At 34.9% G+C, this 60,948-nt stretch overlaps 5 protein-coding genes and 2 long non-coding RNA genes across 7 annotated transcripts; 3 read left to right on the plus strand and 4 right to left on the minus strand.

Annotated features, from left to right (window-relative positions):
• The first annotated feature begins 1,957 nt into the window (after nt 1-1,957).
• On the plus strand, nt 1,958-3,488 carry LOC144347225 (uncharacterized). The gene is made up of 3 exons (XR_013419597.2): nt 1,958-2,029; nt 2,950-3,002; nt 3,387-3,488. It is a non-coding gene; the product is annotated as an uncharacterized LOC144347225 (long non-coding RNA).
• A 12-nt stretch (nt 3,489-3,500) lies between these two features.
• LOC144347222 (galactosylceramide sulfotransferase-like) lies at nt 3,501-4,373 on the plus strand. Its single transcript, XM_078007346.2, has one exon. It carries the CDS (start codon nt 3,501-3,503, stop codon nt 4,371-4,373), a length of 873 nt encoding a protein of 290 aa, XP_077863472.2.
• Nucleotides 4,374-31,000: 26,627 nt separating this feature from the next.
• On the plus strand, nt 31,001-37,388 carry LOC146738959 (uncharacterized). Its single transcript, XM_085503987.1, has 3 exons — nt 31,001-31,391; nt 31,609-31,658; nt 35,154-37,388. Exons 1-3 carry the CDS (start codon nt 31,001-31,003, stop codon nt 36,141-36,143), a joined length of 1,431 nt encoding a protein of 476 aa, XP_085360113.1. The 3' UTR covers nt 36,144-37,388.
• Nucleotides 37,389-42,242: 4,854 nt separating this feature from the next.
• On the minus strand, nt 42,243-44,423 carry LOC146738960 (BMP-binding endothelial regulator protein-like). The gene is made up of 3 exons (XM_085503771.1): nt 44,164-44,423; nt 43,124-43,419; nt 42,243-42,408 (listed from the first exon to the last, which is right to left on the minus strand). Exons 1-3 carry the CDS (start codon nt 44,410-44,412, stop codon nt 42,396-42,398), a joined length of 558 nt encoding a protein of 185 aa, XP_085359897.1. The 5' UTR covers nt 44,413-44,423; the 3' UTR covers nt 42,243-42,395.
• A 563-nt stretch (nt 44,424-44,986) lies between these two features.
• Nucleotides 44,987-47,191, minus strand: LOC102807899 (uncharacterized). Its single transcript, XM_085503988.1, has 8 exons — nt 47,125-47,191; nt 46,667-46,749; nt 46,512-46,548; nt 46,016-46,036; nt 45,748-45,918; nt 45,559-45,609; nt 45,194-45,307; nt 44,987-45,081 (listed from the first exon to the last, which is right to left on the minus strand). Exons 2-8 carry the CDS (start codon nt 46,730-46,732, stop codon nt 44,987-44,989), a joined length of 555 nt encoding a protein of 184 aa, XP_085360114.1. The 5' UTR covers nt 46,733-46,749; nt 47,125-47,191.
• A 6,641-nt stretch (nt 47,192-53,832) lies between these two features.
• LOC146738961 (uncharacterized) lies at nt 53,833-55,921 on the minus strand. The gene is made up of 2 exons (XR_014930576.1): nt 55,825-55,921; nt 53,833-55,405 (listed from the first exon to the last, which is right to left on the minus strand). It is a non-coding gene; the product is annotated as an uncharacterized LOC146738961 (long non-coding RNA).
• Nucleotides 55,922-58,313: 2,392 nt separating this feature from the next.
• On the minus strand, nt 58,314-59,380 carry LOC144347223 (uncharacterized). The gene is made up of 3 exons (XM_085503989.1): nt 59,321-59,380; nt 58,492-58,818; nt 58,314-58,373 (listed from the first exon to the last, which is right to left on the minus strand). The coding sequence occupies exons 1-3, from the start codon at nt 59,378-59,380 to the stop codon at nt 58,314-58,316; spliced, it is 447 nt and encodes a 148-aa protein (XP_085360115.1).
• Nucleotides 59,381-60,948: the final 1,568 nt, after the last annotated feature.

Raw genomic sequence — 60,948 nt, forward strand, 5'->3', positions numbered from 1 at the left:
ATATATTTAACGCGCAAATAGTTGTTGCTATTAGTTGTGCTCATTTTCACGCCTGCTACTCTGACGTGGATATATATATGCATGATGTGATAGAAACATGTCAGCATTGCAGTTGAAAAAAAGGCATTAAATCAATATAAACAAGAGTGTTGTGACAGTCAATTATAGTAGAAATATCAGGTTTGTTCTTCATTGATTATAATGAATTATGACAGACATCATTGAAACTCCTTTATTTGTTTGTAGATGTATCCATAAGCTGACAAAATAAATGTAGAAATAAACGACAATTGGTTAAATAATAGACTGATGTCTGACATGACGTCATATCTAGTGACACAACATTGCGATGTAACTACAAATTAATGACGTTTAATAAAGTTATAATCCCACGCAGCTGTTGCATTTGAGCGAGTAAAATAGATGAACGGTACAATGAGCGCTCTAAAATCGTGAATAAAAATAAAAATCTCCTATCCCGGTGTCACCAGTTTCATGTCCCGTAATATACGTAATTATGCAGTACCACGATATTATATTATTTTTTGCATTATCGTGATCTTTGAAGTTGGTCGTGGACCGCCAAAACCTGCGATTCGTACCACTCAATCGGATTTCCTGCACAATATAGACGCACGCATTACAACCTCTAAATGAAAGTTATCCTACAAAACCAGGTATGTGTTGTTGAATTCAAAGGTAGTGTTGCATATTCTGTTGGATGGTGTGTGTGTAATGATTGAGTGAATAAAGAACTTGATTGTTAGTCTGACAAAAGTACTTTACCATATATTTTTCATTTGACATGGTGACCGTTTTCTGAACCAAATGAACCAAATATTGACACGTAATTGTTTTAACAAATAATTTATAAGGTCGGAGGTCTCAAGAGAGGATAATGTAGTGTTTCGGTGTTCGCCTCCATTAGTAAATTAATCTCGGCGCAGCATGTCACGAGGCCACGACCATGTTCCCACTCTAGCTAAGTTTGAATCTTCTCTATGCACATATAATTGCTACGCAGTGTACTTTCTTTACAAAAAAACAGTAAAATAACTGTAAAAAACCGACATTGCCTTAGCTACATAATTGAAACATATTTAGCCAAGTAAGGGGCTCAGCAGATATAGCTTCTAGCGACTGAGCTATTGCGGTTTCCGTCCGAGGATCTTGAGAAAACAGGAACTAAACGATTCATTTCTACGTGGTTCTCTGCATTATTTATGAACAAGCTTATATGATATCTTTTGTATTTATTTATTTTATCGAATATTTCGTGGTATAGTCAACAAACTTTTTCGCGAGCGGGAAGCGCCAGTGCGATTTAACCCACGCTCCCTCGTTGTGTTAATAAGACCATGGGGCTTACATAATCTAAAACCGTTTAGAACGCGGAGCAGCAGAAGAAATCCAGGCAAACTAGTGAGTACAATAAAAAAACAACCAAAATGTTAGTATGTGGAGGTATTTGTCCATTAGTAAATTACAATTATACTCGCAGCAGTTTAAGGACATTCTATGTACACATCAACACACACGTGCAGGTTTCTCGAATTCTAATATATAGTATATATATTATACTAAGAAGATATAACACAATCATGTCGACCAACGCATCACTTTGATAGGAGTATAATTGAGTTTTATTTTTCTCGTTTGTATTTAGTTCCTATATTGTATAGGTGACATGGGAATTGTTTTCATATATCCTCTCCCTCTTCAAAATATTCGGTTTTGCATACGTAACAATGTAAAAGCATTGACGTTTGCTGTTTACAAAGGATAGCGACTAGTTTGTAGGTTGTGTACTCAGAGAAATATCACAAATTATTTTGTGTATTTCAATTTTGTCTCCTTTAATTAGATTGACGTTTTGTTATAGATACTGAACGGATAACTGCCGATTTTATCATCACTATGGCACTTATCAACTGCGTTAATCCGCGAGTAATAATGGGGTTACTCTTAATTTGTGTTGTACCAGTGATTTTATATTATGATCACACGCTTCATACAATATACAGTAAAGGTAGGTACGGTTTAATCATTCATATTCCCCCCCCCCGCATGTATCACAGGTATAGATAGTATGAAGTTATTTCTTAAGCGCAATAATACAACTCATCATATTAACACCATTATCAATAAAGTACTATCTAAATCTTACAACATTTTCAGAATGCTATTAGGATATTGTTTGTCAGCTTCAGACTGTGATTACACTGTTCATTATTTTTACAATATAAAGCACCTGCTGAATAAGACTGTCTTCATCTTTCAACTCAGAAGAAGATTGTTAATCATATATGTTAGAGAAATCACCCTTTACATTTATTGACTGTACATGTTTCGCTAGTATGTTGCCATGTTATATCAGATCATACACGATTTACAGTTTGACAGTAAAAATACTAATAATAGTTGCAGCTAACCAACACAAATGTATCACAGTTATCGCAGTTGCTATGGTTTTGAGATTCACGATGTATCACTATTGCAAATAAATACAGTTCAATTTTAACAATTCACTTTGTAATAATTAAAAGATAATTTTTGCGGTAATTCGTATACACTGAGTGGCCCAACTTTCACTAAAAGAACCCCTAGCCATGGTTTCCCGGGCAACACGCAAAATTACCTGGGTTGTTCGGAAAATTGTTTTGTTTTTGTTTCTTTGTTTTGTTAATAATAGAGTTATTATTCGTAATGCGCAGTGTCGGAGGTCTGAGGTTCCAGATTACCTTCTAGTTCTGAAATGTGTTATTTCATTTTGTTTATTAGTGATTATAATTGCGCCAATGGGGAATATTTAATACTCCCATTTCAAGCCTTGTTAGAACGCTATAACCATCTATATGCACACTTGTCATTGGCACAATGACACTGATATAAAATAGTTGTAACGTCCCGACATAATTATTTAATGTGTGTATTTTATATTTATTTTAGTAACGACACAACAAAACAAACACTCATTATGGAATGGCACACATACTAGAAAGGTAGGATGCATTATCTCACGTTTTAGTTCTCAGCCTCTTTATTCCAACAACTATTTTTATACCAAACTATCTCGCTCTGATTACACAATCACATTGTCGGATTCACACGTTACGTTACTAGATGGTATGTCTTCCGCATTTGACATTATCATTCATAATTTACATATGCAAAATTTTCAACACGTGTAGGCTCCTCGTGTCGTCCTTCTTGACTTGAATTCGTTATTACTCTAGTAAAATGTTGGTAGATTTCAATTTTATATACCACAGATGCAATTTTGACAACATTGACCAATAGCAATTGTTTCCTATATTTGCCATACGAGTAATTTTGGACAGTTTTATAAACGTACGTATTTAATCGGTATTTTCAATTGCTTTTAGAAATTGTATCCCACCATCACAGATCAAGAAAGAACACATAGTGTTGGTTATACCTCAAACGGGAAAGTCACTGAAGATTGCAAACCAGTATCCAAATTCGTCTTTATTAAGACTATGAAAACTGGTAGTAGTACCACTTCAAATATCATGTTAAGATATGGGATGAAGAATAAACTGACATTAGCTCGTAATACCGTTTTTCGCGATAAACATTGCATCAACTTCACTGGGATTGATTATTCAGCAAGTCATATGCAGCTCAACAAATCAGCAATTAGTAATGTCATACCAAACGCTAAATACTTCACTATTATCCGATCGCCGTACACACACCTGCGATCAGCATTCTACTATTTCAAATTTTCTACAATGCTAGATAATAGTACTTTCAGACAATTTGTTGAGCATTTAGAAATATACGACAATTTTACTCATCTCCATCATCAGCACAGAAATGGACAGATTTGGTTTTTAGATCCACGATTTGATATGAACCAACGGGATAATGACACATATATACTGCAGGCCATTAAGGAATTAGACCAGGAACTTGATTTAATCATGTTAATGGAATATTATGATGAGTCACTTCTCTTACTTAAAAAGTTGCTTTGTTGGGAATTCGATGATCTTGTATACCATCAAGTGAAAACGCGTAAACCTAAAGACACTATGGTTCCTGAAATGGAATCGTCTATCAGGAAATGGAGCAATGCAGATTTTCTTCTGTATGAATATTTCAATCGTACATTTTGGGAAAAAGTAAAAAATTACGATGGCGATTTTGAGAAAGATCTGAACGAATTCCGTGTCAGGCAACAAAATGTCAGCAACCAATGTGCATCATCTGATGCAAGGAAATATAACAGTTTTTGTTGGCGTCTTGTTGTTGATACACATCTCATCCGGGGTGTTGCCATACAACAACAAAAGACATGGATGTATACGATCAGAAAAGAACGTAAAGAAAAATGCAGCTCCATTTAATTTGTTTGGTATTTCTTATTTTTTCTGTTATAATACACTGTAAATTTTGGGGGCACTTTCATGTTTTTTATTAAAACAATCCGTTTAAATTGAATGCACACTGATGAAATTAAAAAAACATTTATCAAAATATTTAAAACATATTTGAATAGAATATAGTCGTCCCCTTTACAATGATTACAACCAAGATTATTTTTGCGGACACCTTCCAGAAACATTTAATTTACTGACTTATGTGGATACATTTAAAACAACATCAACGAAATTAACACGCTCTTTTATATTTCAGTGATATAGAGTATGTATTTGTTATTATCTGATATAATACTGATCTTGTGATCAATTTGTCAACATCAGAATCTCGGGTCACTGATACTTCAAAGAAAGAACGTATTATAAACTTTGCCTACGGTTAAAAACTTAATTACTCATATTTGTCACAGAATGCCATCTGTCAACGACTATACATATCAATAGATTGGTAACTGATTCCCTCTCCCACTTTCACCGATTGAGGCGCATTTACATGTAAAGAATACCGCTATTAATTAATCATACATGGCCGACGAAATAACGTAGTTTGCTAGTCGCACACCAAGACATAATATGTTTGCATCGTTCACATTCTTCTACTATATGACATTTTAGGGGTGCCTGCTTAGATCAGCTTTGGAAAATTATTTTAAACAACAGTGTTGATCATACTTGAAATATCTGTAATCATAAATGCCTCTTAATAACAACAATTATTATACGTCTGTCGCCTGAACGACATAAGTTACAGCGTGCCGTATTTTGCGGTATTGCACTGAATATGTTCTAAATCTTTTGGAGTTCGGTATTCCCATGTATCGTTGGGAGAAAATATAATAATAAGGTTATTTCAATGATACTGCACTCAGACAGTACGCCGTCGCATCGACCTCGGCTACGCGACGGTCGATACTCCCGCTGCACTGTCTGCACTGTTCGGTATTATAGTTATATAATAACTTGATCTTTCCTTATATCGCGGAGATATTTCACTTTGATTAAATTAAACACACCATGTAGTATCGCCGTTATGGCGTATGGCTTTACACCACAGACTGACCATATGTGACGTCAACGTGTCTGGGTCGCAAGAGGGCTTTGCATCGAGGAATGATTCTAATATCCGTGAAAACGCGATTACATTAAATTAATACATATGCAATCACCAGCCTATATTCAAGTGTTTCAAATGAATTAAAAAACGAACAACGATTGTGCTATATAGGCACATGGCTTCGATGGAACATTAAAAGTAAGTTATGTTCTTATATTCTTTGTGGACTGGATATCGGTGTAATTACAATTTTACCACGGCATGACCTCAAACACACGACGTAATTTAGAATGGCGCGTTTTGTTTTGATTGATGAACGCCAGGCGAGCTGGGCCAAGCTTAATACGGGAAATTATTGCCCTTATGTGAGGGCATCAAAATAACTATAGGCAAATGTTTTTTTTTTGTTTTTTTTTGATAATTATTGGAATTGTTATTTTCTGACCCACTAAACACGACACAATGCTACGTAAAGTGTTATATTGTGTTTAGTGAGTAGATCAAATGATAATTGTGAAAAACTTGAAAAAATACTCAATGACATTGTTGACTGTAGTCTTTCTGGTATACACTGTTCATTTGAAAACCGGTAAAAAACGTGGCGGCATATGCGTATATTCTAACCATAGCGACAGTTAGATTAAATGTCTGGACCTGTTCGTCATCAAAATCCTAATTTTGCAAAATCAGCTTATTTGAATTTATTTGTTTATCATCAAAAATACTAGATAGCTATAGGCTGTATTAGTAAATGTCAACAACCCCGTTCTGATCGATTAGTTAGTTTAATCATTATGAAGTAAATCAAGCGAGATACAAGCTACGAAAACGACGTACACTTGAAAAAAACAATTCGCTGGATATTATGGCGTTCTCTGTGCAGTTCCTGGTACACTTTTCTTTAATAGTTATCTTCGTAAACAATCTCAAATAATATTCAGTTGAAAATAATTCTTTTTAATGGAGATTGACATTTTTCACTAAATCCTGATATAAACTGTCGATTTCATCATCACCATGGCAATTAACAACTGCGTTGATTGGCGAGTAATATAGGGGTTACTCATAATTTGTATTATACCAGTGACATTATATTATGACCACACACTTCACAGAATATACAGTGAAGGTAACATTTCGGCATAATTGAAACATTCACACGTTCATGGGTAAATAACCAGCAATTCCCTACTGGAAGACATACTATGCTTTGCACTTAGTCATATACTACCATATTTTAGTGCATTTCTAGATATTTCTGGATTCCTATGTATTTCAGCAACCACACAAGAAAACAAGCATCGTTTATGGAACAAGAATTCTTTGCATAGCAGGACATCAAAGGTGAGCATCATTGTATTTTTTCACGTGCTTTTGTATTTATTTTAATGACAGAAGCAGCCACTTTACATTACAATTATATTCAATTTATAAATTTTCCGATGAAAACGAATAACAAATTGTTATTTCAAAACTTTTCATATTACACATTGTATAAAACCAAGATTTATAAATGATGTAGAACTCATAATACAAATATATATGCACTATATTTATTGTAGGACTCGCTTTCCACAATCTCAGTTAAAGAAAACGTGCCAGTGGACGCAACTCTACATTGCAAACCAGTATCTAAATTCATCTTTATAAAGACTGTGAAAACAGGTAGCAGTACAACTGCAAACATCATGTTACGATATGGGATGAAGAATAATTTAACCTTAGCCCGTGGCGGTGTTTTTCGGGATTCACATTGCAGAAACTTCACAGCAATTGACTATAGTGCCAGTCATCTGCAGTAAACATTGATAATGTCATACCAAATGCTAAATATTTCACTATTCTGCGATCCCCACACACGCAGCTACGGTCAGCATTCTATTATTTCAAATTTTCTTCAATTTTCTTAGATCCACGTTTTAATGAACCAGCGGGATAATGATACATACATACTGCAGACCATTAATGAACTGGACCATGAGCTTGACTTAGTGATGATATTGGAATATTCATGAGTCCCTTCTCTTACTTAAGTAAAAATGCGTAAACCCAATGACACTATGATTCCTGAAATGGAATCATCTATCAGGAAATGGAGCCATGCAGACGTTCTTCTGTATGAACACTTCAATCGTACATTTTGGGAAAAAATAAAGAATTACGATCGCAATTTTGTGAAAGATCTGAACGCAGGGGCGGCTCTAGGATTCTGGAATAGGGGGGAGCGATAAGTTGGCCGAAGGCCAAGTTCGCGAGCGCCGATTGCGCGAAGCCCTGTTGGTTGTTAAAAATAGGGGACCGCGACCCCTTCGGCCCCCTCTAAATCCGCCAATGGAACGAATTTCGAACCAGACAAAAGCATATAAGCACTCAATGTGCATCATCCGATGCATTGGAGTATGACAGCTTTTGTTGGCGTCTTACTGTCGACACGCATCGCATACGATCTGCTGCCATACAACAACATACAATGATGTATAAAATAAGAAAGGAACGTATGACAAAATGCATTTTTATTTGAACTTTTGATTTGTATTGTGTTGTGTTGTTCATGTATAATCATAAAAACACTAAAAGGTAAATTTATAGATAATCATAATTTCCATGTGTTCGCTATAAACATGTTGTTAATATTTGAGCGCAGTTTGACGTGGAAGTAACCTCATACCAATTCATATAGGGTTATTAAAATACTATGTCGTATAGGGTGTCGCACTGGTTGGGAAGTACCGGAAATAAAATAACGACTTTATTCTCTGCTGTTGTATTTAATTATACATGCATGTGGTCCTATTAATAAAACGTTGCACGCAAGTTGTCACAGCAACAAATAAAATTCCAAACGACGTGTTGAAGCTCAGTATTGCGAGTTCATCTTTCACAATGACTTTCACTCAGACAAAAAATCCTAGTTGTTTGAGAAATTAGCAATTTTAGCTTAAATTCATTCAGCATTAGTGGTAATATATCTATAAATATACTTCTTCATACCAATGCCGCGCATATTACATTGGTATTGATTCACTGCCAAGAGTCATCTCTAACCACGACAACAATTATAATTCACTAAACACTGTGCAAAATTACCAATGTCAGTGCAGTGTTTCAGTGCCATACACTCGGTTTATGCTATTATGTTCAGGGCGACGGTCGAACATAGTAATAAACAAGTGTTTCCAATTGTTAGATATTTCATCGTGAACCACTTTTGACAAAATGCAAATATGAAAAAAAAATCACTCCCGATAATGCATAACATGACGTGTATTTCAGCTTTACAGTGTGTATCATTTACACTGTCAACCGTATGTATTATAATATATAATTAATTAACTCAACAGACCATCGATGTAATCACCATTTGCAGTGACAGTGCAGTCAGTGAGTCGCCAGTTTCGGGTTACAAAGGAAACGCGAATCGAAGTCTGGCCAGCAGATGGTCTTTGCTACTAAACAATAAATTTAATATCCAGACAAAATAAGATTAAAACGAAATGATATATAAATATATATGTAATTATCACAAGATAAGAATTAAATTGCTAGATACATTTACTATGGTAAAACGGATCTGATCGGTCTAAATGATACCACCACTACATGCATGCTACATGTAAATCTAAGTGTTTAAAATATGACACATCTTTGTCCTCACTTTAAAATCACTTTAAGTGATTTATAATGAAATACATTACGTGTTTTTAAATAAATGCGAAAAATGGATATTATGAAAACACTTTTATTACAACATTTCAGGAATGTTCTTGCACATAACACGTTATTAAGTTTTTCCATTAGAAACATTTGAAAAGTGTTTCTACCAGAAACATGTATAAAAAGTGCGTATTATCACCACACTTTAAAAAGTGCTTTTACTATGCACCACATCTATTCTATTTCATTCATCTTTCATTTTTTTAATCCGTCAAATGGGTTTAATCACTTATAAAATCACCCCTAAAACGGGGAGTGTGGTATTTCAAAACTATATTTACCTATTAAACCACAGTTCTTCTCACATAGAGGACGAGGGCACTGAACCAAAAATAACCAATATTAAAATGACAAAATTAATTCCGAATATTATCAGTATCATCTTGTCCATTCCGATCGTTTCTCTTAAAATCTGATATTAAAAATCAAAATCCAGTGAGTAATGTTTAATACATTATCATTATTGTTTCAAGCAATGCGAAATTTGAATCAGAAATATGCGACATCAAAATATTATTGGTGCTATTAACTAACGCGCATGTAATGTGAAAACGAAAATATGACAACGCATCATTAACACGAATTGAAATGAATTTTTCTGTTAAATTCAGTAACATTTCTATGATTCTATTCAGATCTTGTCTCTGAAGAGGAGGTGTCGACATGGTCGTTCTACACATAACAAAATGAATGGAGGCAGCTACAAATATCCATGTAGTACACAACTGCCGACGCTGGCTCTATCAATTACACTTAACACACGCTTCGTCGTAACAATATCATCATATTTTCAGGTTTGTTTAGGATAACTTCCAGTTTCCATCCTTCCTCAGAAAAACATCATTCGGTTCAAGTTGTTGTTTAGCTGTCCACACACTCCGGATAGTATAATTCAATCATTGAATGAGCATGCGCGCGACACAAATTACCTGTTACTTAAACACGCAACATACATTAGTGTTCATCGTGAAAACCGTCGTTTACGAAAAGTATCTCAAAATGTTTGCAAAGAAGTATCGAACTAATTAACAGAAAGGTTCCTGCAATAGAATAAGAGCTGTAAAGAAAATTAATCTAATGATTAAATCACAGGGAATTAACACCTGTCTAGCGCTGCGTCATCCAGCTTACTAGCTCGAGCATTGATAACAACACCGTGCATGTTTATTCTACCGGTTATTCAACTTCTGACAGGTGCCCTTGCAAAGTACTCGGGTGTTTTAGGTTGAAACATTGCATTTGTAACAGTTTTGTGAGATGCTTCAAAATAAAACGGTCTTATGAAATTGTGTACGTGACTTATACATAAACACTCATAAAACATGCATAGTCGAGTGTTTTACCTTGAAACATTGCATGTGTGTTTGTTTTAGGAAGTGCTTCTTGTTTAAACAATTTGGGAAACAAGTGTTTTAGTTATTCTTATGAAATTGTGTACATGTCGCATACATAAACACTTATAAAACATACATAGTCGGTTCACGAATTTCATCAAGTTGATCCTGTTCTATCGACTGCAACCACTGCATAATATCCATTTCGTCTGCTGCATCTATTGTCGTTTGCAGGTTGTCAAGAGAGCTGGTTAACAGGGTACGTAAGCATATCCATCCGCAGTGCCAAATGTATAGATTAACGCAATTTTATGCGAAACTTTGTTACTGCTTATGAAAAATGTACCTTTTTACCAATAAGAATTACCTTTAAACATTAAGATATAAACCCTGTATTCTTTATGTTGTTAAAGGCATGTAATAACAATATTACAGCCCGACTATAGGCGTTAGTGCCCTCGCACAAGGAGATCACTTGCCCTTCTTACGTCGGGAAAATGCTCACCTGCGCTCGGGCACAAACGTCCATATTTGGGCAGTAATATATAATACTGAACACACTAAATAGACGTGCTCGAAATGTAAAACCACATGCTTTGAAACCAACAAGTTATATCTTCTGTATATATATTAATTGTTGATAAGTATATAATTGAAATGATGAGTGATGTTTCTGGCAATAGCTTCATTATTCGATAAGCAGGCGCTCTTTATAATTAATCGTCATTTGAATCTAATCGAGTATAATATTGTCAATAATTCGGTTTGTGTTACAAACAATATACTATCTCTGAAGTTCATGACTGATTGTAGTGATTAGGTAATTTAACTTAGCCCCAATGTCATTGAAGCAGAGATTTCAAATATATAAACATATCATTCTTTCCTTTATTAAAATGTATGTCGTCATGTGGAATAGTTTGGATTGATTGTACTTCAGGAATTTCACTTCTTGCATTCTATGTTGTGTATTCGTAAGCAACGAATTTTCTGATTTTTGTTATTTTTGTCATCTATATTCTCATGGGGCAATTTCGTCTGCTTGAGGTACAGGAACGGAAAGTCACTTAAACTTCAGAGTCAAATAGACATATACAACGAAATACGTTTTAACTCTCACCTTTAGTAGGCCGGTCGAGTACTCTATAAGACACAACGCCCTGGGGGAAAAGTTTGGGGACTCTCTCTCTTCGTGACCGTCTTGTCGAGCATCTTAACCAGACTGACTTAGACTACGTTTATTACTAATCAAAATTCAACCAATCACAAGGAAGTATAAAGACTATAAGGCGTAACCTTCAATCATACAACAGCCAATCACACGAAATACTGGACACGTCATATCTACTGATAATCGTTCGCTATATTAATAAACTACAAATACCAAACTGTCAACAATAGTAGTCAGACTGGCGACGTTTATATCGCAATTAGTTCCATTCGCTGAGTCAAGTTCTGTCCAGGGCTTCGTATAAGCTTAAATGTTGACAGATTATAGAAATGCGTTAAATGATATAAACCAGCTGTCCACTATAACTCAACTATAAGTCGTATCGGTGACCCATCTTTAGACAAATAGAAATAAACCATGACAGTATGGTCAATATATTCTATTTATTGAAAGCATATACAGTGTAAATACAGTTCATGACGTAATGTCTATAATCCAGATTTACAAATAAGCCATGCCAGCTCGTAAACATTACTTTCACATGATTTACTGCGACTACTAAGAAGACAGTGTAAATGTAACAGATGCTTGTATGATGGGTTCTATGGATCGTTATTGCGATGCGCTAGAGTTACATGTATATATCGCAGTTTCTGTTACTGTTTGTTTTCCTAATAGCTGATATCAGTCAGAGAAATTTTGTGTTTAGAAGATGAATATTCGACGACGAAAGGTTGTCTTAGCATTGATGACTGCTGCTGTCGTTATAACGGTACGTACAACTTTGACAGAGAAACGTGTTTTGTTAAACAGGGAGAGTCCGAAAGCAGAAATACTGAAAACAATTGGTACATTAAAACCGCACCCTTATCCGGTTGTGCCGAAGATAGCGCATTTCACTCTTGTAGGAAGTCTGAGGTTTCAGTTCTATCATTTGGTATGTCTGATCAGCGTTTACAGGGTTGTTAAACCACATCGTATGTTGTTCCATACAGACAACGAGCCAAAGAACAACGAATTCTGGGAGGAAGCAAAACGTATACCGATATTAGAAGTGATCCATTGGCCAACACCGGACACTGTGTTCAATCATACACTGTCGAATGCATGGCACATGAGTGACGTTCTTCGTAGCAAAGTGCTTGTTAAGTACGGGGGGTTCTATTCTGATCTTGACTACTGGTTTATACGCCCAGTAGACCACCTCTTTCATTACGATTTCGTTGTAAACGACTGCGGTGGTGGGATGATATGCAGCAGCATGTTTTTCACACGCAACACCTCCTTAATTATGAATCTCTATTACGAAAATTATAAAAATTATAAGCCAGGTTGTTTCCTGTGTTATGCAACAGAAGCACTAGCCCGTCTTGTCTCAGAACACCCGGAAGCAGCACATGTTGAGGTAAGGACGCTTAAATCGACAAACTGGGTTGAACAATATTTGCATCCAATGAACTGGAACAAGTTACGTTACAGTATACTATTCTATTTCCGAGAACGTCGACGATTCGGTTTTCCATTGGTCGATCGAGAAAATATCAAGACAATGAACAACACTGTTGGTGAAATTGCAAGATATATTTACTATGGTCAGACCGCTCCGATTCTATCAAACGACACGTTCACACTTTGGTACAAACAGTCGCAAGTTATTCCAGTTAATCCTTTCAAAAATACAACCAGTGTCATAATTGCGTGATAATTACACACCGGCGACGGCTGGTAATTCCAGTCGCTTTTTGTTTGTAAAACTGTGGCATTCTTTACGCCAAACCACGTTTGATGATATCATTTTGTGAATAAGTTACTTAAAGGACAACAATTCGGTTTTAATTTAGTATTTAATTCAATACTGAACTTGCAATCCAATTAACTCAACTGATATCATATCAAACAAATTATATGACCATATTCGCAACGCACTAAAAAAATATTGCTTGCGCCCTCAGACGCACATGTTTATCAGACAGTCTGTTACGATTCCGATGAAAATTCGTGAAAAATAAATTTAAATTGCGTAAACGAGGGGTGAACGGGAAAGTTATGTGACCGCGAAATCCCAACAGACTTGCCATCAGTGTAAGCGCCCTCACATTACCGGCCAGATTCGGGCTTGTAAATTTGCATATACGTCATACGGTGGGTGGAGCAGCCAAGCCACGGATCATAACAATAAACCGGACATCGCATGTACCCGTGTTTACTTGTCTCGCGCTATGTTACCATGTTGTTGACGCCAACAAAATTGAGTAAAACAACCCTGGCTCGTTTCTGTCAGAACGCAAAAAAATTATCTGTATTGTGTGCGGTCTTGATATGTTAATTAGCCTGTCTTCTGATTGGTTGAAACGTATTATAGATGTCAATCAATACAAGCCCGAATATGGCCGGTAATGTGAGGGCGCTTACACTGATGGCAAGTCTGTTGGGATTTCGCGGTCACAATCATCTTCAATACACGAACTATACAAAAACAAAATACTATGAAGTTAAATTTTATGCAGGTCATATTTTCCCTCCCTAATGTTGACAAACAATTTTGCTAGAGGACTAGTCTGTATATAACTATATACACTGAAATCTCTGTACTGTTTACTATGAATCAAAGCTGTCATTTCAAATTCAATACATCAATATATTCACAAACACAGCTTCATCTGATATAAACGTTGACAATTTTGGCGCTTAACTATAGTTTGAAACGTTCTATTTCAGACTATGTAGTGTATAGTCATTTCTGGTGAAAGTTTAATTGTAAATTTAATTTTTTGATTATACCAGTAATTTATATTTCATAGTGTAAATTCGCCTGCACAATCACCAAGACAACCTACATCCACATTACAGATGTGCCATGTGGCATATCACAAGAAACAATTGTGTTTTTTAGAACATTTCATTTCACAATAAATGCGTTTTGTTGATAATATAATTTTTACTTGTCTCATCATCTAAGTGGTTTATGATAAATTAAACTATGAACATGTGTACGGATAATTTAATTGTTTGGTGCGTTAAGGCTTGGGTAAAAGACATTGTCTCGTGTAACAGTTTTAGAAGTTAAGTTTCTCGGGTACCTTTTGCGTATTTCTCTACAAAAGCTAAGTTTCCCGGGTACATGTCGTGTGTAACTACAAGGAAATTAAGTTGATGCACCATACACGACTAGCCGCGTATAGATCTTATTTACTTTATTACTCTGCTAGCCGTGTATAGACCTATTTTAGTACAGTATATATGCTAGACTGGCGCAGTCGGGCGATTAATTTGTTTTTTGTAGTCTAAATAAAATAAAATAAAAATCGCGAAATGGGGGTGTTAGCGCGAAATCACCCCCGACTGGTTTATTCTGCAGGAAATTCATTGCTATTAAATATTCATGAATTCCCACAGGTAAACATGAACATGGTAAAGGTCACACTGCAGACATAACATGGCGGCACGTTGAAATTCGAGTTTGTCGTAGTCGTCGTTTCTAATTCATCACAATTTGTAAAAAAGTAACTCGTACTAGTCGTAGAATTAAAAAAATCGGCTGCTACAACAAGCCGACGTCTTCTCGGTCAGAGATCAGTTGAAAAGACGTTGTGATTGGCTTAGATGATTGTCAATTAGAACATCATTAATATAATTACCCGACGGGTTACTGCAGTGTCGATAGAGGGCCATGCAGAATAAACCAGTCGGAGTGATTTCACAGTTACGGGGAATTTCGCGCTAAAACCTCCATTTCACGATTTTTTGTATTTTATTTGAACTACAAAAACAAATTAATCGCCCCGACTGCGCCAGTCTATGTATATGCATATATGCTGGGATTTCTTACTATTACTATCGCCGGGTAAAAAAATATCTATCGCGTATATATTGCGTATCTATCGCAATATAAAACGTACATTCATAGTTATTTTTGTTGCGATTTAACTATTAACAGTTTATTTATTTTAACAATAAAATTGCACTTAAACTGAGTTAAACTGAGCTATTTTGATTTTGGAAGTTAATAAAATAACGAACTTCGAGGGTCTATATTTTACAAACTGCAAAGATTCCATGTTATCTTAATATTTGTTTCTATGTTCTACGTTTTCTCAACTTATTGCTTGGGAATATATTGCTATTGATTGGAATTCAATTACGATTTTCAGATTTGTACTAATAATATTATAGATCTTTTTTGTTATATCCTAGGGCAATTCTAAATATGCAAATATGCTCAAGTACCCTCAGCATCCGCGAACTCAACCTAAACAAAGTAGGTTAACACACGCGATAGCGTGATAGGTTATGATATCAATACAGCATTGACCAAATTAGAGAATGCCAGTATTTTGGACAACATTGAGACGTTTTGGCTCGATCAAATAAGCATGACTCTCCATTGCAAATTTCACAGAATTATGATTGTATTCATACCGTACAAAATTAATGCGAAAATTAGTTTTAAAATGTCTTGACCATGTATTGAAATCGTGCCATGTCTATTTGTATTTTGTATTAGTTTTGGGTATAAATATTACTTTTATTAGTTTGGCTACGAGATATGAAGATGATGTCTATCGATCAAGGTGCTTTACAGGAGATTTTATTGTGATTTTGATTTCTGGTTTATATGCCCAGTAGACCACCTCTTCCATTATAACAGCATGGTTTTCATTCGCAACTTTTTCTTGATTATAAAAAATACAGGCCAGATTGTGCAACAGATGCACTAGTTAGTCTCGTCTAAGAACACACAGAATCAGCTCATATTGAAAAGGATACACTGAAATCAACTGGACAGAACTTTGCAACCCATGAACTGGAGCAAACCCTGTTACAGTATATTATTCTGTTTCCGAGAACGATCGTCCCCATTGGTCGATTGAGAAAACATCAAAACAAAGAACAATTTGAATGAAATTGCCAACTGTGATAGCAGATCCTATCTGTGTAAATGATATGTTCACTCCGTGGTCCGAACAATCGCAAGAAATACAACTGAATCCTTCCATTAATAATTCATCATGGCAGAGTTTTCAATTTAGTTCTCGTACATGCTGAACATACTAAATTGACGTGATGGAGGTGTAAGCATAACATGCTTTGAAATCAACAAGTTGAGGTTACACATCTTGCATATATAATGATTGTTGAGAAGTATGTAATTGAAATTATGTACGCTGTTCCTGATGAAAGCTTTGTTAAATATGTTACATGCGCTCTGCGTTCACTTCCGTATGTAATCGAGGATGATATTGTCAATAATTTTATTTGTGTTATAAACAATATTTTATCTCCGATGTCCATGAAAGATTGCAGTGATTGGGTAATTTAACTTAGCATAAATGTTCTTGGAGCAGAGGTTTTAAATATATAAACATCCAATTCATTCCCTTGGTAAAATGTATGCACAATTTGGACTGTACTTCAGCAAATTCACACCTTGCATTATATGGTGTGTATTCATGGGCAACAAATATTCCGACTATTGATTTTTACATCCATATTAGTGTATTTGATAGATTGTTAAATTGAAAACATATGGTAGTGTTATTACAATCCATGACACATTGACTATCATACAGATTTAGGAATAAACTATGTCAGCTCGTAACCATTACTTTGACATAATTTACTGCGACTAATAAGAAGACAGTGTTAATGTAACAGATGCTTATATGACGGGTTTTATGCATCGTTATTGTGATGTAATAGATATATATGTCTCCTAATAGCTGATTTCAGTAAGAAAAATCTGTGTTTAGAAGATGAATATTCGACGACAAAAGGTTTTCTTAGCATTGATGACTGCTGCTGTCGTTATAACGGTACGTACAATTTTGAAAGAGAAACGTGTTTTGTTAAACAGGGAGAGTCCTAAAGCAGCAATATGGAAACCAATTGGTACATTAAAACCGCACCCTTATCCGGTTGTGCCGAAGATTGCGCATTTCACTCTTGTAGGAAGTCTGAGGTTTCAGTTCTATCATTTGGTATGCCTGATCAGCGTTTACAGGGTTGTTAAACCACATCGTATGTTGTTCCATACAGACAACGAGCCAAAGAACAACGAATTCTGGGAGGAAGCAAAACGTATACCGATATTAGAAGTGATCCATTGGCAAACACCTGACACTGTGTTCAATAATACACTGTCGAATGCATGGCACATGAGTGACGTTCTTCGTAGCAAAGTGCTTGTCAAGTACGGGGGATTTTATTGTGATCTTGACTTCTGGTTTATACGCCCAGTAGACCACCTCTTTCATTACGATTTCGTTGTAAACGACTGTGGTGGTGGGATGATATGCAACGGCATGTTTTTCACACGCAACACTTCCTTGATTATGAATCTCTATTACGAAAATTATAAAAATTATAAGCCAGGTTGTTTCTTATGTTATTCAACAGAAGCACTAGCCCGTCTTGTCTCAGAACACCCAGAATCTGCTCATATTGAAAGGGGTACACTAAAATCAGACAACTGGACAGAACTTTATTTGCATCCCATGAACTGGAGCAAACCACGTTACAGTATATTATTCTATTTCCGGGAACGACGACGATTCGGTTTCCCGTTGGTCGATCGAGAAAACATCAAGACAATGAACAACACTGTTGGAGAAATTGCCAGATACATTTACTATGGTCAAGCAGATCCGATCGGTATAAATGACACGTTCACTCCGTGGTTCGAACAACCGCAAGAAATACAAGTTAATCCTTTCATTAATAATCCAACAGTGATAACATAGCACATGTTTTCGAAATCGTTTTCGTATAAACTAAACGTACTAAATTAAAACAACATTGTTCGACGTCTAGAATCAACAAGTTTAAGTTACATCTTCTATATTTAAATAATTTATCTGATAAGTATGTAATTGAAATGATGAGTGTTGTTCCTGACGAAAGATTTATTATTAGATAAGTTGCAGGCATGTTTATTCATTTCCGATCTCGTATAATTAACCGTTAGTTAAACGTAATAGAGGGTAGTATTGTCAATAATTCAGTTTGTGTTATAAAAAAACACATCTCTGATGTTCATGAATGACTGTAGTGATTAGGTAATTTAATTTAGCCCTCATATTATTGAATCAGAATCATACAATTTATTCACTTGGTAAAATTAAACAACAGGCATCAATATATTCGACCTTATATATTTGATTTTTTTCATCTATATTATTTTATTGGATGATTTCATACACACAGTTTTATAAAAATTACATATCTGTTTAATATATGGTATTAGTGGGTCCCATTTTGAGGTGTTGAGCATTTTGTTGTTTATTTGCAATAACATGACCACATTGGTACATTCTCTTTATATATGTTAGCAAACCCTTAACGTGTCATTTAATTTAATTTACAGTGGTAGAAATGTTTTCATAATAACAGACTAATAACATTCACTATCAGTGATTCATCTGGATCTGAGAGTATTATACTTATTCTACTTGGTGGATTTATTAATTTTCGTCAACTGAACAAAATATTTCTCTAGAGGAAAACTGTTTATTACCATTCATAGAAGAGATTTTCTATCACGACAAAATGTACACATTTCTGTAGTGAATTTTCCTGGATTTATTTTATGATGTTTCTCAGACGTTTAACACTGGAATGCCTTCGTTTTACTGTCAACTGACACTTCATCATTAATTTATTTTCTTTCAGTCTAAAAAGTCTAGGTTCAAAATCTCTTCAGTTTTCTTTTGCACTTACCGGAGGGAAATCCTTTATTTTTCGGCTATTTTTTTTACTCTGTTCTGTAAACAAGTCAACTGTTTTTTGGATTCCTGATATTGATGAACATATCTCACCAATACCATGATTTCTATGCTGCAATTTGTTTTAATGGCATCCGCAAGATCATTTCATTTTTTAAATTAATGAAAATTCCCCATAAGCCATTGTTTCTCATGGTAAAATTGCCTTCTCCATCAGACAAATCTAAACAAGTCTATTTATATCTTTTGCAGCTATATCCCTATAAAATATAGGTTTGTCCCTATTTTTATATTTTCATTCTTTTATATAATCTGATTTTTAGTTTCACTCTTCCAAATGCCAAAGTATTACCACAGGAAGTCTGTACAGTTAATCGGTCATAGTGTTGTTTTTACATTTGAAGATGTCCCCACTCCCCTATGTTTTCAAGCCGTTTTTCAATAAATTACTGATATTAATGAAACTTGTCTGGATTCACATAATTTTTACCCCAATAATAGCATGTTTTTACATGATATGAAAATCTGGCATCCCAACACCCCCTTGTCCCAATGATTGTTTCTCGAGCATTCTTGTCTCTCCTTTTCTCATAAGAATTCGAACATTTATTTAAGTCTCTTGTATTGTATCAATTCCGTTTGTAATATTGGTATAGATATCCCATATATTTTATTAATTTGGACTTTGCTAAATAATTTCCAATTTTTCATGATTTTTGAACTCCCCAGCATTAAATAGCTCCTTGGCAGAATCACAATTTGAGACGAAACAAGATCTGCATATGATGCTACGAATACATTGATCCCGTCTATTTTTTATTGTTGATCCAATAGCCAACAGCAGGGTTTAAAGCACCAGAACAAAGCCGACAGGGAATAGCCCTGTCTTACTCCCCTTACTTCCATTTCACAATACCCCGTACTGAACCCGTTGCTCATAACACAGCATTCAACACTAGTATATAAAGACTTTACCCATTTCTGGAACTGTGGATCGAACTGAAAATGTTTCCTAAACCCTAAAAACATACGTCACACCGACCATGTCAAATGCTTTTTCGAAGGTAAACGTTATTGCCCCAATATTAAATTGATCTGAATAGTGGTATGCCTCATCAATCAGTCTGACGGAGTCATTTAAAAAAAGCTACTTGCGTTTCCCCAATTATATTAGTATGGTTTTAATTAAAGCATATTCATATGTAAATACAGACCAAAACGCAGTAACTATCATCCAGATTTACAAATAAGTTGTGGCAGCTGATAACGATTATTTTGACATGACTTATTTCGACTAGTAAAAAAAAAGAGTATAAATGTAATTTTACTGATCTACTTACAATCATATGTTAATTTCTGTAGTGCTCGTAAGGTCATATATTTGAAATTTCTCGGCCGAAATTTGTTCGAGCATCGTAACAATTTTTACTCTTATTTGGACATGAATGTACAAAATAAATGTTCATTTGGCATGGTTGCGCAACTGTTTTATTGAGTCTTAAATTATCATATTATAGCAATTAACATCGTATAGTGTGTTTATTATTGCGAGTTTTTTTTATTATTATACGAAAAAAGTAATTACATACACAAAAACAAACTTACAAAAGGAAATACACAAACAAAAAATGATCTGGTGTACGAATACATCGTTTAATTACAAACCCAGTTTTCAGCTTTCTCCCATTTTTCTCAAATGTAAGTTGACCTTATTATTTCTTTTTGCAATTTCATATTCAACTTGTCTATTGGAAAGGACAAACATCCTAAACGCATAATATGACAACCTTTTTTTTTGTTCTACAGAAATAAATAAACCATTTGAATAACATTATGGTATGATTTAACATTTTGTTTTTTGGCGAGTTGTATATTCCAAAAATGATGTTTTTGTAGTTACAGCTTATATGTCTAATTACTTCAAACTGTTCTTGCACCAATTCCCATAATTCTTACACAAAATGACAACCTACAAACAAGTGATGTAAGGTTTCGTCATTAACATGACAAAAAGAGCATGAAGATGATCTAACTTTATTTCCATTTATACAATTTACTGTTTGTAACAAGGTAATTGTGAAGAATTTGGTACTGAAATGCTCTCAGAGCACTTGATATTGTAGTTATGAATGGTAATTTAAAGATAACAGAAATATGTTCTGCTGAGATATCATAAGATTTCCTAAATTTTTGCACTATCGAGGGAGGCTCAATTATTTGTTTACATATTTTTTTGTAAATTATTTTAGTTGTTAAGGATTTAATATTAATGTACTCTCCTTCCCAAAAAATACTATTATAATCAGGTTCAAACAAGGTATGTCTTGAATTAAAAATAATTTGCTTCCAATCTTTAGGTAGAGCTGCTATAAGACCTTTTATTTGAATGGATTCAATCTGTGTAATGTCCTTCGTATTCCAATACTGCCAATTATGAAAACTCCCATTCTGATCAATTAAGTCAATAATGCGACCAATGCCTCGATTTGCCAGAGATTTAAAATAAACTGGTTTGATTGCAATTTTTATTAAGCAGTTGTTCCACAACGCTTATTGTCAATTCCATATACAGAATTGGGGGAATGGTGCATTAAATCGGACCACTCTCTAATAATGTCAACATAAAATGGTGGTAAATTATCTACCAAACTTTCTACATCAAAATTAGAAGATAATACATGTCTACCCCCTTTAATAATTAGTAGTGGTTCTATAATGTTACTCCAATCAGCTGGTTCTGACGAAAACAGTCGTAGAACCCATTTCATTTTTTGTGCTATTAGAAAAGATTCAATTTCTACCATATTCAGGCCTCCATCCTCTATACCCGCAATTAAAAAGGTTCTTTTAACCCGGTCACAACATTTCCAAATAATATTAAATGATTTTTTTTTAATTGCCTTTATAATTGCTTTAGGGGTTGAGATCATTGTCGAAACACAAATTGAGGGATACCAAGTATTTTTATATTCTGAATTTTGCCAATAACTGATAACCCCTCAGAGACCACAAGCCACATAACTGTTTTAATTTTGTCAATATTAAATTGAAATTCTCAGAAATGAATAGCTTCTCATTATAAGTTAAAAAAATACCCAGAATCCTTAACCCATCTGACATTTTAATATCCTTTTTATCTTTCGGTTTGTGGCCATAACCCATCAAAAATGCTTCTGTTTTGTCCCTATTTAACCTTAACCCAGAGCATTTACCAAAATCATTGACCATGAAAAAAGTACTTTGTATTGAGGTTGGATGAACTAAACATGATATATCGTCTGCGTACATTACAAGTTTAAATGTCTTCTTTAAAAAAGAGATACCTTCTATAGTTGGGTTTTCTCTAATTGTTATGGCTAACAATTCAATAACAGTGACAAATAAATAAGGTGATAAGGGGTCACCTTGGCGAACCCCTCTAGCCACTGGGAAGTAGCCAGTTGACCTACCATAACACAAGACGTAATATTTTTGTAAAATACTGATACCCAAATAATAAAATCATCACCAAAATTGAATGCTTTTAACGTTGCTATGATAAAACTGTGGTTAACAGAGTCAAATGTCTTTTGAAAGTATAGTGATAACAAGATCCTGGTTTATTTTGGTGTCTTGTAAACCACATTATATCTAGCACTGTACGCACTGCATCTCCAATGTAACAACCCTTCACATATGCACACTGATCTGGATTTATTATTTTTGGCAAGACATTTGAAATTCGTTTTGCAATTGCCTTGGATGCGATTTTAACATCAACATTTATTAAGGAAATAGGTCTATAATTTTGAATCATAGTTTTGTCTTTGCCTTTTTTAGCAATCAACGTTATCACACCTTGTTTTTGATAAGCGGATAACTGGCCTTTTTGAAAAGAAGAGTTAAAACTGTTTAATATAGGTGTACCAATGATATACCAAAATGCTTTGTAAAACTCTGCAGAAAGGCTGTCGTTACCTGGAGTTTTATTGGCAGGGAGTGACTGAAGTACAATAAAACTTTCATTAATATTCATGATGTCTTTTGATTATCACTCAGTTTTGGGATGTTGTTATCTGAAAAACTTTTTGCATTTTCACTGTTTAAATCTTGTTAGCAGCATACAATTTTGAATAAAAGTGTTTAATTTCAGTCTGTATCTGACGAGGATTGGTTATTACTTTTCCATTGTTGATTAAACGCTTTACTGTTGTATTAGCTTTGTGAGCTTTCTCTAAACCTAGAAAATAATTAGTATTCCACATATTTTTTCATCCCAAAAACATTCCAATTGTGATTTTGCTTGTAAATATGTTTCATTCTGAATATCCCCATTGGGGTCAAACTCAAAATCTGAAATTTGTTTCTCTAATTGGATAATTTTTTCATGTTTTGTATGGGCTTTATTTTTTGAGTAGAACCTTGTAAAAAAAATATTTTGAATTTCAGTAACTCCCATAACTCTCTTGCATCTATTTCTTTAAATTCGTGTAGCCATTCATTTATATGTTGAGTTAACTGGGTAGTATAATCCTGATCAGTACGTAAGGTATTGATAAATTTTCAATAGGTTCTACCATGCTTTCCCCACACATCACAATCAAAATATATACAAATTGTTGAATGATCCGTGGAGATTGATGTCAGATTCAACATTATCCTGGAGGGAATTTGAAACTAACCAATAGTCCAAACGACTTTGAATCAGTGGGTTTCTTTAACGCCAAGTAAAGTGTTTTAAGGGATTTCTCACCCTCCAGATATCAATTAGCTCGTGTGATTCTAACAAGTCTGATACAGTATTCAGTAAATGTTGACTGTGTCTCAACTTTCCACCCTGACGGTCAATTAATGGATCCATACATATATTAAGATCCCCTCCACAGATATCCTGTTTGTCCCCTCTGAATTAAATTCGCTAATTTTTTTGTTAACATTATCAAAAAAGTGTATTTGGTCTGAGATATGACAACTTGTTGGGGCCTAAATATTGCATAAAATAATATCAATAGTGAGGTCTGAACAGATGAACCGACCAATGGTGTCAGTGTATATATTATGAATATTGCAATCAATAAAGTCACGGATAATAATACAGGCCCCACGGCTATGATTTGTACCATGGGAAAAAATCATTTTTCCTTTCCACTTTTCCATCCACTGATTCTCAATTTCTTTTGAGCTAAACGTTTCCTGTAAGAAAATTATGTCATTGGCCTTTTGTTTCACCCAAGCAAAAATTTTATTCCCTTTAAAATTATTGCGGATGCCCCTCACATTTAATGAGAGTATGCTGAATGATAACTTATCCATTATAGTATATAAGTACTAAATGTGGAGTGTGACAGCTTTTGTTGGCGTCTTACTGTCGATACGCATACGTGGAAATAACATAATATCCAATTCATATGAGGTTGTTGAAATACTATGTTGTATAGGGTGTTGCATTCGTTCAGGTTTTGTACAAATACAGGAAACATTCGCTGATGTTGTATTTAAATATGCATGCACGCAAGTTGTCACGGCAACAAATAAAATTCCGAACGACGTGTTGAAGCTTAATATTATCGAGCATTTTGTATTTACATTGGATAACTATATCACTCATAATTTGAACCGTTTTAAAAGGAAGCAATTTGATTGTCATTTTGGTGTAGTTGAAATCGCTGCATGTTGCTCATATAAGTGTAAATTCATTCAGCATTAGTAGTAATATATCTATGAATAACACGTTTTCATACCAATGCCGCGTATATTACAATGGTATTGGTTTACTGCTAAGAGTCATCTTTAACCACGACAACAATATTCAGTATTTAGGGATTATATATGGGATTATATAAGGATTATAATTCACTAAACACTGTTCAAAATTACCAATGTCAGTGCAGTGTTTCAGTGCCATACACTCGGTTTATGCTATTATGTTCAGGGCGACGGTCGAACATAGTAATAAACAAGTGTTTACAATTGTTAGATATTTCATCGTGAACCACTTTTGACAAAATGCAAATAGCAAATATGAAAAAATCACTTCCGATAAAGCATAACATGACGTGTATTTCAGCTTGACAGTGTGTATCATTTACACTGTCAACCGTATGTATTATAATATATAATTAATTAACTCAACAGACCATCGATGTAATCACCATTTGCAGTGACAGTGCAGTCAGTGAGTCGCCAGTTTCGGGTTAAAAAGGAAACGCGAATCGAAGTCTGGGCAGCATATGGTCTTTGCTACTAAACAAATTTAATATCCATACAATATAAGATTAAAACTAAAAGACATATAAATATATATGTAATTATCACAAGATAAGAATTAAATTGCTAGATACATTTACTATGGTAAAACAGATCTGATCGGTCTAAATGATACCACCACTACATGCATGCTACATGTAAATCTAAGTGTTTTAAAATATGACACATTTTTGTCCTCACTTTAAAATCACTTTAAGTGATGTTTTTTCTTAAAATCGCAAATGAGTTATTTTACTCTGTTTCTTACTACTGTTTTAAAATAAAATATTTTTACTGTTTTGTGACAAAACATTTAAAGTGTTTATAGGCTTGTCCCCACTTTAAAACCACTTAAAGTGTTTATAAACAACTGCATAAATGCGAAGTGTATATTATGAAAACACTTTTATTGCAACATTTCAGGAATGTTCTTGCACATAACACGTTATTAAGTTTTTCCATTAGAAACATTTGAAATGTGTTTTTACCAAAAACATGTATAAAAAGTGCTTTTTAAAAGTGTTTTTCTAGTCACACATTTTATAAAGTGTTTCCACCAGAAACATGTATAAAAAATGTTTATCACCACACTTTAAAAAGTGCTTTTACTATACACACATTTTGTAAAGTGTTTACGATAATGACACATAGAAATATGTCTCAACCAAAAACATGTTTTAATGAACTGTTTATTATTATCAAACTGAATATTGACAAGTGCTCGTAACAGATACACATTTCAAAATGTATTTACACTGATAACACGGTAAAAAATCATTATCATTTTTGAAAAATAAAATATATCAAGTGTTGCATTAATTCCATTCATTGCGATTCCATTCACACTCAATCCTCGAATCTGCATATATGCACTACATCTATTCAATTTCATTCATCTTTCATTTTTTGTTATCCGTCAAATGGGTTTAATCACTTATAAAATCACCCCTAAAACGGGGAGTGTGGTATTTCAAAACTATATTTATCTATTAAACCACAGTTCTTCTCACATAGAGGACGAGGGCACTGAACCAAAAATAACCAATATTAAAATGACAAAATTAATTCCGAATATTAGCAGTATCATCTTGTCCATTCCGATCGTTTCTCTTAAAATCTGAAAAGTATAATATTAAAAATCAAAATCCAGTGAGTAATGTTTAATAAATTATCATTATTGTTTCAAGCAATGCGAAATTTAAATCAGAAATATGCGACATCAAAATATTATTGGTGCTATTAACTAACGCGCATGTAATGTAAAAACGAAAATATGACCAGCATCATTAACACGAATTGAACTGAATTTTTCTGTTAAATTCTATAACATTTCTCTGATTCTATTCAGATCTTGTCTCTGATGTGGGGTGTCGGCATGGACGTTATAGAGTTATGGAATTCTCTGGTCCTGTAAATGCATGAACTCAACTTTAATTACTTGTCCCACATATAACAAAATGAATGGAGGCAGCTACAAATATCCATGTAGTACACAACTGCCGACGCTGGTTCTATCAATTACACTTAACACACGCTTCGTCGTAACAATATCATCATACTTTCAAGTTTGTTTAGGATAACTTCCGATTTCCATCCTTCCTCAGAAAAAACATCATTCGGTTCAAGTTGTTGTTTAACGAATATGCCATCTGACTGTCCACACACTCCCGATAGTATAACTCAATCATTGAATGAGCATGCGCACGACACAAATAACCAGTTACCTAAATACGCAAGATACATTAGTGTTCATTGTGAAAACCGTCGTTTACGAAAAGTATCTCAAAATGTTTGCAAAGAAGTATCGAACTAATTAACACCAAGGCTCTGGCAATAGAAAAAGACCTGTAAAGAAAATGAATCTAATGATTAAATCACAGGGAATTATTAACGAATGTCTAACGCTGCGTCATCCAGCTTACTAACTCAAGCATTGATAAAAACACCGTCCATGTTTAATTCTATCGGTTAATCAACTTGGTACAGGTACCTTTGCAAAATACTAAAATCGATATTTTTTCGATTTACATGCACAGTATGACTTGCTGACACATGTGACGTGTGTACCGTAGACGGCATACAAAAGTGTCTTGTATATGAACACTTATCTACCCGGGTGTTTTAGGTTGAAACATTGCATGTGTAACAGTTTTGTGAGGTGATTCAAAATAAAACGGTCTTATGAAATTGTGTACGTGACTTATACATAAACACTCATAAAACATTCATAGTCGGGTGTTTTACCTTGAAACATTGCATGTGTGTTTGTTTTAGGAAGTGCTTCAAGATAAAACAATTTGAAAAACAAGTGTTTTAGTTACTCTTATAAAACTGTGTACATGTCGTATACATAAACACTTATAAAACATGCATAGTTGAGTGTTTCACCTTGAAACATTACATGCGTGTTTGTTTTAGGAAGTGCTTCAAGATAGAACGGTTTGAAGGAAAAGTGTTTTAGTTACTCTTATGAAATTGTGTACATGTCGTATACATAAACACTTATAATAAAACATGCATAGTCGAGTGTTTCACCTTGAAACATTACATTTGTGTTTGTTTTAGGAAGTGCTTCAAGATAAAACGGTTTGAAGGAAAAGTGTTTTAGTTACTCTTATGAAATTGTGTACATGTCGTATACATAAACACTTATAATAAAACATGCATAGTTGAGTGTTTTACCTTAACAAAATTACATGTGTGTTTGTTTTAGGAAGTGCTTCAAGATAAAACGGTTTGAAGGAAAAGTGTTTTAGTTACTCTTATGTAATTGTGTTCATGTCGTATACATAAACACTTATAAAACATGCATAGTTGAGTGTTTACCTTGAAACATTACATGTGTGTTTGTTTTAAAGAGTGCTTCATGATAAAACAATTTGGAAGAAAAGTGTATAGTTACTTTCAAGAACATAAATAGGTTGGTATGACCATGTAGCTTATATAATTATTTTCTGAAGGTATTGTTATGACTCATATCATTGTGCGTTGAATTACGTCACTTTCGGTAATTGTCTAGTTTGCATATATACCATAATTGTTACTCACAAGTGTTTTATTATATTGTACAAATGTTTTTAATCACAACTGTGTTTTCAATTAAAACGGTGTGTTTTAATGAAAAACATGAAAATACTTCCAAGATTTACAGTGTGGTTCGAATAATCGTAGGAAATACAACTGAATCATTTCATTAATAATTCAAGAGTGATTATATAGCATGTTTTTCAAGTTCGTTTTCGTACTTATTACATGCCTTCATCCGGATTTTTTTGGCGGTCCAGTTAGCCATGTGAGCATTAATAACAACAGAGAGGTTCAATTATCAAATAAATTCCCGGAACTACTTTCGTTTGCTTTGAGAAAGTTTATAAAAAAAATGACAATTATGATGATGTCAATATTTTATTAAATGTTTCCAACGACACACAAATCCAATTTTACAACAATACATGCCAAAACAACTCGCATCGTTTACATGAGCTTGTCAACCAAAAATGAAATTCAAACAATCGATAAATTTGTCCAGAAGCTCATTCAACTCGACCGGTAGTATGTCTTCGAGGCGCCGCAATTCTCCGGTATTCTGAGTTAGCCACTCGTACAGGGACGGACATCACGTTCGGTGGTTTCAAGGGTACTTTGATTCTGGTGTGCTTTTATAAAACCATCCACTTCGTCTGGTACTTCATTTTCCGGTGCTGGTCCAAGAATTTCATCAAGTTAGTCCTGTTCTGTCGACCGCAACCACTGCAATATCCATTTCGTCTGCTGCATCCATTATCGTCTGCAGGTTGTCAAGGGAGCCGGTTAACAGGGTATGTAAACATATTCATCCGCAGTGCCAAATGTATAGATTAACGCGATTGCATGCAAAACTGTGTTACTGCTTATGAGAAATGTACCTTTTACCAATAAGAATTAACCTTTAAACATTAAGATATAAACCCTGTATTCTTTATGTTGTTAAAGGCATGTAATACTGAACATACTAAATTGAGGTGCTTGAAGTGTAAAAACCACATGCTTTGAAACCAACAAGTTATATCTTCTGTATATATATATTAATTGTTGATAAGTATATAATTGAAATGATGAGTGATGTTTCTGGCAATAGCTTCATTATTCGATAAGCAGGCGCTCTTTATAATTAATCGTCATTTGAATCTAATCGAGTATATTAGTGTCAATAATTCGGTTTGTGTTATAAACAATATATTATCTCTGAAGTTCATGACTGATTGTAGTGATTAGGTAATTTAACTTAGCCCCAATGTCATTGAAGCAGAGATTTCAAATATATAAACATATAATTCATTCCTTTATTAAAATGTATGTCGTCATGTGGAATAGTTTGGATTGAATGTACTTCAGGAAATTCACATCTTGTATTCTATGTTGTGTATTCGTAAGCAACGAATTTTCTGATTTTTTTTTATTTTTGTCATCTATATTGTCATGGGGGAATTTCGTCTTGTCTCTATCTATACACGACTGCTTGTGGTACAGGAACGGAAAGTCACTTAAACTTCAGAGTCAAATAGACATATACAACGAAATACGTTTTAACTCTCGTCTTTAGTAGGCCGGTCGAGTATTCTATAAGGCACAACGCCCTGGGGAAAAGTTTGGGGACTCTCTCGCTTCGTGACCGTCTTGTCGAGCACCTTAACCAGACTGACTTAGACTACGTTTATTACTAATCAAAATTCAACCAATCACAAGGAAGTATAAAGACTATAGGGCGTAACCTTCAATCATACAACAGCCAATCACACGAAATACTGGACACGTCATATCTACTGATAACCGTTCGCTATATTAATAAACTACAAATACCAAACTGTCAACAATAGTAGTCAGACTGGCGACGTTTATATCGCAATTAGTTCCATTCGCTGAGTCAAGTTCTGTCCAGGGCTTCGTATAAGCTTAAATGTTGACAGATTATAGAAATGTGTTAAATGATATAAACCAGCTGTCCACTATAACTCAACTATAAGTCGTATCGGTGACCATCTTTAGACAAATAGAAATAAATCATGACAGTATGGTCAATATATTTTATTTATTGAAAGCATATACTAGTGTAAATACAGTTCATGACGTAATGTTTATAATCCAGATTTACAAATAGGCCATGTCAGCTCGTAAACATTACTTTCACATGATTTACTGCGACTACTAAGAAGACAGTGTAAATGTAACAGATGCTTGTATGATGGTTTCTATGGATCGTTATTGCGATGCGCTAGAGTTACATGTATATATCGCAATTTCTGTTACAGTTTGTTTTCCTAATAGCTGATATCAGTCAGAGAAATTTTGTGTTTAGAAGATGAATATTCGACGACGAAAGGTTTTTTTTAGCACTGATGACTGCTGCTGTCGTTATAACGGTACGTACAACTTTGAAAGAGAAACGTGTTTTGTTAAACAGGGAGAGTCCTAAAGCAGCAATACGAAAACCAATTGGTACATTAAAACCGCACCCTTATCCGGTTGTGCCGAAGATAGCGCATTTCACTCTTATAGGAAGTCTGAGGTTTCAGTTCTATCATTTGGTATGTCTGATCAGCGTTTACAGGGTTGTTAAACCACATCGTATGTGGTTCCATACAGACAACGAGCCAAAGAACAACGAATTCTGGGAGGAAGCAAAACGTATACCGATATTAGAAGTGATCCATTGGCCAACACCGGACACTGTGTTCAATAATACACTGTCGAATGCATGGCACATGAGTGACGTTCTTCGTAGCCAAAGTGCTTGTTAAGTACGGGGGGTTCTATTCTGATCTTGACTACTGGTTTATACGCCCAGTAGACCACCTCTTTCATTACGATTTCGTTGTAAACGACTGCGGTGGTGGGATGATATGCAGCAGCATATTTTTCACTCGAAACACCTCCTTAATTATGAATCTCTATTACGAAAATTATAAAAATTATAAGCCAGGCTGTTTCCTGTGTTATGCAACAGAAGCACTAGCCCGTCTTGTCTCAGAACACCCAGAAGCAGCACATGTTGAGGTAAGGACGCTTAAATCGACAAACTGGGTTGAACAATATTTGCATCCAATGAACTGGAACAATGAACTTGTATTTTTTAGAACATTTCATTTCACAATAAATGCGTTTTGTTGATAATATAATTTTTACTTGTCTCATCATCTAAGTGGTTTATGATAAATTAAACTATGAACATGTGTACTGATAATTTAATTGTTTGGTGCGTTAAGGCTTGGGTAAAAGACATTGTCTCGTGTAACAGTTTTAGAAGTTAAGTTTCTCGGGTACCTTTTGCGTATTTCTCTACAAAAGCTAAGTTTCCCGGATACATGTCGTGCGTATCTACAAGAAAATTAAGTTGATGCACCATAAACGACTAGCCGCGTATAGATCTTATTTACTTTATTACTCTGCTAGCAGTATATAGACCTATTTTAGTACAGTATATATTCTAGACTGGCGCAGTCGGGCGATTAATTTGTTTTTTGTTGTTTAAATAAAATTAAAAAAAATCGCGAAATGGAGGTGTTAGCTGTAACTGTGAAATGCGTTTATTCTGCAGGAAATTCATTGCTATTAAATATTCATGAATTCCCACAGGTAAACATGAACATGGTAAAGGTCACACTGCAGACATAACATGGCGGCACGTTGAAATTCGAGTTTGTCGTAGTCGTCGTTTCTAATTCATCACAATTTGTAAAAAAGTAACTCGTACTGGTCGTAGAATTAAAAAAAAATCTAAAATAAATCTGCTACAACAAGCCGACGTCTTCTCGGTCAGAGATCAGTTGAAGAGACGTTGTGATTGGCTTAGATGATTGTCAATTAGAACATCATTAACATAATTACCCGACGGGTTCCTGCAGTGTCGATAGAGGGTCATGCAGAATAAACCAGTCGGGGTGATTTCACAGTTACAGGGGATTTCGCGCTAAAACCTCCATTTCACGATTTTTTGTATTTTATTTGAACTACAAAAATAAATTAATCCCCCGACTGCGCCAGTCTATGTATATGCATATATGCTGGGATTTATTACTATCGCCGGGTAAAAAAATATCTATCGCGTATATATTGCGTATCTATCGCAATATAAAACGTACAGTCATAGTTATTTTTGTTGCGTATTTAACTATTAACAGTTTATTTATTTTAACAATAAAATTGCACTTAAACTGAGTTAAACTGAGCTATTTTGATTTGGGAAGTTAATGAAATAACGAACTTCATGGGTCTATATTTTACAAACTGCAAAGATTCCATGTTATCTTAGTATTTGTTTCTATGTTCTACGTTTTCTCAACTTATTGCTTGGCAATATAATGCTATTGATTGGAATTCAATTACGATGTTCAGATTTGTACTAATAATATTATAGTTCTTTTTTGTTATATCCTAGGGCAATTCTAAATATGCAAATATGCTCAAGTACCCTCAGCATCCGCGAACTCAACCTAAACAAAGTAGGTTAACACACGCTATAGCGTGATAGGTTATGATATCAATACAGCATTGACCAAATTGGAGAATGCCAGTATTTTGGACAACATTGAGACGTTTTGGCTCGATCAAATATGCATGCCTGTCCATTGCAAATTTCACAGAATTATAATTGTAATCATACCGTACAAAATTAATGCGAAAATTAGTTTTAAAATGTCATGACCATGTATTGAAATCGTGCCATGTCATTTTGTATTTTGTACTTGTTTTGGGTATAAATATAACTCCTAATTTATTAAAGAGACTATGAAATAGCGTCACAAGTACTGAACCTAAAAGCTTTGTTTGTCTTTTTCATGCGTAGGTATCTCATCAGACAGAGTGTCTGTCCCAAATCCCCATCAAAATCCAAATTCTGCAAAATCCGCTTATAGTAGAATTAAACATTACTGTGTGTTTCCATGGATACTTGAGCTCAATTTGTGTTGTTAGTTTGGCTACGAGAAATGAAGATGATGTCTACCGATAAGCGTGTGTATGTCTATTCTCACTGCAGTGGACTTCTTGCGCATAACAGTAGAACATAACCTTGGAAAGTCTGTGTTTGGAAGATGCATGTTCGAGTACAAAGATTTGTCTTCTTAGCATTGGTAGCTTCTTCTCTCATTATAACGGTACATACAGCGTTGAAGGAAGAACGTTTTTATTATACATGAAGAATTCAAAAGCAGCAATACGGAAATTAATGTGAACCCTAAAAGCGCACCCTTATCCAGTTTTGCGCATTTAACTCTTGTGGGAAGTCTGAAGTTTCAGTTCTATCATTTGGTATGTCCGATCAACGTTTCCAGGGTCGTGAAATGTATGTTATTTCATACCGATAACGAACCAAAGGACGACGAGAACTGGGATGAAGCAGAACGTATACTAATTATAGAAGTGGCCAACACCAGGCACTGCGTTCAATAATACACTGCCAAATCTAAGTCGCATGAGTGACGTTTTTCTTAGCAAGGTGCTTTACAATAGATTTTATTGTGATTTTGATTTCTGGTTTATACGCCAAGTAGACCACCTCTTCCATTATAACAGCATGTTTTTCATTCGCAACTTTTCCTTGATTATAAAAAATACAGGCCAGATTGTGCAACAGATGCACTAGCCAATCTCGTCTAAGAACACACAGAATCAGCTCATATTGAAGGATCCACTGAAAACAACTGGACATAACTTTGCATCCCATGAACTGGAGCAAACCCTGTTACAGTATATTATTCTGTTTCCAAGAACGATCTTCCTCATTGGTCGATTGAGAAAACATCAAAACAAAGAACAATTTGAATGAAATTGCCAACTGTGATAGCAGATCATATCGGTGTAAATGATATGTTCACTCCACATCTTACATATATAATGATTGTTGAGTATGTAATTGAAATTATGCGCGATGTTCTTGGTGAAAGCTTTGTTAAATATTTTACAGGCGCTCTGTGTTCACTTCCGTTTGTAATTGAGGATAGTATTGTCAATAATTTGATTTGTGTTATAAACAATATATTATCTCCGATGTCCCTGAAAGATTGCAGTGATTAGGTAATTTAACTTAGCCTAAATGTTCTTGGGGCAGAGGTTTTAAATATATAAACATCCAATTCACAATTCATTCTCTTGGTAAAATGTATGCACAATTTGGACTGAATGTACTTCAGCAAAATCACACCTTGCATTATATGGTGTGTATTCCTAGGCAACAAATATTTCGACTTTTGATTTTTACATCCATATTAGTATATTTGATAGATTTTTAAATTGAAAACATATGGTAGTGTTATTACAATCCATGACACAATGACTATCATACAGATTTAGGATTATGCTATGCCAGCTCGTAACCATTACTTTCACATGATTTACTGCGACTACTAAGAAGACAGTGTAAGTGTAACAGATGCTTATATGACTGGTTTTATGCATCGTTATTGTGATGTACTAGATATATATATATATATCGCAATCCTGTTACTGTTTGTCTCCTAATAGCTGATTTCAGTAAGAAATATCTGTGTTTAGAAGATGAATATTCGACGACAAAAGGTTTTCTTAGCATTGATGACTGCTGCTGTTGTTATAACGGTACGTACAACTTTGAAGGAGAAACGTGTTTTGATAAACAGGGAGAGTCCTAAAGCAGCAATACGGAAACCAATTGGTACATTAAAACCGCACCCTTATCCGGTTGTGCCGAAGATAGCGCATTTCACTCTTGTAGGAAGTCTGAGGTTTCAGTTCTATCATTTGGTATGTCTGATCAGCGTTTACAGGGTTGTTAAACCACATCGTATGTTGTTCCATACAGACAACGAGCCAAAGAACAACGAATTCTGGGAGGAAGCAAAACGTATACCGATATTAGAAGTGATCCATTGGCCAACACCGGACACTGTGTTCAACAATACACTGTCGAATGCATGGCACATGAGTGACGTTCTTCGTAGCAAAGTGCTTGTCAAGTACGGGGGATTTTATTGTGATCTTGACTTCTGGTTTATACGCCCAGTAGACCACCTCTTTCATTACGATTTCGTTGTCAACGACTGTGGCGGTGGGATGATATGCAGCAGCATGTTTTTTACTCGCAACACTTCCTTGATTATGAACCTCTATTACGAAAATTATAAAAATTATAAGCCAGGTTGTTTTTTATGTTATGCAACAGAAGCACTAGCCCGTCTTGTTTCAGAACACCCAGAATCTGCTCATATTGAAAAGGGTACACTAAAATCAGACAACTGGACAGAACTTTATTTGCATCCCATGAACTGGAGCAAACCACGTTACAGTATATTATTCTATTTCCGGGAACGACGACGATTCGGTTTCCCGTTGGTCGATCGAGAAAACATCAAGACAATGAACAACACTGTTGGAGAAATTGCCAGATACATTTACTATGGTCAAGCAGATCCGATCGGTATAAATGACACGTTCACTCAGTGGTTCGAACAACCGCAAGAAATACAAGTTAATCCTTTCATTAATAACCCAACAGTGATAACATAGCACATGTTTTCGAAATCGTTTTCGTATAAACTAAACGTACTACATTAAAACAACAATGTTCGACGTCTAGAATCAACAAGTTTAAGTTACATCTTCTATATTTAAATAATTTATCTGATAAATCATACAATTTATGCATACAATTTATTCACTTGGTTAAAATTAAACAACAGGCATCAATATATTCGACCTTATATATTTGATTTTTTTCATCTATATTATTTTATTGGATGATTACATACACACAGTTTTATAAAAATTACATATCTGTTTAATATATGGTATTAGTGGGTCCCATTTTGAGGTGTTGAGCATTTTGTTGTTTATTTGCAATAACATGACCACATTGGTACATTCTCTTTACATATGTTAGCAAACCCTTAACGTTGGATTTCATGTCATTTAATTTAATTTACAGTGGTAGAAGTGTTTTCATAATAACAGACTAATAACATTCACTATCAGTGATTCATCTGGACCTGAGAGTATTATACTTATTCGGCTTGGTGGATTTATTAATTTTCGTCAACTGAACAAAATATTTCTCTAGAGGAAAACTGTTTATTACCATTCATAGAATAGATGTTCTATCATGACAAAATGTACACATTTCTGTAGGGAATTTTCCTGGATTTATTTTATGATGTTTCTCAGACGTTTAACATTGGAATGCCTTCGTTTTACTGTCAACTGACAGTTTCATCATTAATTTATTTTCTTTCAGTCTAAAAAAGTCTAGGTTCAAAATCTCTTCAGTTTTCTTTTGCACTTACCGAGGAAAATCCTTTATTTTTCGGCTATTTTTTTTTACTCTGTTTTGTAAACAAGTCAACTGGTTTTTGGATTCCTGATATTGATGAACATATCTCATCAATACCATGATTTCTATGCTGCAATTTGTTTTAATGGCATCCGCAAGATCAATTCATTTTTTAAATTAATGAAAATTACCCATAAGCCATTGTTTCTCATTGTAAAATTGCCTTCTCCATCAGACAAATCTAAACAAGTCTATTTATATCTTTTGCAGCTATATCCCTATAAAATATAGGTTTGTCCCTATTTTTATATTTTCATTGTTTTATATGATCTGATTTTTAGTGTCACTCTTCCAAATGCCAAATTATTCACACAGGATGTCTGTACAGTTAATCGGTCATAGTGTTGTTTTTACATTTGAAGATGTCCCCCCCCCTCCCCTATGTTTTCAAGCAGTTTTTCAATAAATTACTGATATGAATGAAACTTGTCTGGATTCACATAATTTTTACCCCAATAATAGCATGTTTTTACATGATATGAAGATCTGGCATCCCAAAACCCCCTTGTCCCAATGATTGTTTCTCGAGCATTCTTGTCTCTCCTTTTCTCATAAGAATTCGAACATTTATTTAAGTCTCTTGTATTGTATCAATTCCGTTTACGATATTGGTATAGATATCCCATACGTTTTCTTAATTTGGACTTTGCTAAATAATTTCCAATTTTCCATGATTTTCGAACTCCCCAGCATTAAATAGCTCCTTAGCAGAATCACAATTTGAGAAGAAACAAGATCTGCTTATGATGCTACCTTTATTTATTTAACGAAAACATTGGTTCCGTCTATTTTTTATTGTTGATCTAATAGCCAACAACAGGATTTAAAGCGCCAGAACAAAGTCGACAGGGAATCGCCCTGTCTTACTCCCTTTACTTCCACTTCACAATACCCCGTACTGAACCCGTTGTTCATAACACAGCATTCAACATTAGTATATGAAGACTTTACCCATTTCTGGAACTGTGGATCGAACTGAAAATGTTTCCTAAACCCTAAAAAGATACGTCAAACCGACCATGTCAAATGCTTTTTCGAAGGTAAACGTTATTGCCGCACTATTAAACTGATCTGAATAGTGGCATGCCTCGTCAATCAGTCTGACGGAGTCATTTGAAAAAAAGCTCTTGCGTTTCCCCAATTATATTAGTATGGTTTTAATTAAAGCATACTCATGTGTAAATACAGACCAAAACGCAGTAACTATCATCCAGAATTACAAATAAGTCGTGGCAGCTGGTAACAATTATTTTCACATGACTTATTACGACTAGTAAAAAGAGAGTATAAATGTAATTTTACTGAGCTACTTACGATTGCGAATCATATGTTAATTTTAGCTATCCTGTAGTGCGCGTAAGGTCATGTATTTGAAATTTCTCGGCCGAAATTTGTTCGAGCATCGTAACAATTTTTACTCTTATTTGGACATGAATGTACAAAATAAATGTTCATTTGGCATGGTTGCGCAACTGTTTTATTGAGTCTGAAATTATCATATTATAGCAATTAACATCGTATAGTGTGTTATTATTGCGAGTTGATGTATTTACTATTACCCGCCTCGAAGCACGTCCGGGTGCCCGCAGCAATTGTTATCGCCCTAGGCATCAAGCAGGGAAGTGGAGATTGGAAGTTGTAGTTTGTGAACATGTCACATATCTTATTAGTCAACATTTTTCGTTTGGTTGGCAATCAGGACCAAACTACAAACTATGTAACACAGTGATGTTAAAACTTCTCTATGGTAACTGTCGTTTTCTCACATGATTCCTGTCAAGTCTAGTGATGATATATATAAAATATATATATAAAATAGTAAAAGTGGGTCAGTAAAAGTCTTATTTCCGATTGAGTAAAGACTCCAGTGAAACTTACATGTCAGCTGTATCAAATGAAAGAATGGGTGAATGTAATCAAGCGTCATAATTATTAACATTATTACATTTAATTTAGTGAAAGCTCCCGGGTCCGATAATATATATAGAGAGAGAATGGTAGGTAGGTAATTGTTGTTCATGGTAATTATTCAATATAACAGGACGTTTCGGACACAGTGTCTAGTCTCAATGATAGATATGCATAAATTGAGAGATCGTAGAAAAATAGAAAACATAAATAATACAATACTACATCCGAGATGATGTCACCAGGAAATTATATACTTGTCGTACGTGTACACAGTACCCCAAACGTAGACGGGTTTCTAGAAAGAATTGTTGAATTTGTTTGGAATTGGAAAGCCACTCTCTTTCTATTTCACATTAAGCATCATATCACATTGTGAATTATATTAAAGTAATAAAACATTACATATTCGCATTGTGTGTCAATGTGTGGGAAATAACATACCCGCAGTAGTCGTGTTTATAGTGCACTGAATACAGATTATAATTTCCAATTTATAATCTGTATAACAATTATCATAACTTCAGTAAACGCTAATAATATATTGTTTTTATTTGTTATGTATGATACATCCTTATATTATTTTATATTACAGGAGGTGTGAAATTATGATACATTGCTAACTATTTTTATGAGTATTTGTTAGAAGAGTTGCATAGATTAAATAAATAAATTGTTTTATTTCTGACAATCATCTAAGTATACAAACATGTTCACAAGGAATACAACTTGAATTAAACGTGTTCAATAACCTGGTCTCAGGGCGTAACAAGTAGTAGTTTACTTGTCATTAGAGTATGTATTACCAGTTACTAAGCATGCAACTATGGAAATTCGTTAAAGTTGAGATGAAAATACGATGATGTGTTTTGCGTTGATACGGAAATGAAATAAATATTAAAATGTTCGATCATTCTGTGTCTTTTATTGTTAACTTCGGCTCACCAGTTGGTAACAGTTTGAACTTGATCGTCAGATCTCAATCGTATAATAATGTTGATCGTATAACCCAAGGCATTCAGTCAATGTAATATTCACAATTTTGATTTCCAATTTATTCATCACCTGTTCGTAGTCATTGACATTTAAGCATCACATCAGGGAGATGTGTGGTTGACAATGTCAAACCCCTTGTCGATAGCCATGCCAATTCCTTCGCAACTAGGTGTTTTGTTAATATGCTGTCATTGTTGTAGTCCATGGCCAGACAAATGAAGACAATGGTAAAATTAATAGTCGCCAAGTATTCCTACGTATTTTCCATCGTGACAACGCAATTTTACTGGAGGGTTTAGTACATAACGTTCTGCGCGAATGTATGTCTCGGACTGAGTAATTTCGTTGCCCCAATAAACATGCATGAGGTGAATAAACAAATGTGTATTACTGGGATATGTTTTGCAATGTTTGCCCGTTTGGTCCAACTGGTATAGTTTGCATCTACTTTCGGTCAATATGGCATTTGTTTTGAGAGTTTATTAAATTTTGTATTTGCATTATTGGCATTTGAATATTTTGGAATTTTTCAATGCATCACGCAAAAAGGCCCTCGGGCTGCTACATACATTGCACAACATGGTGAAAGGGCAATATTGTGACTAGCACTTTACTAGTATGTCTGGTTTTAGGATTTTATGAGTAGACAAAATTTCATCTTTGCCGGCCAAGGATCATTTATTCGGCCAAAGTCTCAACATTAATCCTTGGCAGATTTCATCACAATTTACTGTATGTCGCACGCCCTCAAGCAATTATAAGATTCACTCGGGCTCATTTGCATTACCCAATCAGAACTCACGATAGAAACGACACATACTACTACTTGGTAAAATCAAAATAGTGGAATATTTAAATCAACGAACTATGAACTAGTTTACTGACCATCAAAATTTATGATACAGCAAAGCTGATTGGTGGCGCCAGCTTCTTGGCGCGCCCAATCAAATGACTCAATTTAACTGCAGTGAAATACAGTTTTTCCTAACACGATCACGTACAGGTTCGTGGGCCGGTTATGAATGGCCGGTATTAGCGAAACCGTGCGATTCGGACGATGACAAAATATGAACAAGAACATTTGCCTACTTTGGGGGATGGGGTTATGTGATGCAACAACTTGTTTTGCATTGACAAATTTAAGCTGGCACTAGTATAATATAACTTAATAATATTCTATTGTTTTGACCACGTTGGCAATATCAATTGTAACATAAAACAACACAAATATTTATACAAGCTATTCAGCTCAAGTAAATTCAATGTCATGTGGATTTGATTTAATAGTTGAATCACAGTTCAAATATTGTAGTTAAAATAGTAGTTCTATGCAATTTAAATTGAATTTAATGTATTGTATATAGTAAATTGTATTCAGGATTGCGATGACGGGATACAGTGTGTTGATACATTTATCAGAGGGAATATCTTCTCTCTGGGGTTCTCCACACGTGTAAGGGGGGAATATCGTCTCGTCTCTATGTTACGTCCCCTTGAGGTACGGGATCGGGAAAGTCACTTAAACTTTACAGTCAAATAATACACACACAACGAAATACGTTTCAACTCTCGTCTTAGTCGGTCAGTCGAGCACTCTATAAGACACAGCGCCCTGGGAAAAAGTCCCCAAGACTATCGCAAGGCTGACCCAAGACTCTCTAGACTGCGTCAAGACTGCCCCAAGACTGCGTCTGTCCTGGGGTACTCGCCAAGACCAACTAAAAACTCTTTATTCACTTTCAAAACCTTAACCATTTACAAAGGAGTTTAAAGACTCTAGGGCGTAACCTTCACACATTCAACCAATCACACTAATTACTGAACACGTCATATCTTTTGATTAATCGTTCACTACATTAATAACTGCGAATACCAACTGTCAGAAATAGTAGTCCGAATAGCGACGGTTATATCGTAATTAGTTCCAAATCACTAAACCAAGTTCCGTCCAGAACCTCGCATGGGCCTAAACGATGACAGACATAACACAGCCATCCGCTAGTAATCAGCTAATTAAGTCGATTAACAGATACGTGCAAACAATTTCATCATACATTAAGCCTTAGTTCTTTTTGAACCCCCACCCCTATTTCTAACTATAACCCTCGCCCCAGGCCCTCAATTCAATTGCATATGCCCCTCTAGATAATTATAGGTGTCCTTGATCGGGTCATACATAATTCAATTTTGAAGCGCTGAATTAGTGTTGGATTGGAGGTACAAAATGAACGCTTTCTGCTGTCCGGACACATATTTCTTTCTTAAATTGTTAAATTTAAAATATAAATGTTTCGGAGCCATTTGAATTGGTTATAATATTACGATATGACTTTCATTTTAACACACACATACACGTCCAATAATTACAAAATGCATTTTCATGTAACTGTATTTTATTACCGCTAAAACATAATGTATACATTACTTATTACGCGTATTTTACATACGAATAATTTAAACCAAAGACCCGTCACCAACGTTGAATATGTCATTGTAGATTTTCTCAACATCAACGTCGTCCTTTCGGATTATATACTGCAACTATAGAGAGAACAAACAGTAAATTGTCATTGCTTGTAGACATGGCAGTGCCAACAGAGGACGTGTTGGAAAAAATACTACTTACATTCTACTGAAATAGGAATTTGTCAAATTTAGTCTTTTGGATATTTGTTAATATGACAAATTATATAGCAACGTAATATTGGCGCTCTACCACAAAACGACTTAAAACAACAATGTACAACAATGCATTTTTGTCAAACCTTCTGCGCAATTTGCAATGCTATTATTAAATAATGTAATGTATAATTTGTTTGAGAAAGTTGATACCGGAATCTTCCCATGATGTATTATAAGTATCACTTTACAAATCGTTAATATGCCTGACTTTTCAGAGTTCATTCACTTTTTTTAAAAGTGTCTGTAAAATGTGCACGAACTGATTATGCAAGGCCGAGTTTTACAACTGATCGGGTAAGTGCAAACTTGAATAGCTCCAAAAAGCTTGCTATGTTTTTTTTGTTGTGAAATCTTCACAATATGTTGGTGTCTTGATTATCTTGTTTATTTCTTTTAATTTAAAATATTTTTTAATATGTCCCACTTGTTGTCTAGCTCTACAATATAAACACTGTTCAGCTAACGATATCTAAATTTTGAAAATGCAAATACAAAATTGTAGAATTCCGAGTGTTGGCGAAGTAATATATAACATCTATACTTCAATAATTAGTTGTTTTATTTATGCCTTTACCTTCCTGGAACAATCCACTTGTCTCCAAATTCATCAGACTCAGTAACTAATTTCAGTGTCCCATCAGGCATCGGTATCTGCATATCATTAGACGGATCCCCGTCAGCATTTCCCATCAAGCCACACACTTTTCCGAACAAATCTTGGTTCAGAACAGGAGCAACGCGCCCCTTGCCGTTCCATGTCAATGTAAATGTTGAATCCAGTTTTGCTCTCACATATCCTGCATTATCTCGTGTCACTGTCAGATTCCCGAATATCAGTGGAGTCAGAAGATTGTGGATTTTGCCATTAATCTGGAAATGACATTCAAAATGTATAAGCCGATGCGGATTTGTATTTCAATATGCTTGTACACACTGGATTCTAATTTATTGCAACAATTGAAAACAGTTATTATACAATGCACCAATTTCTACAAATAACCACTTTCTCACACGACAATTCGAACTCATAAATAAATGAGGTTACCTGGGTGGCTTTGGAAAGCGTGTTGTGAGTGATAAGCAAATGCAATGGATGAGCACGAGGGCAACTACAATTCCGTAAAAATAGTCCAGGTAAGATTGTAAACGTTACATAAACCAAACAATTACAAATGTAAAGGGAATATTGGACGTACTAAAATCGTCGGTGTTTTCATTGCACGGAAATGATAACTGTCAGACGCACTATTAATTTGACACTATCCACATTCAATTGTAAAAAATAAACCTTCAGGATTATATTAGAAACAATTCAATATTCAATGCTGGAGACCAGTTAGATTCGATGATAGACTTGTTTTTGGAATGATTTGTTTTAATCTTGGGTCCGGCTCAGAATTTTGCAAATTAATTCACATTAGTAAATATTAAACAATAAAACAATTGGGACATCCAAGGGAACTGATTGTTACATTGCGTAGGATTATAGCAGCGCTGTTCATCTCTCATCTGAATTGTGTTGTCATGTTGTGATTATTCTGCCACGATAGGAGTAACGGAACAACATTTCTGACAAGCGTACAACAGCAATAGAGAGGAATGGAATCTACTCACGTAAAACCTGTCTTCAATCAAGGTAACACGGTCACCATTGAAAACAATCGAAACTTCAGTAACCACCATTTTCATAACTTCCTTGAGGTGATGGACCCGGAGCAAAACAGTGAATGATGGACGAGGCACACACTCTTGAAAGAATACGTACTCGCAATCACTGTTGCCGTTGTACATGAAATGAAAGCCGTCGAATGTACGAAATTGTGGATCAGCTTGTGCACTAGGGGATACTTTTGTTGGCCCCATGTACGGTGCTGTTGCTGTAATAAAACGTTGTTTTCATTACATTACTGAATACTTCTTTTTGACAGAACTGCGTAATATTTCGAGAATCTTGCATAACAACACTTAAAGTGAATTCAACGTGTACTAGAGGTTTCATCTTAGACCAATAAGTTATATCAGAGGTACATTACTTGGGGTTTGCAACACACATAGTACTGTATGGTGACATCATGTCAAGATCCCATTCAAGTATCATCTCGAAGATAGCGAGACTGATGCTACTACCTTCTGACATGACATAGGCGGTTTGTAATAAAACAATAAAACATGTATTATCACATTCATAATGAAAAAAATGAATACATCGAAAATGTACAGGTATGGTTATGGTTATCGTAATGCGTCATATCGTGAGCAGCTATTTTGATCCACCTGGACATCCCAGTATTCTAGTTACCTCGGGAATGCGCATTCGCATTTTTCTGAGTTGGAACGCTTATGCGAGCGCGAGATTGTAACGGGGTCTTGGTATCATGTCACCGTAGTTGCAAACCCCAAGTAATGTACCTCTGGTTATATATATTATAGCTAGTTTCTAGTTGATCAAATAATTTATACTTATCACAACTAATACCCAAAGTAATTTTGTTATAAGAGCATCTAGTATACAAACCAACTTACTGGGGTCCGCTGAAACGAAATGAGAAATAGTTATAATAACAGTATTATTAGGTAGAATTTAAAAATAATATGCTGTAGTATTTCGATATAACGTGTATTTAAATATACGTATCATTCTTACGTTTGCAACATTTGCACAACCAGGGCAAATGACAGGTTGCTTGTTTTCCTATGCGCTCGTTGTCTTTACATTTGAACATTCTACACACTCCTCCAGCTTTTTGGCAATCGCTGTCTGCAATTTGAAAGCAACATTATTTAGTTTGTCAAATATTTCGTTCTAGATTATATGCGCTCAGATTTTCATGACGTCTGCATTCCTCGATCGTGTGTGCATATGGATAGATGTCTTTCAAGGACCAAATATTCATGATGTTGTATTACGTGTACGTGGTGTACAATATTTCATACCGACAAAATCATATATATTACGTTAAGGTATTACATTATAACTAAGTTTGTTGAGATAATATATTCATAACTTACGACAAAACCAACTGCATACATTAAATCCGTAATCTACCTTCGTTTTCAGATCTGGAACAAAATGAGAATCCAATTGTGGCGATGAGTTGTTAATTTTTTTATCAGTTTCAAGTAGTATATTCAGTGCCACTGACTAAAAAGTGTGATAACCGCTATATGAAACAAGTTTATTTGTTGACAAGAGCCTACCGTTATCACTAGCGCAACACTTGCATCCTAATTTGTCATAAGAGGTACCACAGGGTAGGACACTTTTATGATAGTCACATATTTCTGTTTCATCAGATTTACACCAACTTCGGCACATCACATTAACAGAAGTATCGGGCTCAGCCGCAACTAGGGCAGAATATGAAGTTGCTACAATGCGAAATAGAATGAGTTTAAATATATATTCAGACAACAGGAGAATTAAACAATCAGGTTAGGTTGGAAAAACAATATTTGTCATACTTACAAGGGCAGGCTTGTTCAGTACCTGAGAAAATGATAAAAGACTCGGTAAAGATGACATAGAAAATATATATAGCAAATATAAATATTGCACGTAGCAATATGGTCATTTTAAAGGAAACTACATTTTTCATATAAAAAATATAAGAATGATTCTCGACACTCCATCTCAATATTTGAGCGACAATGGATATTCTTCATATACACATTTTTATGCAAGTATATCTGGGTTCTACTTGCAATGAATTAGATTTAAACAAATTTGGGAACATGATGGTAGTTTGTTTAAATTGTCATCACACAACATAAACAGTTTCTCAAAGGGTGAAAATAACAGTACCATGTCACACCAAAATAACAATTATGTGATGATTAATTACATATCGTGAAAATCTTAAATTTGAATCAAAATCTTAAACTGTTACACATAACAGAAGATATACATAGTCAGTAATCATGTCACATGCAGTAGCTTTGTGTAAACAAAAGTCGTAACTTACGAGTTTGTTTGGGGAAAACCCATTTAGAACGTCCATCCTGAACAAACAAAAATATGAATAAAATGATGTTGATATACTTGACATATTCACACTTGTTGTTCTTGTTGTGTTTCCATGACAACATTGATACAAATAAATGGAAATAATGACATTACCTCATTGCACGTGGCCAGTGTCAATATGGAGGCGACTAACAAGCATCGTAATACAACAAACGACATCCTGAAAATATCAAAATCTGTGAAACAATGGAATCCACGTGTGATATATTTATTCCATTAAGAATACCGAATTAATTATTTAAAGTGATAGATTGTTCCAAATAAAAAATGAGATATATTAAATACTCGCTAATCATAATATCGATGTTTCGCTATCAGGTTATTACAACGGTTGAGTTATTTATTTGCAGACGGCTGTAAGCAACCAAACCGTTCAGTCATGTATCCGGTCATTTCGCCTGGTTTATAGCAATGTGTATTTGATAATGAACTGTCAATAGGACTATATCATAATGCCAAAGTACGAAAACAAACTATTTGTATATCAACATGTAACCACCGAAATTAGAACACAGTGCGCACCAATGCAATGGCGTAATAAAATGACATACCTTGAATGCGTGAATTGGTATACCGGTCAAGCTTTCTACTGAGGAATTGCACGATGTATAAATTATATGTTGTCCTGTGTCAATTTATAGAGAAAGATCAACTACTATGTATGGAGATAGACATGACGTAATCCGTAAGAGAAAGGACATCGTGTACTATGCGTGTATTGTGTTATCAATAAGAACGCGTGGTGTTGTTTAAAACACGGTCTGCTGCATGGATTAAATTGGTCTGATACCTCTGACGAACGTTTTTTGACATTTCATCTGTTTTAGCGATTGTTTGAATAATCATACACGGTAAGCCTTCTTCTGCACAGTCGCACAATTATAAAAAATATATTTCCCTAGGACAGTCTATAGATCTACACAGTTTAGTCGACATGAAACATGATGGAATCGAAGAACAATTAACTCTGCATGATAGATGTCATATTATGTCGATGTAATATAATAAATAGATCACAATAGAATAAATATATTAAAATACGAGCTGTTGAGAGAATTGCACTGCTCAGTTATCTAAGATGGACTTTTGATGACATTCATATCATTATCTAGGTTTTGAATTCATTTCATATGTGATTATCATGATGTTATGTCGTCGTCGCCGTTTAATTAGTATAACATGGAATTATTGTTTAAAATAGTAGTTTTGGTGTAAGCGTTTTCATATATTAACCTAAACATGATGCACTATTAATACGAAGAACTGTTATACGAAGAAATTATGAGGTCGTAATGTGTAGCTTCTTCGTCAATGGCCAGGGACCGTTTCCATTTACGCAATACCCTCGCAGTTAAAATAAATTCTTTTCTCCTCACAATCATAACTGCTAATAGCTTAGTAATAACGCATCGCGATAACCTCGCTATATTAAGAATTATAGCAACAGCTGATCTTAGCTGAGCCGAGCATGAATGGATGAGATGCGTAGTATCCTCATCAAATCGCTCCAATCCTCACATCCTGCCATGTTCGCAAGCCTTCTTTATTATGTGATGTTGTCCGGGGATGTTGTATGTGTTGGCAAGAATGATAGCAACAGCTGATCTTAGCTTAGCCGAGGATGAATGAATGGATGAGATTAATAGTAGCCCCATCGAATCGCTTCAATGCCCACATCCCGCCAAGTTGAAAAGTGTGATGATGTACGTGGCGGCTGGTATGTATCATGGATAATTTTGATAGACCCAAATCTCCAGCCAAGTTAAACTTATAGAGACGCAGGTCAGACAATGAAGAGTTAGAATTGTCATAGAGAACTATAAACGGATTTTATGTATTAGTAGAAATGGTGCCATGAGTTGAGGAATATCTTGGCCAGTACTAAAACTAGTCTACCTGTATGACCCGCGTGATTAATATGTCCTCAACCAATAACAGGATTAATCAAAAGACACTTGATATTAGATATATTTCTGTACTGTAGTTGACTAGTCATGGATTGCATTCAGAGTTCAGCATATCATTACATTATTCAGTAACTTCACTTTTTCCACACCAACTGGTTACTGCACACATCTATGGATACCTGTGGCTTGTCATTTCTTGTGCGAGGAAGTTCACAAATCAATCAAATAAAAAAACTGACTAAGCAGGTGATCTATGACGATAAAGAGTTCGATTATACATGAACTGTAGCTTATTGTTAGTCTGCCCATATGGAATTAAGTAGCATACGTGCGTATCGGAATTTGTAGTGAAAAATAAGTACAATGTAATCAGCGAGACATTTGGAAGCTTGGCAATGTTCTTTTTGTTTTGTTTTTTTGTTTTTTTTTAGTAAAACAGTACGATTTCAATTGCCCTGTTTCGGTTTTAATTAACGTTCAAGGCGCTACGGTACCCGTGGATGCTGTTAGCTACAATTAGTGTCATGTTAGTCGTCCTTTAACTATGAGACGAAATATTGTTAAAACAACAAATCGAAAGGAGAACAGAAATCGATATACATGCATTATTCATAATGAAATAGTGCAGTGCTGAATATGTAACACAGCGAACCGTTGTGTGGGTTGAACTGGTCTGTCACCTAAGATGAACTTTTGATGACATTTCATGCGTTACAATGTTCATAATTTGAATTCATTTCAAACTGAATGCATGAGAAATTATCACGGGTAAGTGCTGTCGTCGTCCGTTAGTTGGATGGCGTGGTGATATTATTTGAAATATTTATTTCAATTTAAGACATTCATATTTGAGACCAATAAGGTTGCACTACAGATATGGCGAACCGTACTACGGAATATTTTGTTTTCCGCAATATGATCGCATTCGATAGCGGAGCTTTGTTAGCTCGCAGACAGACTGTTACGATTCATTGTAAGCATTTCAAACACAAAGAAATGGAAAAAATAACAAGTTGAGATTTCTGGAGAGCGTTTTTTGCAACTAATCTTAAAATCGGGCAGTTTGTGCGAAAGTTTTCGATTTACTGTTAATTTAAAAATTTGCCATATAATATCGTTTCCATAAATCTGTGGATACAAATACATATCATTTTGTCAAATAATCAGTAGACTACTCATAAGATTGGAGTGGTGCACTAGATAATTGGGGCAATCAAACCCTAGCCCCCTGCTACCACATACAACATTACAAGGTAGGCTTACCAAGCTGGCAGGATGTGAGGATTGAGCGATTAGATCCGGGTACTACTCATCTCAACCAGTCACATTCATATTAGCTGAAACCATCTGTTGTTATAGCTCTCGTGGTAGTGAGGTTATTGTGAGGCTTTATCACTATAAGGCCAAAACAAATTGTTTGGTTGCTCTCCGCGACCGACCGAAAAATATGAAATATCGGGTCGCGTTTTTTTCCCATATACCTCGGCTATTTACGATACCCTTAGTTTTCACGAGTTTAAAAGAAAATCCGACCGACCGACCCAATTTTTCAATTTTCCGACTTGAGGGCAAAATAAGTTTGTTTTTTGGTTTTTTTGGCCTAACATATTAGTGTTGTGAGGATTTGTCATCAAAAGTTGTGATTGTGATTGTCAGGCACCTATCCAAGTAATATCTTCATAACAGTTAGTGGCAGTGCTATGAAACATGAAAAGCTTGAACTGAGATTTCTATTTCAAACAATAACACCCTATGTCATACTAATTAAACGGCGGTGACAACACCATATCATATACCACACATTCAATATGAAGTGGATTCGGCACCTAAATAATCACCTAGGAATGTGATACTTATTTTGGACTATGACCAACTAAAGCTAAGATAAACAATATTGACATATTTGATTTGATAATCTCTAGAGATCTGACGAAAATACTGAAATTTGCTGAAAATGCTGGCTCTGGGATAGCATGGACGCTCATTTGTTTCTACCCTTTACTTCTAAAGTAGTCCTTGCCTGGGTAAAAAGGGAAATACAACTGTGTTACATTAGCAAGCAAAATTGAGCACAGGGTGAGTGGTTTCCTTGTCACTCATCCCTGAGATTGACTACCTGTGTCTTGTCGCGGAGACAAGGGTATTCACTGACAGTAATCTCTGGCAAATCACTAGCTCCTACTCTCCCTATTCAAGCATTTATTCTCCTTCCCTCCCGCCCTTGGGACAGAGAATCGACAATTCAAAAATATCAACGCTCTGAGTTACATATAGCTATAACACGGTTACATTGTATTCTAGCTCGGGCCAAAGAAGGTGGTCCCCTAGCAAACACAAACCCAAACCCAAACCCAAACCCGGTTGTCAGTGGTTCTTGCAAACTTAAAGTGCGATATATACCTTTTTTGTGTAAGTGAACATTGGAGTGATGAGCAGAAAAAAACATTACAGTTTTACAATGCTGACAATATGCACAGTGATGATTAAAAGCAAACCTGCGCTACTTATAGTATAAAACATATATTTAATATGTCAACTGACTTGACATGTTTACGCAATATATATATTCTATACTATTGAATTGACAAGCATGGTTATTAATGTATTCGCCCATGCCTTTGGAATATTTGCTTTTTAATACATTTTAAGATAAGAAACAGAGAGTTCAAGTCAACCACACATCGATTATACGGCGACATCGTGACATTATAATCGACATTATTCACTATCAAATCGAAGCTAAGTTGTGGTTGGCGGCATGAATATTTCACTTGATAACTTTATGTACACTGTAATAACACACACATACACACACACACACGCACACATAACAATCAGCGTTGTAATTTATTTTATTTCACATTTTCATGTTCTCAGCTTAAGTGTACAAGTATTATACTTATTTACTTTGCAAGCAACACAATTTTACATGTATATTAAAGTCAGAACATCGGTAAAGCTGTTCGTCAAGTCAGATTATTGCTGAAAATTAAGTATTTAATTTCGGCAAAATCAAAATAAAACGAATTAGCATTAGCTGGAATGTAGCATTCCGCCCCACATTAAAAAGACATAAAAATGATGTCCTTTTATTAGACAATTGTGTAGTAAAAAAATTGACAAAGATTACGTCACAGCTGTACTGTGCGTGTTGCGTACACATACATTAGAAGGATTAAATATATCGACTACGCGGATGTAATAAACAACTATATTGTCAACACAGTAGTTGGTGAAATAATAGATTAGGATTGGTAACATCAGCGCACCTCAATTCGCCACACACACCGGACCCTCCCACAAAGTCGGCCCAAGTCTAATAAATATACCCTCACAGAGACTAGATGAACATGCATAAGTTGAATCTATAATATCACAGACAACATACATATACAGTCAATGTACATTTCACACAAACCTAGAGTGGGTATAACATATAGTACAGTGTATACTCTACATCTCATTTAAACCTGTTATTCTTATTCTCTTATTCTTCCATTGCCTCACCCCCCCCTCTCGCACTAGAAATCTATATTTATTATAATAAATAAATAAATACTTTCTCCGGACCCACACTCTTCTCTCCCCCAATCTCTTTACCGCAAATTAAATAAAAACAGTAAATTGTGACAATTAAATCTCATTCAGTCAATTTTCAGTCAAGGCAGTTTCCTCTCTGACGCTTTGAGATAATCTTAACATTTTATAAAATTACTTTGTAACAGGGATCTACATTCTTTGGTCTGTTTGGGTCAAATAGCAGGCTTCCTGAACACTGGGAATGTTTCACATGTCAATAGTTTTATCTTCACAGCATAGTTTATTTGATCATCTGATTAATTGCAACACTATTAACTCATGGTATCACCAGAAAATGATAATTTATTTCATGTAATGCAAATATTTTTTTAAATAAATGCATAATATTAATAGTTGCATTGTTGACTTCGAACACTTTCAACTGCTGCGGCATTGTCTTCTCCGCCCCTCGTGCTCTAATTTCCTAAACTGATAGACCCTCAATAGCTGGCCAACTATCCAGATGATAGATTCCCTTGTTTAATGGGTAATTAAAGGAATACTCCTACATTATGTAATATGATTATTGAACCATAATACATGTGAGCGCTATTATGTAACACATCCGGTTCGCAAGGCAAGGATGTCAGTTTCAGTTTTCTTTTAACAAAATATTGTTGAATTTATACTATAGTTAATGAAGTTGTATGACAAATTGTGTGTGTGTACACCGGGATTGTAATGATTGACATGTCTAATATGTTTCAACTAATCAGAAGACAGGTTAATTAACATATCAACTGGGACCCCGGTAACCATACACACATTCTTGGATAAACTTAGATCCCGAAAACTTTACCTACTTTCTCAAATCGGAATCGCATATGCCATTTTATTTTAGATTGAATTTCAAAAAAACGTGCAATGTTATCAGGAGATTATTGTTATGATCCTTAGCTCGGCTGCTCCACCCACCGTATGACGTATATGCAAATTTACAAGCCCGAATCTGGTCGGTAATGTGAGGGCACTTACACTGATGGCAAGTCTGTTGGTATTTTGCAGTCACATAACTTTCGCGTTCAACTCTCGTTTACGCAATTTATACTTATTTTTCAAGAATTTTTCATCGGAATCTCAACAGACTGCAAGTAAGTCTATACTGCTAGTTGAAAACGAAACAAATGTTTTATTTCCTCTATTTCTGTCAGATGTCAATCTCATGACTTCATTGGTCACTTGGAAAAATAATATAGCAGAGTTAAAGTACCTTTTTTAAGTTCTATTGAGGTCGCTAAAAACTTTTCTTCCGGAGAATATAGTTACCATGTTACTAACAGCTTTTAATGCACCTAGAATACTTATACTTATACATTGATAAAACAGTTGAATGTTAAACTTGTATTTCCTGACACATCAATGGAAACAATTTAACAACAATTTAGGAATGTCGATAAAGTTGTTGTAAATGTGAATCCATCATTACACTTGTTTGTTCATTGTAGCGTCACTTTATGAATGAATAGTAGCCAGCTGCATTGTCATTTCATACTACATGTAGTGAGAATCGGTTATCTTTTCTTAAATTCACCACCGAGGGCGCGATTTTAGTTTGCACCGAGCGTTCAGGCAATAGAGTTTTGTTTCCGACACTATTGGGATCGCGATCGAGTTTCGGCATTACAAGAGTTTAATGGGGACCAATATGTGTGGTAGTTTGTTGGTATGAATACGCCATTTCGACTCCATTCATCGAACTAATTCATTATATTTCTTAGTATACAAGGTAAACAAAGTGATATGTTCCTATGGTAGTCAGAAAAATACTAATGGTGCAATCTTATTTTTTTAATTAGACACATTATTTAGAAATTTACAGTTACAATACTACTTTTCAGAAGTAATTAAAATATTCAATAATAAAAATTAATAAGCAACATGCATTATTACTACAATTATTATTACAATTGAATCTATATGAATGGAAAGTTAAGTTATTTGGAAAATAGAAATCAAGAACGCAATATAGAGGAACTCACTGGAGGAGTTGTCCATAGAGTACAGCGGAATCATTAGAAGTGTTCAGTGAATGTGGTTCAGGCGAATTCACACTAGGGGGGAATAGAGTTAAAACAAGGAGGTGGGAGGAGTATTGAAGGAGTGATACGAAGCAGATAGTGTGGAAATAGTGTGACGCTGGAAAGGATATGCAGAAAGTATGATATGAAGAGAAAAGAGGACAAGAAGAAAAATGGACGATTTATAATAAACGCAGCTATCAAATTGTATAATAAATGGGGAAGTTTGCCAATTGATATTTTGCCATAGAACAGTCAACTGATATCTTTGATTTTGTGATGTGAAATAGAACATAAAATAACAATATTTCGTCCACATCTGAATGCCATTTGGTGGTTCAAAAATGACTGTTCTTACTAGGTTATTAATATTTAATCAATAACCCTCGCCGAAGGTGAGTATATCATGAAATATATGCACGAGCCGAGTGTATATTTGAAATGAATTGTGTAATATTGAGTAGTATACTTCAGCAGGAGTTATTACTATTTGAATTTATCAGCATTACTTTTCTTTAGTTCTTAGCGACGGAAAGAACAAGAGAATCATAACCGGAATAACAAAATCAAATTGTAATGGCACGTCCAGCATCATATAATTAGTTATGGAACTAGTGAACTTAGCATTCCATATATACCCAGCGACATCATAAATTCTAACCAGCCATTTTTGAAATTAAGTTCATTTCTTTTGTATTTTGTATTTTTACAGAGACGTTGACAAATTCGATATCGTTACAATAAATCTATTTTTGTAAAATATTAGTTGCAAAACAACACCATATGCACAGCCGATGGGGGGTATGTAGAGTAGCCACGGGTTGATTCAAGTTCGTTTGTTTTTTAATTCAAGAATCATTTAGAATATAGTAGAACAAGGGGAGGGGTGAATATAATGGGACAAAGTGTCAGGAGGGTAGAGAAAGGGAAGGGGAGCATGCCTGTGAATGTGATAGTAACCGCATTGGTCTATGTTATTGATCTGTAAATGAAGGGGGTCCATCTAATGATATGTAAGTTCTGGTGCCCCATAATGACAAATACAATTCCTAGAGTACATTTCAGTAATTGAAAACTTGTATGAGATATGTTCAATATCAACTCCTACTCTTTCCATTCTTTTAGATTTAAAACAGTAATAAATATAAATGATGAATAAATTACATGCTTTCATGACATCCCGTGCTTCCAAATAGCGTCATATTTGTAGTCGTCAGTGATTCCGGGAAGGTCTTGATAAAACAACGCGTCTTTGCCAACATTTATCCGATCCAGTAAAACGAATTGTGACCAATGTGATTGGGACCAACCAAGAAATAAATCAGCTCCTGAAAACGTCACCATAAAATCGTTATGTTAAATTATTATGTTTTTGTAATGTTTGATTCATTTATGTGCACTCTACACAAATCAACTATATTTCTCATGTATGTATGTTTTGAACAAATGTTATACTTTATGGCGATCACGCGGAAATGATGAACTATTCATTCTCAAAGTAACGGACCACATGTCAAGTGGACATATATGGCTCACCTAAGACTAGTAGTTAGTCCTAGGGCTCCTTTTCTGTCAGACCCGCGTAAAATATAGAAAATACTGACAAAAATAGACTACAACTCAACCCTTTGTCATGAAATTTTTATAGTAATTGTGATTAGATGATTATGTTGATAAGGAATGCAGCTGAATTTAGGAATAAAATCATATGGGATGGTGGAATTTTTAGTACGGACGATATACTTACGAAAACATATTTCTTGTTCCAAAAGGGTAATTAGAGTAGTACTATTTCTGAAAACCATTACATCCGGACTGGTGCCATTAAGTAGTGCATCTGTGTCGTAAATATTGCCCATCGACAATGAGGAAGCAAAATAACTTATAATTTTCTACAAATAAAACAATATATACGTTATACTGAAGAAAAGTTAGTTATTTATGTCAACACCAAAGTTAATGTTATGTACGTATATATTACCTCACTCTTTAAAGCTGACAGCTTAGAATGAAGTCTTTATTTATTTATTTATTTATTTGTTTAATTGATCCATATAAAAAAATTAGGCATGGCAAGATGTGGGCTATCACTTTTCTAGGCAAATACATTTTGCATGTAATAAGATTAACACTAGGGTGAACACTATTTACCCCGTCATATATTTTATAATACTTTTGTCTTTCATTTTACCAATAGTTTCTAGTGGAACTTGTCTGACATGGTGGCTGTTAACCTGAGTGGTACCAAATGGCATTACCATGAAAAAAATATCTTTTCAAATATTTTCAGTGTATGTTTTTTCTACAATTTCGTTCATACGACATATATTACTTTTGTATCATTGCAACTATCATCTGTTAATTTCAGCAGTAATCGCCTGTACATTAATTCATGTGATTAATTCATGTGATTAAGGCCTTGCAATTTTTTGAACAAAATTAGTGAGACTCATTGTCGCGGCTGTATTTTACATCAAAATGGCTTTTTTATAACGATTTGTTGTGTCAATATTATCACTGTAGCCGTCTGTTTGATCATGGCTTTTCTGGTCTCAATATCCATACCAGAATTGCCAGCAATAGAACTGTTGATGTTTGTCTAAGCAAAATGTTGGTCACTTTGTGTTGAAGGATATATTTTACAAATATTTTGAATATAATGTCCCTCGAGGTTTCCGAATGTGCTCTGTGTTACTGTAGAAACTCAAGTAGTAGGGAAAATTGATTAGGCTTTAACACTTTGGCTTTTCCTAACGATTCTAAAATCTCATAATAAAAGTTTTGTAAATATATAAGGACACATGACAACAACGTGAGATGTTCTTCTAGAAAGTGCATTTATTCTGCGATTTATTTATATATTAATTAATTATACATTCATATTGCACATGGCAATCAATTTTATGCAAAGTAACAACTTGTTGAATGCTGAAAACAATATAAATTATTATCATCACTGATGCCGTTTATTTGACATATCTGGCACGTTATCAAACACATAACAGGTCAGCAAGGCTGATAATGCCATGTTTAATAGTATTCTAATAAAGTTATACAGGACTAAACTTACCTTCATTGTTATAAAATTAAGTTCAACTTTCTCAACTTACCTCTGAATTGTTCGGGTGCGCTATATAGAGACATTCCAGTTTATGTTTATTCATGACATTCATTACAGCTGAGCTGATTATTTCCGCTGACTCGTCAACTTTCTTCATTAAACCGATACATCTAAGTGCATCAAAATCGTATGTACACCTACACAATACACAAATAGCAAAGTTTTTAGCTCCGCTGTCAACTATCGTCCGGTGTCGTCCGTGTCAACTTTTTTACTTTTTCGACTTCTTCTTGAAAACTACAATTCGTATTGCTTTGATACTTGGTGTATATATATTTTGAATTATTTTTGTCATTTTTGCTAGAAGGTAATATTTTCAACTTCTTGTAAAAAACCGCTAGTTCGATTGCTTGGATACTATACATATAGGTACCTCAGGTAGACCTCTTGCAGATTTGTTTATTTTGTGACGATATCTTCAATTCTCTAATTTTGATAAGTATTTTTGTCATTTTTGGTAAAAAGTGATATTTTCGACTACTTGTTAAAAACCTCAAGCCCGATTGCGTTGATACTATACATATATGTACCTCTTGTAAACCTCTCTCAGATTTGTTCCTTTTCTAATGATATCTTCAGTTCTGTAATTGAAATGTGCATTGCTAACAGCAGAGCTATCTCAGTCGAGAGGCTGTTTGTTTAGTTATTTTACCTAGTTGATTTTAAAGCCCTTGTTAAGAATGCGAAGAGATGTAACACCGGTAATTATTTAGGACATTATATTTAAGCTTTCGGAAAATATAACTATTGCTAAAGATCTGTCTTGTAGTACATCGAAGAACGTGATAAATTAGACAGTCGTTAGTGTTTAAATGTATAGGAACTCACGTTGTTCAATCATAAATGATGGAGCTCGTGAGAAGTGCAGGCAAAGGAATCCAACAAACAAACGATCTCAACTCATATCTATATGATCATTACACATAAGTGATTTAGACTAAAGATAGAATTATACGATAGTACTAACACTTCTCCTGTTCTGTTTCGCCAGTGCATGGCTAGAAAACGACCACCGCATATATCCTTCACCACTTTATCTGCCATTTCACGAATGAATGGCGCCCTCGCCAGGTGACGTTGTACATCAGCTAAGGGGAATCTGTTGCTTGTATAATTCATTGGATCATAAAATGCCACGCAGTCATAATTACTTGAATTTTCCAACCAATAAATGTCTGTAATGTTCGTGTATAGTGTTGCATAATCGGGGAGTTCAAGTGCATGTAGTCGTTGTAGTGATTTCAGTAACAATGTGTAACGATGCTGGATGGGAGGGGTTTTCCAAAATATCACGTGAATCCTTCCATTACAATTATTTTTGAAATCATTCATTGTTGTCACTGACACAAACTCTTTAAATTTATCAACGTCAAATGTCATTCCCCACGGTCTCATTGTTCTAGCATTATATCCTCTATCGTTACTCCCAGTATCAAAGAAAGGAATGAGTACAACACTATAGTTGTGCTCCTTAGCAAATACAGCAGCTCTCAGAAACGTGTTGTATTGTACATTACTGCCGTACGCAAGTTTATTTAATAGGAGTGGTAGCAGCATTTTCGTCGACAAAGTTGTGTTATTTTGAAACAGACCGTTTCTTTTCATCAATTTATTGCGTACCTGCGAAAATACAAGTCGAAAACTGAAATATTAAGTTAAACTATACATCGAAATATTTTTTTTTTATTTGAAGTTTCATTTCATAACATTTCACTTCTATGTAATCAATTAAATGTTAATAACTGACATTTAACTTCAGTTAAGATCATTCAAACCGAAAACCAGTAAACGCACTCACTATAATAATACAGTATGGATTACACTTATAATGAAGAAGAAAGTGACGTCATAACACATAATATGCTTAGCCGACAACGAATAAGCGACAAATACCTTAATACTTAGTGCTCGCTGACCTGCAGCGATGTTTAACAGCATCTCACCACAAGACCCGACATCACTCTCCCTCTTTCACTCGCTAACTCTGTTACTCACTACAATCAAACTACACTGTGACATATTAGTCTACTCTTACATTTTGCATAGATTAAATATTTGAATAATTATGCACCATCAATACTGTTCTTGTTGACGATAGAGATACAGTGTGATCTTCACTTACAATACTCTCCTCTGCGTATCGCACCACGTTATCCGAATTAACTGCCTGTAAATACAACATAATGTCAAATCCACAATAGTAACCAGCATAAATTCGTGATATTTCTCGCAAAAACGTTTCATTATCTTCTATTTCACCAAAGACTTCACGAACACATTAACTTACCATGTAAGGAATTTGAATATCAGATGTCCTCGACCACATTAGATATGACGCAATACAAAATGGAAACAGTAATATCAATAATTTGTTCTTGGTACACAATACATCCAACATATTTCCGATCTACAAATAGAACACATTGTTTTTATGAATGATGGAAAAAACATTAACAGATTAATTAATTATTTATTCAAAAAACGTAGTTACCTATATTGAAGCATCAATTATGCATTTCCGGGGCGTACATCTGAGTGAAAACAGTGAAACGGTGAAAACAAAAACAGATGGCTGTATTTTATTCTGCCTACTATGGTTGATGTTTTGTGTTCTGAAGTCATAGTCTTTGTATTAGCATAGGCGCAAGGTGTGATTTGAAATAACTGAAAACAAGCTATGCACACTTGTGTAGCTAATACGATACATAGTTCTGCTACAATTACCCTTTGCACATGAATACAACTATTGTGATTTAAAATTTGCACACGAATACAGCTACGTGAATGTAAAGAATTACGCGTACATCCTGCAAAATTGATCAATTAGCCACGAGTGGTATAAAAAGGGATAAACAACAAATAATGACGTCTTGAGTATTAGGCAACTTTTTTTCTTTCTCTTTACAATAATATATTGTAATAACTCATAGTTGCTGTCGACATAGGAAGTAAAGTAAGCAAATAACACCGAATAAACGGCAAGGTAGAGACTATGTCTAATTATAGTAAATACGTACTGCGTGCGTGACTCGAACCGGCGCTCACGTACGGCACCTAATCGCCTAGCTTCACGCCACTACACGTCTTCCCCTCGGCCACCGGGCATCCCCAAAAAAAGGATGCTTAATAACCGAGCTTATTACGTGCAGAGAACATGAAACCCGTCCACGCGATACGCGCCACACAGCATGGCCAGAATGCGGCAAAGGCCTTCAGATCTGGCTGTAGTAGGATGGTGAAAGTAATGGTACAGCATTTTAACAGTGAATAAGTACTGAGAAATAATTTTTAAACTCATAGTTGCTGTCGACATAGGAAGTAAAGTAAGCAAATAACACCGAATAAACGGCAAGGTAGAGACTATGTCTAATTATAGTAAATACGTACTGCGTGCGTGACTCTACCTTGCCGTTTATTCGGTGTTATTTGCTTACTTTACTTCCTATGTCGACAGCAACTATGAGTTTAAAAATTATTTCTCAGTACTTATTCACTGTTAAAATGCTGTACCATTACTTTCACCATCCTACTACAGCCAGATCTGAAGGCCTTTGCCGCATTCTGGCCATGCTGTGTGGCGCGTATCGCGTGGACGGGTTTCATGTTCTCTGCACGTAATAAGCTCGGTTATTAAGCATCCTTTTTTGGGGATGCCCGGTGGCCGAGGGGAAGACGTGTAGTGGCGTGAAGCTAGGCGATTAGGTGCCGTACGTGAGCGCCGGTTCGAGTCACGCACGCAGTACGTATTTA

The sequence above is a fragment of the Saccoglossus kowalevskii genome, chromosome 9 (assembly GCF_978046115.1).
Source record: "Saccoglossus kowalevskii chromosome 9, keSacKowa6.1, whole genome shotgun sequence".
Lineage (NCBI taxonomy): Eukaryota > Metazoa > Hemichordata > Enteropneusta > Harrimaniidae > Saccoglossus > Saccoglossus kowalevskii.

Excerpts from the sequence above, each read along its gene's own strand:
- LOC144347222 (XM_078007346.2), top strand. The coding sequence starts at position 3,501 with ATGAAAACTGGTAGTAGTACCACTTCAAATATCATGTTAAGATATGGG.
- LOC146738959 (XM_085503987.1), top strand. The coding sequence starts at position 31,001 with ATGACTGCTGCTGTCGTTATAACGGTACGTACAACTTTGAAAGAGAAA. Across the intron at positions 31,392-31,608 it reads TGACGTTCTTCGTAGCCAAA|AAGCACTAGCCCGTCTTGTC; the intron begins GTGCTTGTTAAG and ends GTTATGCAACAG. Across the intron at positions 31,659-35,153 it reads CAGAAGCAGCACATGTTGAG|AAGATGAATATTCGACGACA; the intron begins GTAAGGACGCTT and ends ATCTGTGTTTAG.
- LOC146738960 (XM_085503771.1), bottom strand. The coding sequence starts at position 44,412 with ATGGGGCCAACAAAAGTATCCCCTAGTGCACAAGCTGATCCACAATTT. Across the intron at positions 43,420-44,163 it reads TGATTGAAGACAGGTTTTAC|ATTAATGGCAAAATCCACAA; the intron begins GTGAGTAGATTC and ends TGTCATTTCCAG.
- LOC102807899 (XM_085503988.1), bottom strand. The coding sequence starts at position 46,732 with ATGTCGTTTGTTGTATTACGATGCTTGTTAGTCGCCTCCATATTGACA. Across the intron at positions 46,037-46,511 it reads GGTTTTCCCCAAACAAACTC|GTACTGAACAAGCCTGCCCT; the intron begins GTAAGTTACGAC and ends TCATTTTCTCAG. Across the intron at positions 45,308-45,558 it reads TGTATGCAGTTGGTTTTGTC|ACAGCGATTGCCAAAAAGCT; the intron begins GTAAGTTATGAA and ends TTCAAATTGCAG.
- LOC144347223 (XM_085503989.1), bottom strand. The coding sequence starts at position 59,380 with ATGTTGTATTTACAGGCAGTTAATTCGGATAACGTGGTGCGATACGCA. Across the intron at positions 58,819-59,320 it reads GATACGCAGAGGAGAGTATT|GTACGCAATAAATTGATGAA; the intron begins GTAAGTGAAGAT and ends GTATTTTCGCAG. Across the intron at positions 58,374-58,491 it reads ATTGTAATGGAAGGATTCAC|ACATTTATTGGTTGGAAAAT; the intron begins GTGATATTTTGG and ends CGAACATTACAG.